The sequence below is a fragment of the Paralichthys olivaceus genome, chromosome 10 (assembly GCF_024713975.1).
Source record: "Paralichthys olivaceus isolate ysfri-2021 chromosome 10, ASM2471397v2, whole genome shotgun sequence".
Lineage (NCBI taxonomy): Eukaryota > Metazoa > Chordata > Actinopteri > Pleuronectiformes > Paralichthyidae > Paralichthys > Paralichthys olivaceus.
In genome coordinates, this window is record NC_091102.1 from 19,077,770 (window position 1) to 19,149,858 (window position 72,089).

The 72,089-nt window shown below is 40.0% G+C and overlaps 3 protein-coding genes across 9 annotated transcripts; all 3 read left to right on the forward strand.

Annotated features, from left to right (window-relative positions):
• Positions 1-27,903: 27,903 nt before the first annotated feature.
• On the forward strand, positions 27,904-29,671 carry LOC138411884 (serine/threonine-protein kinase pim-2-like). 2 transcript variants are annotated; one of them, XM_069533321.1, is made up of 4 exons: positions 27,904-28,021; positions 28,739-28,901; positions 28,987-29,160; positions 29,287-29,671. In XM_069533321.1, the coding sequence occupies exons 2-4, from the start codon at positions 28,760-28,762 to the stop codon at positions 29,400-29,402; spliced, it is 432 nt and encodes a 143-aa protein (XP_069389422.1). In that variant the 5' UTR covers positions 27,904-28,021; positions 28,739-28,759; the 3' UTR covers positions 29,403-29,671. The 2 variants fall into 2 exon arrangements, with proteins under 2 accessions (XP_069389422.1, XP_069389421.1); XM_069533320.1 differs by lacking the exon at positions 27,904-28,021 and having other exon boundaries at positions 28,083-28,901.
• A 304-nt stretch (positions 29,672-29,975) lies between these two features.
• Positions 29,976-34,402, forward strand: LOC109631107 (serine/threonine-protein kinase pim-2-like). 3 transcript variants are annotated; one of them, XM_020089705.2, is made up of 7 exons: positions 29,976-30,246; positions 30,532-30,626; positions 31,755-31,802; positions 31,916-32,137; positions 32,902-33,079; positions 33,167-33,340; positions 33,467-34,402. In XM_020089705.2, the coding sequence occupies exons 1-7, from the start codon at positions 30,081-30,083 to the stop codon at positions 33,580-33,582; spliced, it is 999 nt and encodes a 332-aa protein (XP_019945264.2). In that variant the 5' UTR covers positions 29,976-30,080; the 3' UTR covers positions 33,583-34,402. The 3 variants fall into 3 exon arrangements, with proteins under 3 accessions (XP_019945264.2, XP_069389419.1, XP_069389420.1); XM_069533318.1 differs by having other exon boundaries at positions 32,902-33,340; XM_069533319.1 differs by lacking the exon at positions 29,976-30,246 and adding an exon at positions 31,452-31,589 and having other exon boundaries at positions 32,902-33,340.
• A 3,865-nt stretch (positions 34,403-38,267) lies between these two features.
• Positions 38,268-43,183, forward strand: LOC109631104 (aurora kinase B-like). 4 transcript variants are annotated; one of them, XM_069533314.1, is made up of 7 exons: positions 38,268-39,635; positions 39,684-39,999; positions 40,276-40,370; positions 41,717-41,764; positions 41,881-42,102; positions 42,399-42,837; positions 42,964-43,183. In XM_069533314.1, the coding sequence occupies exons 1-7, from the start codon at positions 39,066-39,068 to the stop codon at positions 43,077-43,079; spliced, it is 1,806 nt and encodes a 601-aa protein (XP_069389415.1). In that variant the 5' UTR covers positions 38,268-39,065; the 3' UTR covers positions 43,080-43,183. The 4 variants fall into 4 exon arrangements, with proteins under 4 accessions (XP_069389415.1, XP_069389418.1, XP_069389414.1 ...); XM_069533317.1 differs by having other exon boundaries at positions 38,269-39,635; positions 39,780-39,999; XM_069533316.1 differs by having other exon boundaries at positions 38,272-39,999; positions 42,399-42,576; positions 42,664-42,837.
• The last annotated feature ends 28,906 nt before the right edge of the window (positions 43,184-72,089 follow it).

Here is a 72,089-nt window from a genome sequence, read left to right on the forward strand (position 1 = left end):
CCTGAAATGTTTGATGTACTACCAAGTCTCTTAGATCTGCAGGAGCTTGTCAGGAGTTGAATGGCATTTAACGGCTATGCTGCCAACTGCTGGAACCAGTACCCAATGAACTTTAAATCTGCCATAACCTGTAAAAACTACTCTTTCTTTTCCAGTGACTTCACTTAACTACTTAATCCTGCATTTTAATTAGGTATTACCTGTTTTATAATGTGTGCATTATACAGTTTCTATTCCGTGATTTTTAAAGTTTTCCCATTTTTATTTGTTACGCTTTTTATCTGTACTTGTCTGCAAAGCACATTTAATGACCTCTGTGTTTGATAATGTGCTTTAAAAACACATTTGCCTCTGAAGAGGGATCCATAGTGCAAGATATGTCTTCTCCACATTCTGTATGTATAATGCTCATTGTGTTCCCAATTTTCACTGGTTCAGAAGCAGTTGTTTTTTAATTTTGCAAGAGTCTTATGTATTGGCATCACATGAGGCGGGTGTGGTAGCACAGAGGTTTACAGGATTGTGACTCGCTAAATTATTTGTTAATATTTCCTCATATATTAAATTACAACCGTGACCTGACATTATATTTTCTTTAAAATGTGTTGGGTGTTACAGTTATGGTTTATAGGAGACAGGGTAGGATTGTGGCAAACATATGAAAATACAAATTCATAAACTATATTGTCCTGTGCAGTTGCTTAAAAATAAAAAAGGACATCTGCTGTTTCTCACAAAATGCATTGTGTGTATCCCTTAGGCTGATAAACATGTTAAGTGCTTCATCTTCCTCATAAAACACTTGCAGACCCTTATTTAAATCCATCACTGTTTAACATCCCTTCTTCCACACTTTTACTTCTACTTGCTTGTATTTGTTGGCTGACACACTCTAGCCTTGGGCATGTTACCACCAGCAACTGTCAGTGTAAAACGAGCGGCATGGAATCTGAAGAAAGAAAAAAAAAAGCAGAGCTCGAACTAGATCAAAAACTCCACAAGATACTTTTAATGCGTGGATTAGCTGTTTCACATTTGACATTCAACATCATACTTCGTCCACATATGCCTCCGGTTGTAATCATTCATAATTGCAGCCCATGAGATCCTTATCAGATAACAGATACCTGACATAGACAGGTCGTAAGATAGATAGACACACGCACACCCACCTGACCTGTAATGAGAGTCAAGCCACACTGCCAGATAGATAGATAGACAGGCAGGCCTCACACAAAGTTTTCACTCACTGCAGTCTTTAGCTCACTAAAGGTGAAGGGTAAGGGCACCACTGGGAATAAGAGGCCCAGTGTCATATCTCATCAGAAAACCCCAAAGCTTAAACTGTCTGGGTAGTTAACTCCAGAGCACATTCACTGACTCTATTTCAGCCATCCCCCGTTTTAATACTGTCAGATCCTTCTGCCCTTCACGCCTGAGAAAGAGAAAACGTACATGTTAAGTCACGGTGATCATGTAGTCGAGTGCAACTTACTCCTCTGAGAGTTCCCTCTCCCTCCATTTTAAATGATGTCAATGCAAATCAAGAGGAGGCGTAGGACCAAGAGCAAAAAAGTGAGATGAATATCAATAGCTCTACTGTTTAAGATAAAAGCCTCTCATCTTTTTTGTTTTAACCCACTGATGGTCATTTACATCCTGGGAACTAGCTTCAATCCATACTAAGCACCTGCCAACATCAGAAGTAATCTGTGACCCATGAATAATCTAAAATTCTACTTCAGTGCTGATAGTAACATGAATTGACTTTGGCACAGGCATCCTGTCATGTGGTCTAGGTTACTGCAGGGCTGAGTGCTGATTACCTTCACCGTGGAGTTTTCATTTCTGTCTGACTGTTTATGCAAAACACCAGTGAACTGATTTTGTTAAACTTGGCTGAAGGATGAAGTAAGAGCAGATTCAATCTGGGGATGTATCCATTTTTTTATATCACTTTCCTGAGGTTGAAAGATTATTCAACTGGTAATTTACTAAATAATTATTTACAATAACATGTATTATTTACATATTTACACAAAGTAAGAACTGTTGTAATGATGTGTTGAATCTGCTTCTGCAGTTTCCTCAGACTGAGGCCTTTCTGGCTTCTTAAAGGTTGGTTCAGTCACATGGGAGTCAGAGGCAGGAAGTGTGTCCGTCTCCATCCTGATGTTGCTTCACATTAAGAGTGATCCAACCACCCCACATCAAACCCCCACATCACACTTTCTTTAACAATGCAAGATTCAATTTTCAATTTATCAAGAAAGAATGCAAAGATCTTTATGAAAGAACATCATACATGTGTAGACGGCTAATATCTGTGAATAAATTACATTTGGTGCGAATCTGCACAATAATTCTAATGTTTCTTATCTCGAAACATTAATATGCGATATGTTGATGGAAAATAGGTCTTCGCACAGGTAGTGCCCTTTCAGTTTGTTGAATCTTTTCATTTCTTATTTCAAACTGACAGAATCAGGTCTCATTTGACATTTTTTGAACTTGTGTGTATTCATCTTGACAGATGTTATGTTTGTATGATTCTTGAAAACCACGTCTGTGTTTTACTGCTCCGCTGGTCTGTTCAGTTCCGGTTGGGCTGCTTCTCAACAAGGTGTTTGCATGTCCACTGCCTGGACTGATCTTGGCTGTATCCTATTATTCACACTTGATGAGCACTGGGAAGCTTAGACACTTGGCATGTGCGTCTGTTGGCTTAGTCTAACTGGGTCCTTTTCCACTAACAAGCTAGGCCACAGTGCAAAGCATTTCAATCACAAATCAACTGAGCCCACCGGAGAACAGTGCTCGGCTAAGCGTGTGACCCACAGTAAACCATGATGCTGACAATGCATCTCAAAGCCGCCACCACAGACACACCACAGATTTTCTAGTCACTCGGAGTGTGTATAAATTGCTGTTACATGTCCAGTTGTTTCAGTGCAGAGGTAGATGCTTTTCAGTGGTCATGTGACCTGTGCAAGGTGCTGGACCGGTTTGTGCAAGGTGAGAAATACTGGTTAGCTTTGGGACCTTTCAGTATCTGACATAGCCACACTTCTATCACCTGCACGAGATATTGTCTGAGGTGATGTTCTTTTGAATGAAGGGCTACATTTATGAACTCAAGAGTCATCCGGAGGTGGTTGGGATCATGGCTACAAATGATGACAGGTGTTTTATTTTAGTTTCTTGAAATGCTTTACAATGCTAATAATGTCACACCACAGTTTGAGATATGATGTGACAATAGACAACATGATGTAGAGCAGAATGAAGACTCAAGAAGCATTAGATGCAACCATTGATTCATGAGTACTTTTTATTAGCAGGTAATTTATTAACCAACTCCACTTATACCTTCTCTAAGCAAGGGCTTTCTTGCTAACTGATAATAAGACGTAATAAGTGATGCTTCTTATGTCATCCTTCCTCTGTGGCTCGAACAATCAGATTTCATTCCATCTCACATCCTTCATGCATTTCCACTACACAGACACAAGTTTAGTAAGGTCCTTTGAAAAAAAGAAAATGTGGGTTGTGGTCTGGTTTATGCAAACCATGCGTGAAATGGACACTTTCCAGTCAACCCTTAAAGGAGATGAACACGGGTCCAATCCATGAAACTGATATTTGTGTTGCTCTCACAACCTTATGAGCACTGGTGTGTGTTTAAAACACAGCGAACAAGTCAAATCACTAATTCCAAATGATAATGGATACCAGAGGGAATGTACTGTGATAACACTATCTGATCTTTTTATTGTATTGCATTTCTCCTAGAGCTGGCTGCTTATTTCAAGCATGTGTGATTTTGCAGGTTAATCCTCTAGAGGTGCAAGTTTTTTTTTTTGGTTTTTTTTTGGTGTGGCTGCAGTGACGATCTGATACAACAGGGCCTAGTTCATTTCAGAATCAGTAGGTATAGATAATCACAAAAGGGAGAAGTCCTCAAATCCGATCAGCAACCTATAGAGAGAAAACGCCCTCAATAAACAAGGCACCAGTCATGTCAGTGTGACTTTTGAATCGATGGTGGCGGATAATGAAGACAAAGCCAATTAGGAAAGAGAACACTCTTAAACGACAGCAACAGCAAAAAAGAAAACTGTCTCAAGTCCAATTAGCTGTCACATATTCCAACCTGGTCACTCGATCAATAGATATAGACAATGAAAAAACAGTCAAACAGGACATCACTGGTCAGGATAATTGAGGTCAGTGAGCCATCGTACATCTCACTGTGACTTTGGAAGAGACAAAACCAAGCGGCCTTCTTTGTCAGGAAAACAGGGAGGACTTTAGAGTCACTTGTGTTTGAACCTTTTCGATTCAACCAGACATGATCTACTTTTTAAGTTTCAATATTTGTATCCTTTATCTCTGCAACAGCCATTCAGAGCATTTACATTCAGTCATTTTTCTCTCGTTTCACTAGTTTTTATCATTAGTCTCAGATGTCATCAGGATTCAAATGATTACCTCATCCATGAAATATTACAATAGTGCGCTGTTGTCCTGCATCTGACATGTAACTGCAGTTGTCACCCACTGAAATAACACCACCATTTTCACAATTTTGAAAATTCTTTGTGACAGTCCCTCCCCTTCCACTATGTAGCTATAATGACCACTGTTGAGGGTGAGACGTGTCTGTAACTCTACACTTGTTTGTTAATAGTTTCACAGTGTTATATGTGCTGATTTATGTTACTGCCAGTGTGTGCTTACAACAGTTGAATGCCTGACCCCTATGCCCAAAATAAACCACATGCATGAACCATAGCTGAAACAAACCCTGACCAATAGACCCAAACCACAACTGAATACTCAAATTGCATTAATCTTCACTTTCCATTCTTGTCTCTTCTTGCAGGCGACTGAATCACCCTGAACAACACTGACTGGTGGTAAGGGTTTGGAGCAGGTGACTGACTGAGAAGTTTATTCAATTTAGATTGAAATGACATAGTCAGTATTAACACACTGTATGGCTGTCTGTACAAGAGTGGAGGTTAAAACATTTATTTGATGGAAAGCATACCAGCCAGACTCCAACCAAGGACTGATGCCTTCAACACTAAATGCAATTTATACTTAAATCACCAATAAAAACCATTAGGTTGTATAACTTAACATAATTGGAACAAAGGTTAGTTCTGACTGGTGATCACTATCACTAAAAAATGTATCTGAGCCTTTTGGTCAGCATACACTTGAACAACATTTCTGTACTTTGCCTGTTATTCTATTGAACACTACAATTAAGGACCGCTATTGACTTTTGATGAGTCATCTCCGGCCACAGTCTGTGTGACTGCCGTATAAATAGATACTGATGATTACAAAAAAATTACCAGGAAACCCCTTCAACAACTGTCCCTAACAGCCTCTCGTGTCAGAGCGACTTTGGGATCAACAGATTATGGATCATGAAGAACAGCATTTTTTGATTTGTTTTTTTTTCCCCTGGCTCTTGCTTCGATAGAGCGAAACTGACTGGTAAAACCCAACATTCTTTTATGACATGGCTAATGAACAGAAAACTCGTCTCTGTGCGTGAAGAGCTCTGATAGAAATCATTGCACTTTCAGAATCAATAGATAATTATACAGAGGCTGAACTTAAATAGCCACTTGGTAAAGGGGTAGTGGTTTCTTAAGTGTCATCGTCCACTGAAAAGACACTCAAGTGGCAGCAATCAAGTGACGGTAATATAAGTTACAACTGATTCATAAACTGATGAAATGCAATGATGTTAACAAAGATTCCTTTAATGAGAATGCAGCTGCAACTGCATGATACTTATTTCAAGTCCAGTCCTCCACGTTCTGCTTTTTTAAAATGTGGTTAAATATTGGTCTGCAAACTCACAGTCAACTGAAGCGACAGCACCTTTTCCACTTGTCAAAAACCCAATTAACATTTTGGTTTTGACTGAAAAATAAAACTGGATACAATGAGCATTTACTCAGGTTAAATAATACAGGTTTTAATTGGCTCCGGCACTGATCAGCAGAGATGGGAAAATGACATCCAGGCCAAATTTCTTGTTATTTATTTCCAAACCCTAGATGCTGCTCTTCCTAAGGGCATCCTCATGATGCACATTGAATCTCTGGGGGATGGTGCGGAAGTAGCTATGAACGTTTTGCTTTTTGTATTTTAGATCTTGGGTACAACAGGCAAAAGCACATTTTTCCGTGGTTTTGTGCAACATTGTCAAGACAGTGAGGTGAAAGAACTTCTCAGTTTCTGGCACATTCACAATGTCAAACATGACTCACCAGAGTTAGAAAAGTAAACTCCAGTAATGGAGTCAATTGTCTTTAAGTCAATTACCCAGGTTTTTAAATAACCTGTGTATTTTTGTACAAAAGAGGTATAATAAAGCTTTTGCACAGCTAATGTACCTTATACATGAAGACAATCCACCCTTCTCTCTGTCTTGAGACATTCATTTCCTTCACACTTAATGAGTCCTGCATTCTTTTTTTCACTTTACACAGATGAGTTATGATTCCATTACAAATAGAGCATTTCTGTGTGGTAGGAAAGGAAAATCTGAAAACTAGAGAAATCCAGAGAAACAAAGAAAGTGATGTCCCCTACTCTGCCTCCTTAGTGCCTCCAGACAGAACTGTCCTGGCAGGCTGTAGGTTGGATGCAGAGAGAGATACATTTTCAGCCTGAGAGCCTGAGGGCTCTTCCAGGACCAAAGTGTCAGTAAAACAGAGAGGCTCACTATCGCAACACTTTCAAAATGGCTCAGGGTGACAGAGCATTGACATCAGTCATGATGAAAACAAAACCTTTCTGACCTTTCCGTGTGTGTGTGTGTGTGTGTGTGTGTGGTTTTAAACCACATGAAATGACGGTGTTTGGTGAATGCTGAATGACTGCTGCCTACAACCTCTGCTAACACTCAGCATGACTACAGAGAGGGAATTAGTATTTATTTTTCTAACAATGATCAAATGATATGTTACGATGTGTTATAAGTGCATGGTACACTTGTACTGCTTCCTGAATGGTTCCTGGGTCAAGCGGTAAAGATTTATTTTGCCCCAGAAGCTGGTGTAGAGAAAAACAGAATGAAGCAAAGTTTTGTTGCTGCTTTGTGTCTGCTGGATGTGCGCACGGCCGTTTACTGACAAACTTTTCCATAACAACTTCACAAGATGAAAATACTGTATCCCTGTGTTGTATTTTTAGTTTAGCTTGCTGAAAGAAAAAAATCGATGAGTGTATCTTTAAAGCAAGAAACATTGATTGATGTAGAAGTCAAAGCTGTTTCTCACACGGTGTGATACCGTCTCTGGCAAAAACGTATAACTCCGCCATATGTGAGAAGGCTCCTCTTGTGGCCTAACTGCCTATTTGGTGCGAGGAGAGAACCTGCTGCAGCGATATTCCACTGGACAACAGCTTTCACACACACACACACACACACACATATGGGCAAGCTTGCTCCTGTGTTGCAATAAGTGTCCAGCGCCTGCTGCTCATTAGCTGGCTTGCAGGTCAATAACAGATGTGAGTGTATTCTCCCTTCAGGGCATGGCTGGGGGGGGGGGGGTCTAACCTTCATCACTTGTCCAGTAGCAGCTATGTGCAGCAGATAAGAGGCTGTTGTTTAAGATGTTAGTCATTTCCATCTGCTGCGCTGGAGAATGTTTAGCTGAGATGGGAGCCATTATATATAACCATGGACTTGCAGGGGAGGTATGATGTTGGTGTGTGTGTGTGTGTCTGTGTTCTGGCATTGGAGAGCCGTTTTTAGAAATCAGCATTTCACAGGTATGACTTTGAATCACAGCAGCTGGTTGACATATGCAAGGCTCTCGGTGTCTATTTAAATTGATGGTTAACAAGCACAAGTGGAATGACACTCCGACAAGGCTCCCACAGTCCACTTCCATTCAATCGAACTGCACCAGGTTTCACGCACTCTTATTAGCTATCAAGATTTGTGAAAATCTGTTCAGTTGTTTTTGTGTAATCGTGCTGACAAACAAACCAACCAGCCAACCAACGGACTGAGATGAAAACAACCTTCTTGATGGAGGTGATTATGGGACCTCTCAATTATTCTGAACTTGAAACTACAGCAAATAAATTATCAATACACAGCTGTGCAGAAATAGTGGTGATGAAGGGTGTATTAGGTTATCTATATCTGACTCATTGTCACTTCCCTGCGTTCCTAACTGCTTCAAGGGCCCTGTGCTGTTCACAGTTGCTACTTCTAGTCAAGTGGGATAAAAAGGTGTTGCGGAATGACAATTCTCCAACATCTTTTAGTACAAAAATAAACATGCATGAACAAATAGCCTGGGATTCATATGTGCGCACCCACAGGCATGCATGCACATATGTGCAACTGCACCACACACGTGCACGGCGACCTTTTGAAGTCGAGCTGAAATAACAAGATGGGAGTGTTTTTCAGAACATGCTGTTACACATTACATCCCAAATCTGTTTGCTTGGTGGTTTTCCGTGTTTACTGATCACACTCCCTTCAGCAGCCAATTCTTTATCTCTGACGTAAAGTGTTGCCAAAAAGCTTCAGGCATAAATCCTCAGGAAGAATGAATAGCCCACTGTTGGCACGGTGTGACTGTCCAACCATGTGTCTCTCTAAAGGGGCTAAATGAAGCTAGATGATGTGCTTAGTGGGAGTTAATTAAATAATGTCTGGAGAGTCTTTTATATAAGATGCTTGTTTATTTAATTTTTTCAAGATGTAAACGTACATAATGTTAACGACGATATACAAACATGCAGTGTGTGTATTGGATGATGGTGTAGGATTGCCAGAAATCTGGTTCTCTCAAGATAAATGTTTTTCTGCAGAGTCTAGAAATGCAGAGAGGAAGGAAACCAACGTGTGCGTCCTTGAAATCTCGAAAACTCTGTGCAACCTGATTGATTGATTAGTTGATACTACTCCTGTTGTTGAGCGGGTTTCGTTAAAGAGGAAAGGATAGAAGATATAGACACACAAACAACCCACATGCATGTTTGCCTACACGCTACTTAAGCAGAACCATGTGTGTGCAAAGAAACAGTATAGAATCTATAACAAGTGTCAGCCATTGAGGGATTCTTTTGTATACTGTACAACAAAAAGCACGCACATGCTCACACGAATGCCTGCAGCTGACTTATTCCTCCAATCACTGCATAACACACCTCCAAGCGGAATTGCAACCTCATTAAAAGAACATGATGCAATTTGGATCAAATGTTGATAAGAAGCCACATTAGCCGGCCCATAAGGGACCTATCCGTAGCGATACCACGTGCATTGTGCCAGGCGCGCTATGTACTCCCGGCTGTGTAACCACATCAATTGAGGGGCAATTCAGCCTTTCCTGCAGGACGATTTAATCCTTATTTTTCAGGAGGGGTAGAGTGCTTCCTCCTGCAAAATCTAATAAGCTGTGTAGTGCTCTGAGAGCTACCACACCACAGCAGCGTGCTTAGATATAAGACCAAGTAATGATCAAAGGCCAAACTCGCTAAAGCTTCCAGGGAAGAGAGGAGAGTGCACTGGAGCTTAACCTGTGGTTGTCTGTAGCACTGTCCATGTTTTCTACACTGACACCATCATTTGTCACCACAGCTTTTTAAATATAATTAGTCAAAAAAGCTATTCATTTTCTCTGAAGATGTAAGAAGGTTAAATGCGTCCTCACTGCAGTTTTTCTCGCAGGGCTGCAGCTCCGGCTGTGTCACACATCTGCAGGCAAATGTTTTAAGCTGTTTAAATGATGAAATTGCCACAGACTGAATCTCCAGCGCTGCTGCTCAGAGGCAGAGCCGCTGCCAAATACCTGTACTATTTTATCCTCCTCTCTGTCTCACCCTCTACTTGTCTCTGATCTTTCTCTTTCATTCTCACCCCTCTCCCCATTTCACCTGCCTGCTCCCCGTCTCTTCCCTCTCCACACCACCCTTTGTTTCCTCTCCCCCTGCCTCTTTCTCTCCTCCCTCATTATCCCTCTCTTGTGTCCTGGCCTGGGCTTGTTCTCACTCTTTTAGTATCGATTAGAGGCACCCTCTTGGGTGTGGGCCTGCTGGTGTCTGATCTAACAGAACTGAGATTTGTTCACATTTCTCTTCATGCCCCTGACAGGATTTCCTTCAAAATGTCTCAGCACCTGATGTTGACTTTCTTTTATGAAAGCTCAAAACCATCTGCTTGCTTTCAATTAGATGAGGAACACATGCCATTTGCTGTAATTGATTGAGCCACGGCTTGTGTGTGTGTGTGTGTGTGTGTGTACTCTGAAGTGTGTGAACATGTGTGCAGTTTCCTCTGACTATAAACGTGGAATTTGTGACTATCATCACCTGCATCCATAGCTCAATGCATATATAACAACCACAGACATGTACTTGTATGAGTTGTACTTCCATATTTTCCATATAGGCACCATCATTACAGCTGAATAATGAGAATTACTGCCTTGTAGTGGCACACCTTCGCCAACCAGTCAAGCTGCAAGAAATACTGTCACTACCTCTACTTCGTTTCCAGGGTTATGGTGGTGAACAATGAGGAGTGTATGTGGTGTCGCAGCAAGGCTGACCTTTGACCCTTTATATCTAAAATATGGTGTCATACTTTTAACCATTCAGGAGCGCATTATTCTTGGGCCACAAATGTAAAGCCATGAACATGTTTTGTTTTTAGAGGCCCACCCACTCACTGACCCACCAGGCAAACTTTAAACAAAATACCTAAATAATATATTTAAGAAAATAAATAAATAAAGTTCAGATTAAAAGGGAACTATTTAAGGAAGCTGTAGGAAGCCACTGGAACGCAATTGGTTGATATGGTTCCCACAGGCTCGCAGATATGCTGTTATTTGTGAGCTGACCATAATACTGAAGCAACGATGGCTGTAATTAATACACTAAAGCATGTGTACATACCCAATGAGCATCATCGGTAACACCTGCTGAAATCCCACACGTTTTAGTGTCCCCATAGAACATCCATGACGTGCATGAAGATCCTGGCTATGCTGATGCACAGGGTTTAAAATGATGAATCTGTCATGTATATATAACTGTATAGTGTTTTAGTGGGAATAGATGGCCCACTCACTTTTACACAGGCCCCTCCAAAATATTATTTCCTCTTTCGCCACTGGGTCGTAGTTTGGCCTTGACCACCAAATTCTGTCCAACCACAGAATGAGTCCAAGTGAACATTTGTGCCAAACCTGAGAAAATTCCCTCAAGGCGTTGCTGAGACATCAAGAGAATGGGGCGGGTGGACGGACGTGAACCTGAACATTACAGCGACAATAACGTCTGTTCTGCTGTTGCCTCAATCTGACATCACATTCATAAACACAAGTCACAAACGAGTATCTCAAGTAGGGCGCCATCACTGTTCTGCTCCCTGTTATTGTGCAGTCATTCGCAGAGTAAAACACATCTCTCACATCAACCACAACATTTCTCCGCGCCGTCTTGAGTAGGAAAATTAAAGGCTGACTGGGAGAAATGCTTAACAGCAAAGCAGGATGCACGGCATTAAAAATGTAAAGCTTTTGTGGGATGATTGCATTTGCTCACAACAAGGAAGGACGATGACACGTGTTTTGCATTAGGAGAAGACAAGTGAAAGGCTATTTTGGAAAGATGCACTCTCATCGGATGGTAGTCATGCTCTTTACAAATAGGAGCGAACCATTGGACATAAAATGTAAGCGTTTAGTGGGGAACCGAGTTATGAAGAGAAAGAAGACAAACTTAAATATTGATAAATTGGATTATATGAACACCAGGACAGATGTGTGCTACTCCTTTGGCAAACACTGATTGATGTAGCCTACTTTCTGTCAGCTCCTCTACTATTTGAGTTCCTATAATAAGCATTTGAATCTCAGCATTATAATACAGGTTTCTCTTCTGTCTTCGAGCTGCCATGTGCCGCTGCTCTTCTGCTGAGCCCAACAGGACTACGATGCTTTAATACTGTTTCATGTATTTTCATATGAAGTGATTCGAACTGATTTGTTCAGCTCTTTTCACATGTGACCCACTGGACACTGTGCTTTTCCACAGCCATTCAACGGTAAATTGTACCTTGCACTTGCAGCATCCACTGTGTAAAGTGGTTCAAGTACTGTATTCATGACTTTTTTTGCAATCCTGTCTACAAAAGAAAAAATGATTTGGTGAAAGAAAATAATAAAAAACGTGGTATGTTACATTCAAGATAAATCTTTGGTGAGGTAAAATATTGCTTGTCAGCAAATGTGGAGAGTAAGAGTAAGGATTAAGAAGGCAGATGAAAGATTTGCCCTTAAAAAGTTATTATAGCTATGATGGATGGTCTTAATAGTCTTATAGTAACAAATGTACTTATCATTTAATACCCGACAATTATTTAAAGCAGCACTTATCATTTTCTTCAAGTTAAAAATGGCTGCAGTCCCTTTCAGCTCGTTTTAGTTTTCCTACAAACAACTTTCAAGTTGGGATTCATTCTCACCAATTTATCAGTAGTTTGTTTTTCCAGAATATTTTGCTACCCCATGCAGTAAAAGATATTAGAATAACGCAGATTTGAGTTTTACTGAGTGACACAGTTCTATCTGTATTCAAAATATAACAGAAGGAAATATTTTTAAATTTTGACACAAATTATGCTTCTATTGTCAAAAACAGCTCTGATGACTATTAGAAAAAATTATAACCTGATGTTGACACGTTTGGTGTTTTACTGCCCAACCAACATTTAAGGGATCAATATCCAAACACCAAATGATTGCCAATGACATTCCAATCCAACCAGAAGAAATAAGATTGCTACCCACAGTTCATAGTTTTATGCGGATAAACAATATGTTCCTTTAAGATTAATTTCCAGTCATGTAGAAAAATACAGTTTTTAATGTCAAATACTGAGGATACAAACAACTGCTTGACATTGGCCCCTACAAAACAAAGTTTATGCTTTGATTTGAAACAGACACTAACTTTGCAAAAAGGGTCTGCAGCAATCCAGTTGTCCTCAATATTTCAATCAAAAGCACAGACGCTGCAAATAAGGCAGAGTTTTCACTCTCTCTGATTTAGTGCTCTATTTGGCACAAATAATACATTTTCTGTCCCGGTGACAAGTAACAGTTATTCGACATTTAATAAGACAGCGGCCGAGTGTTGTGGGGAACTAGGACATATTGTCCATCAAAGTGAAATGGGGGCTTGAAGTCTGGGGGAGGAAAGAGAGGATGAATTAGAGCAAACCCGGCCACAAAGACGGGCTGCCAGTCAGTGGCCTCATTTGTGGTCCACAGCTCACACCTGCCACCCCATCCAACCCTCTCTTCCACACACACACACACACACACACACACACACACACAGACACTCCACATATATATCAGTAGAAAAACAACTTACTAACAAACACACTCAAAGAAAAATCAGAAAATTCCCAACACACACACTTGCACATGCATGGCACACACACACAGATTCTCTCTGAACTCCATCTGGACGGCCACGTTGCGCTTTGTTGAACTCCCATGATACTAGAAATCAGCCGCTGGGTATCTCGTCTCCTGCAGTCCCCACCCAAGCCTCCTCCATCTCCCTTTCTTCCCCTGTTTTTCTCCCTGTCAGTGAAACAGATGTGCGCTCAGAACCAGACAGCCTCCGATGCTCTCATCATTCCACGTAACTGAAGACATCCACAAATGTGCCGAGGACGCTAAGACAATGAGGCATGAGTGTGTTCATACATTATGAGCGATTTCCCCACCGCCTGTCGCACAAGACAGTTAATAGCCTCTTGTGGAATCCATACCTGGTCTGAGGCTTTATTAACACACCAGCTGGAAGTGTACAAAGCCATTAGCACTCACTCTGTGGCTGCCGACCTTCTGAAGAGGGAACATGCACATTTCTTCAATATGAACCATCAGGCCCGCCCTCCACCACCAAAATAACTTGTTTTGCCAAGCAGGCTGTGGCATTCAATTCTCTCCATTGCATTGCTCCAGGCAGGAAGAACCTGTAGAATGCATGATTTATTATTCCGTTTTGCATTGATTCACTGCATCCATTGACATTCATGCATAATAGGCGTGAATGTGAAATCAGTACCCGGGAGGGGAAGGTAAAAAGTCTGCCATTGTTGGTTTGCCTTTTCTTTTTTTTTTTTCTTCCCTTGGTGAGGGTGGGTTGGGAGAGGGCGTTGTTGTGGCAGGCTTTTTAAAACGAGCCTTGCTAAGCCCCAGGGGGCCTGTGGGGGTTTCAGCGGTCCTGGGGTTTTAAGGTATGACAAACAACAGGGGGATCCATCACCTTGGATTGATTGCTGCAGCACATCTACAGTACCTGTGCTGTGCTTTTATCGAGGCAGCCCCTTTTTTCTTCCACTCACCTGCTTTTGAGTGTGTTGTTTAAAAAGAAAAGAGAGAGAGACATTAACTCGGTATTGTGCAAGCTGATCGTGTTTGTGAATGCGTTGTGTGTTATGCCCTGGGGGTGATAACATCATGCTGCGCCGTATCCACATAATCGCTTATTGATTCTCCTGTTGTCAGCAGAGCTATAAATTCCCCCCCCATCACAGAGTCTTTCTGGCAGCGGTCACTGGGGACTCCTTCTTTGCAAAGTGCCACTATTCTAATGTGGACAGGACCCAGGGTGTAACAGTTGCTTCTGCTTTGCATTTTCTTTATGTACAGCTCTGCAGTCGGTCGTGTCTCAACAAACTGCTGCACATTTACACGTAAACTCCCACAGACAGGTTTTGGTTTCAGTTACAAAGGGGGCAGTCTGGTTGTCATCTACTTAACGTTGATGTTGACATTCAGTGGGCATCATTCTATCACTGTTCTACTGGTGCAGCTGGACAATGTGCAGTCTGTGCTTTTTCTTGTCCACGTTGTTGCAGGACAATAAAAGTAAAGCATAAAAGAACCGAAAATTGATTATTAATAAATGCTTTGAGTTAAATTCGGCTTTAAATTAAGACTTCTCCTGAGACCACCAAGTTTTACAAACGTGAAAGGACTACTAGCAAGCCTTGTTTACATTAAACACACACTCACGAACAACACACATTTTATCTGAGCTCATCGGATGATAGTATCAGCTATTTGGTTCAGTTTGCAACAACACTCATGTCAGTTTATCAAATAAACTTGGTTTAATTGGATTTTTAACATTGCTTGAAATAAATTAGTTGTCCTGTCATAGCTTTTGGTCATAGGAATATCTCTTCCCAACTCAAAGTCCACCAGCATCAGTTTATATTGTTGTTCCATGAAAGGATTATGCCACAGCCAGTATGGAAATGAGGAATGATGTTGGCTTCTAAATCCTCAACATATGGCATGTGAGTGTTTCATTTAAATAAACTGCCACAAGCTGGGTTCACTTGCAAGTCAATAAAGATGGAACAGAAACACATCCATGAAGTACATGTAATTCTGAAAAAAACAATTGGATGAATAAAGTCATTCAAAAATAACTATTCATGATATTTTTTACATTTAGACATACATTCTAAAGTGAAAACTACCAGTTCAACCATACATAGGTACATTTATTGGCATGAGATTTGAACAGTCCGTACAGACAGCAACACGGCCAGTGTATGAAGCTGTAAAATGGAATTTTGAAGTAAGAAACAGCAAAAAAGTAGCAATATTAATATGTCAGAAATCTGTTTGAAACATTTTCTCTGAGATAAGATTCCAGCAATTTTACAACCATAGGAAGCATAAATGTGAAACAGCTTTGAACCTGCACATCAGAGCTATAAAGTGCATTTAAAAATATATATCTATAGGCAGTACACTTACAGGTGAAGTTCACAAAGATTCACAGGGACCAAAAGGACCAATTTAGATCCTTTTCTGTCAAGACTTTGCAAAGAGGGCCAGACCATTCAGCTTCATCTTTTCGGGACATTCAAGCAAGACAGCTGGGGTCGATTACTGTAGAGGGAAAATATTTAATTTGTTTTGTGAATCCAGGTGCTGAAGAGGGAGATGGGTCAAAAGACAGTCAATAGAAAACATAGCTCTGTCCTTTTTTCATTTCATTTCTCACAATCCATCATGTAAGGACTCACAGTGGGTTGATGTGGTTTCTGCTCACACATGGTCTGTTGCATTAATGCCTGGTTGTTAAGTTGGCCTGGAGACGTGATTGCACACAAGATGCTCACAGCTACCTGTATGAGCGTGAGAAGTATATGCCGCCATGATACATTTAATGGCTGCAAATGATTTGGCCCAGACAATCCTGGATACAAATCCTCTTCAACTGAAAATGAACACAATCATCCATTTATAACAAACACTGCAACACAGAGGCACAGTGGGTGTACAAGCTCACAGACAGTGAGCTGTATTAATAATAGCTGTTGGGGTAGGGAGAGTGTAAAAAATACTTTTAGGCAATTTCATATACTTTGCAAGTGGAACTTTTTTTTTTTTTCTGTGTGGTTTTGAGGTCAAGGCTCCTGAGTACACACACGGTTTACCCTCTAGGAGACAGACAGTTAAGAACTGCAGTAAGCTATTAATTTGGTAAGGAGTTACTACTAAGCCTACTCACAGTATACATCTCCATAGACACCGAATAATTTCCACGTGTCAAATGTCTAAAAATGCTAAAATCTTCCACGTTGAGCAGTTTTTAATCAAAGTCGCTCTAAATACAATGCACAAGTATCCAGATACACATTTTTCATACTTCACACACTCTTGTACTTAAGCCTTCGCCTAGTGAATCTATGTAGATACAACCCACCGCAGCCTACGATTAAGGTAATGCCTTCATTAATAACTTAAAGGTATAAAGTGTAAGCTCAAAACTTTCATGGTTGGGTTCAGGAACAGATTTAAGTGCCAAAACAGTGACAGTTTTGTTTTCTAACTGGACCCGAAAGCAGAGATCGATTGGTTTGTGAATGATTAAAAAGTCTTTTAATGAAGCACAGAGGCAGGAAGGTAACACGCTGGGTGCTGGCTGAAACTGAGCCTGTGATCCAGTGAGCTGGAGATAAAGCTGGTTGGCTCTAGCGATCCTGAGGCACATAAGAGAAAACATTAGGAGGATTCACAAGATACATAGGAAATCATTTCCACTAGAAGTCGTCTTGAGATCAGCCAAGCATGCGTGCCACTGAGGTGGCTGAACAATCTGGTGACAAGTGGAGAGAAGACCAGGGTTCTTGTAGGCTGCTGATGAGGTGATTGCAACCAGGTGTCGGGACTGCCACACTCTCTCACACACACACACACACACACACAGGGGAGGAGGTGAATAGGAGGGGAGCAGAAAGTAAAGGGAAAACACTAGAGGAACGGCCTGAACCGTGGCAGTCATTAGGGTTAGAAAACCTACATCGTCATGGTAACAAACATGAATACACGAAGAAATCACTTACTGACACACATTGTCAATTTCATGCTGACAGTTCATGATAGGATAGGTGTGGGCCCAACACAAAACTTAGTTTGATGTTGATACCAGGAAAGACCAAGGCTGCAGTCACTAATACAAATATGAATATAATATTAATATCAATACTTTGTTTTGTTGAATCAGGTAATGAAATATCACATGCAGGATAGATATGCCATGTTTTATGGTATGGTATATATTATTAAATTCTCCTGAATACGTTTTAATTACTTCCACATAATCTGCCAGGCTTGAGACATTTCTCCTCCTAGTGACTGAACAAATATCATGCTTTTAACCGCTACATAGAAATAAAAACAACTTTGGAGTTACTGGTGAATTTCTTATTTCATTAGTGAAGCACGTCACTAAGAACAGAAATGATCGACAGAAAGAACTTTGATTTGATCTGTTGTCCCTGTTGTCAAATGGTGTCATACAACACTCAAACCACAGGCTGCACAAAAACCATCATTTCAACCATGGAGTTGGAGGTTTTCTTTTAACACACTGCAGTTATGTCAACATTCAATACTTTTGACATCCAATGCTCTTTTCTGATGTATAGCCATCAGGCATGGGAGGAAAAAAACGCAGAGAAGTCAGCTGCAGTTGCTGAACATCAGAAAGTGGAGAACCTCTGGAGGTTGTTGTCTGGGCCATCTTTCACTCCAGTTTGCCTGAGTGCCACCCACGCACACATACTGGGAACAATTTGTTTGAGATGGAGGAGGGGGACTTCCTGATCGATACGCACCAGTTTCAAGCCTGGAACACGATATAGCCAACGTGGAGATACATGCATACATGCAAATGTATGTATAATCACCATCACACAGTCATTCACACACATGAATATTCAATACTTGACGTTGCTTGACAATGTTATTTGACATTATACTGCTCCCTTTTCACAAAGATTGTCTCCAAATCAATACTGAATAATAATTGTGGTTATTTATTTTCTATATAAAAATAACTGCAGCCTTGCATTCTGATTTTATTTCAACCTGCCAGTCATTTCTGATCAAAAACACCCAAACCTAAAGTGTCTATTTCAGCATTGTTAGCTCTTCTGATATGCCAAGAGCACAGGAGAAGACTGACAGCCACCGATCGAAAAAACTAAGATGCATCTGACCAGTGTCAATCATCATCTACAGTCTATTTTAAATTAAATCTTCAGTTATGTGCAATTTAAATGCATCAAGATGGAAGAATGACTGAAAAGATTTTGTTGTGGGTGATGCTTTGTGTTTATCGTGAAGGTCCAAGTCTGATAGAAAAGGAATTGGACAACAAAGGGTAAAAAGAATCCGTCTGGTGTTAGGCAACATGATGACCTTGGTGCATCAACACGGCTGGCTGCAGTGTTGATGTTAGCTGGAATAAAGTGGTGGATCTACAGGTATTAATCCCTGAACAAGCAGCCTGTCTGTTGGTCAGTTACTTTAAACTCCTACTGTGCAGACAAACCGTTTAACACCACAAAGGTTTTTTTTTTTTTTTTAATTCTATTGTCGATCCAGCAATAAAAAAAACAATCATCTGATTTTGGGCAAATTCTATTGTTTTGCTAACGAAATGTGAGAGGCAAAGAAGTTTTCATTAACATTTATTCATGTCTTTTGATTATTCCAGACCCTTGACCTCATATGAGATTCACATATGGTGTTGAAAATTATGCAAATCATAGTGTCTTGGCCGGAAACTGTCAAGAATGCACTTAGTGTATGTTCCAAAATGGCCCATTAAACAGCTGTGTGACATCTATTAATATGTGCATACGTCTACCCAGTGACTATTTTGTCTCCTTGAAACATGTTTGATCGTCTTCCTGAGCATGGGATTTTCTATCCTACTTCAGAGAACCAGTTAAGTCATTAAAGCTGCCATTTTTGGAAATTGGAATCTGAGACAACCATCCTGATGCATTAATGTCAAAATGAACAGAAAGAGTATGGACAGATCATTTAGATTGTGTAAAAAGACATTCTAACACATATATGCAACCAAAAAAAAAATATCATCGGTATGGGCCTGTTTAATGTGATTGTGGTGTTTATATGGATAATTGTTATTTTTAGTTTCGGGCTTTTAAACTGATTCCAAGTCTGTTACTTGTTAGAGGGAGCCACAAAATCTATTGGATTGTGCTTCGAAGCCCATAGATTTGAACTTCTCATGAGCTCGGCCAGCATGTCCAAAATAAGTCACCTTCTTGTCACTTCTGCCCAGTCAAGAGTTCTTCCATCACATTAGTTTGCTCTGCAACTGTTAGATAGTAATCCATAAGAGTAGCCCTGAAATAGCCATCAGTCGACTTGTGTCAGCCATCGACAGTGTGCAGCCCCGGCATGAAGCCTTGTTCAGGCATATTTCATTCTGCCTACAGACAAGGAGTCAGGCTGAATATAAAGTTTTGACTGTCAGAAAGTAAATGCTTAAAAGTGATTGCTCTGAGATTTTGTCACCATAGAGAGCAGAAGTAAGTGTATGTGAGGCCTCCTGGACAGGTAGATCTCTGAGCTGTACAGAAACTCTCTCTCTCTCTCTCTCTCTCTCTCTGTCACTACCTCTCTGGCTCGCTCGCTGAGCTACCAAGGAAGGAAAGTGCTACAAAGCAGAGAGTGATACGTTCATACATCTGTGAGCAGAATAGGACAGTTATACTCCTGCACAGACTCAGACACGGACAAGAGGACACTGATATACTGTATGTCATTTTCCAGAGTGACCAGTTGAAATATAAGTTTCAACTGTACTTTGTGCTGGTTTCCTGATTGTGTTTGAGTTGTGGTATTTTTTATTTGTCTTTGCATGTGGTGGACGAAGTATTCAGATCCTTTATTTAAGAATATACCTACTAATTTCACAAACTTCTGTCTGGAAAGCATATCTCGCAAACATCTAATCGACTTCTTATTCTTAGTAGTCCAGGAAAGTGCATCAAATTATCAAATTATCAAATTTGGTGCAATGAAGACACATGATATGTTGAATACTATATTACATGACATCTCTTCCTCTATGTCCTTTGCTAATCTACAGCTGTGGCTGTGGCAGCCTGTGGCCAATAATATTATAATAATATTTGTTCCACCAGATCATTGTGATCATCTTTGTTTCACTGTATCAGACTGACACAAACATTCACAAGTTACACAGGAGTTGAACCCTGTCATGGCAACAACATTCACACAATTTACTTTCGCTTTAGCAACTTGTTTTCAAGGTATAATGATTGTTTTGTTGATGCAAAGAAGATTGTGTCCATTGCTTGTGATGGAGACTCCTGAAATAGCCGACATCCCAAGTATGAATAAATAACAGCAGTTCAGTAAATCATTAAAACATACATACAAGCCACAGATGGGAACAATAACAAAGAAAATTCAGTTTAATTTAATGAAAAACATTGACGATAAAATCTAAGTTTAACGTCTAGCCCACAAACAATAAAAAGGACTCACTAATGACAATGAATAATTTTGAAGTAGCTCAAGCACACTCCAAACAGCCATGTTTAGAACGCACACTGCCCCAGTGATTTAAATATGTAGGTTTTAAGTGGGCACCAATCTCCAATCAGTCAAGAAAGTCACTGATCACCTTCCTGCTAGCATGTCAGCATTTCACGTAAACACTAAGCCTAATTGCGGCACTCAAAGGATCTCTGGTCATGTGAGTATGTGTATCGGTACCATGCTGCTGTACATACTGGGTCACACTGGGTACATTTTGCTATTAATAATTCATCAGAGCAGGCACAGGAAATGTGATCCTCTCCCTGTGTAAATGTGCCGCACTTGTGCTAATTAAGACCTGGCAGCCCAGCAACAGGAGGGCTTTCTAAACATGCATTTAGATACCACTGCTCTACCAACCTCATGTAATGATTTCCCATCAGCCATGCAGAAATGTCCTCCAGCACGTAATGGTTGAGATATTCATTTCTAATCTTTTGACATGCAACTTTCGATACACAATAAACCTGATTGTCAGTGTGTCCTACAGCAGCATTATGAGATGTGGTATGTGATGTACACTTTGCAGTTTAATACACAAATGTCCAGAGGTAGGTACATGGAGTCTAGTTTATAGTAAAATACAACAGCAAGAAACCCTGAACAAAGTGAGCTGCTGGTTCCTGGTTCAACTATGTATGGCAGTTCAGTCCGTCTCCTCCTCTCTCCAAAGTCTCTCATTCACTACAGCTATCACAAGCACAAAAATGCTCCCTCCCACAAAAAGTGGAGTTCATACTGTCAGTCACTTTATAAATTGAGAGATGGAGGAGTGACATAATTAAGATGGAACCATGAAAAGGTTATTATAATTTCTAAAAATGCAGTCTCACAGCTCTACTATAAAGAGACTAACCTTTCAGCATCTCTCACATGGATGCACAACGAGCAATAAACAAATCACCACACCTTAATGAGGCATAAACTGTACAACTGGCCTACAAGCAATTACTGCACAGTGGTGGTGATTAAAAGTAGAACTTTATTGATGTTAACTTATGTGGAGCGGAGCAGTCCAACGACAGATGTCCACTGTGGATAATTAGTTGGCTGACTGGCCTGAACTCTGTGCTTCCTTTGGATCTGACTGACAGGATGATCAGGCTGGAAAATAATCCATCAACAACCACCACACTGTAGAAGAAAGATCCTGGACTTATAGCCTGTGCAGTAAACCGATAAATAAATCCATATAAATACTTTTTAATGCCACTAACACTGGTGTACAATGTGCCAATATGTTCATGCTAACATGGCTCCACACTCTTCAGTTCTACTTGGTCAATGATATCTTTCAGAGTTAGTTCTGTTAATATAATAGATAGCACAAGGTACTAGATATCTTACAGTATACTATATATAAATAGCCTAAATGAGCTGCCAATGTGAGAATACTGCCAATGGCCTGGTTGTGTGGAAAACCTGTGTAAGGTTTGCTGACTTTTATTATAGTTCGATGCAACAATACAATAGCTATGTCCAAATTCAGGGGCCATCTCCCTCTGAGGATGTGGCCCACGAAGACTGCCTCCTTCCTGAGGGATGAAGTGAAATGAGACTGTCAGGTCTACTGAGGCTCTCCACTAACTGCATCACCAGCATATCCACTGCTGTCGCTTAGCAATAGCATTGCAGTAGGACACAATGAGAAAGTTTTAATGTCCCTTTGTTTTTTAATATGTGCATTGGACGTCTTGTCTCTAGCTGGGGCCATTACCTCTTGGAAAATGGTTGATCACTGAAGGGCAAGGAATCGTTGGATAGGTCAGGCCGAGAACCATCCACCTGTTTGAACCTTTGTTTCTCTGGGATGGAAGGACGCATTTGAAGACGCTTTTGAAATGGGGACAGCCCAATCACTGCGAGCCAATCTGTCTTCAAACACAGCCTCTGAAGGATGCAGCCCCTGAATTGAGACACAATTAATGTTGCAACAATTTATTTTACACCTGACAACTATTAATCCATTCAGATTTAGATGTATAAACCATAAACTCTTGGTTTCATGGTTATTATCTGTCCACAGTGACATTTGGTGTCCCATCACTCATTTGTTTATATGCACCTGGACTAATGCAGATTGGTGCTAAACAACTGTGAGGGTGAGAGATCCGACACAAGAGCACAGTTGTTTTGCCCTGTTTTGACTGGAAGCCTACTACCTTTGGCCTTGCTTTGATTTGGACCAACTGCCACTATCAAGAATGTGAACAAGAACTGTTGACTGAGGCCGACTGAGATGGTCACTCATGGGGTTAGCCACTTGCACTAGTTTTGTGAGGTAAGCCACACACACAACCCGATGCTAGTCAGCCTTTTTTCTTTCAATGCCCACATTAAGTTTGGGAATGAACTTGCCCAAATACCAAACTGCCAGTCACTGTGGTCGTATTGCAGAGGAATGGATTTAGATTTTCATAATAAAACTTTGTCCAGCTCTTGATTTTTGCTTTTGTCCACTTTTTGTTTATCTAGTTGGTACAGAATAAAGTCCTGACAAACTACTTTGTGTCTGTGCTGGTTTGGTTTCAGCAGACTCCATGTAAATTGAGATTTTTTTATGAGAGGCAGTGGAAATGCTGTTATATAACCAGTGCCTGTGTCCGAGACACTGTCTGATTCTTTATACATGCCGGATCTGAATGACTTAGACAGGAGGGAATTCCTGGAGTTGGGAAGCGTTATATTATCAGAAAATGTTGTTTATATCTAAAACGAATTTATGTTGAAAACTCTAAAGCTCTAAATTGGCATCATTGTGTATCATCAAATCAGGCCAGATATATGGTTTTCTGTAAATCCAGATTATAGCAGACAAAAACACACTTGGAAAAAGAACCCTTTTAAAGCAGCACAATTTCACATGAAATGATGGCATATTAAGGCGCTAATGTCCCAGTTAAAATACAAACTTCCTGCCTCATTTACCAGGCCGTCAAAACCAACATGGATAGAAAAAAAAGACATCCTACTGTGTCAAACAGCGGAATAAATTTAATACGGCCTGTTTTTGGTGGGAAATATTTCCTAGGTTTGTGGATGCACCTGAGACTCTGCGCTCGAAGATACAACGCTAACAGATGTTGTGCACCAAGGGAGAGGCCCCCCCCAACACACACACACACCCCTCGTACCCACCCCCCCTTGCATCCTCCCGGCATTATTCTTTTCTTAGTGCTGGAATTCAAAAACAACGTCCTTGTGACTTATTTCTCCCTTAACTCCTTCCTGCCATCTGTTTCAGAATAGGTCACGGGCTGACTGGAGGGGAGAGAACATTGAGGAGGACGGCAGGAGGAAAAGAGAAGACATGCTCGACAGGCTCTGCAGCTACAGTCCCAGGCATTTGGGACACGCATTCGACAAGAGCCGGTGTCCCGTGTTGGTTCCCAACAGCACATGCACATCACAACAGCTCTTACTTGACAGCTTGCCAGTGCCAGTTTTTATTTGCTAACAAGCACATCAACTTTCCATTAACGTTCTTGTAGAAGAGACAGCATGAGGTCTGCAAAGAGGGGGATAAAAGACAGGCTCTCATAAAAATTACATCAGATAAGCGGATGCAGCCCAATGAACCGTAACCGTTTTGGGAGCAATTTTGAGTATCCATTAATAGTAAAAAGGAGGAAATATCAGTTTTATTTAAATCAGTTTTCAGGAGTGCGACAGTTCTCCATTACCTTCAAAAAAAGAGTCTAAATTGGTGGATGAATATCTGAACCCTCACCATGCCGTCCTCCTCTACTCCTGTCTGCCTCTGCAAACCCTATTATTCCGTCTCGGATTCTCTCACTCTGATATTCACCTTCTCTCTCTTTGGGATGTTTTTTTTTCCCTCCCATCTCTCTGACATTCCACTCTTTATCCCACATCTTCTTCTCCCTAAGGCCTTATCTCTACCCCACCAGCACTGCTCTACGCCCACACACACTCTCTCAGTCATACATCCACCACCCCTGCCCCCCCCACCCCTGTCCTTCATTTCAGTCGCAGGCATCCGTCTCCTTCAACTCCAGTAGTATAACCAGCTAGCTATAGCTGTCAGGGCCTGGGAGCTGTCTAGATTATGATTATGCTATCATATTGCCCTGCCAATGCGGTTATCTCCAATTCGGACCTAGTGGAATCCAGTTTCATATTGGCCATTCATGTTTAATGAGACAGGAGTTTAGAGGTGGGTGTTAGTGCCAGTGACCCTGAGGACTAGATCCAATTCAGCTTTGAGCTGGGTCAAGTGCGACGTTAAAACATAGGCATAAGCACTGTATGTATTCACATTTTATAGTGTAAAGAGAAAGAATCAGAATTTGACATTCAAGTTGTATGTTGTACTCCTGAGTTATGTCTTTGTGGCAAATACGTCACAAAAATTATTACTGAGGGTTGAGTATTTGTTTTATCGTGGATTTACTAAGACAGCTGAATAGGTTAAATATTACAATATCTTAACATTTAAGAATGTAAAAGCTACTTCAGGCCATAGACTGCAACTAAAGATGGCTGACATGACAGCTCACAAAAGTGAAACCAAATCATTTGGATCACCCCCTGCTGGCTGGCTAAAGTAAAGGTTATAAGCATGTCAGCAGATGGGAGATGGATCTCATAAAAATGATTAACTGTTTCCAAAGATGGTTTCTGTAATTTTACATAGCTCTTGTCACACTGGTGTATGTCCATGTCCTCATGTTACTAATACATTTTATTTTTATTCAGTTGTTTGATGCTATAAAAATGGTCAATGTCATGATTGACAGCTGAGACATGATTAGTCCAGCGGGTGTATTTTCAGGACCTCAATAACATCCACATCATGATCACACATTTGCAAACTCTGGTTTCAAATGTCATCAGTGAAAGATGGCAGCACCTGTACCTGGAATATTTATAGCTTCATTTGTGTACAACAGCAGAAATGTCAGACACCTTGTCCAGCTTTTTACGTACATTCAGGCACAGAACTAAGTAGAGCTCACCTGATAAGAAAACAAATACAAGGACTGTGGTTATGAACACGAAACAGGGTTTTTTGTTGTGGGTTCATTCTTACGTGTTAATAGTGTATACAGTTGATACATGCTCTCTTTCTACCCTTGTCTCCTCCCCCACCCTCCTCAGCAGCTGCACTGGGAGAAATCCTGCTGCGATGATGAGCCTTCAAAACATCCATAAGTTTTAACCATCCTCACAGACAGATAGAACTCATAGTTTCAGCTGTGTGTGTTCCCACAAGGGGCATGTAGTTCTCAGCAGGCAGCCACCCGCACTCTCTGTGTACCTCTCACTCTGGCTCTGTAGTGCATCAGAATGAACTGTGCGTACCCCTTCCAGGAGCAAGATTGAATCTTATTCTGTGGGAAACAACGATGTCATTACCCCTCATGTTGCACAATTTCAAACTATGGGGGCTTTTGTTAATGCCAAACTTTCCCAACACTTAGAAAAGTGATTTTTCGAGAATATGGCATCATCATTGCAAAGTCTACAGACAGAGCTGCGTAGAATAGGTCAAACCAATGACATCATGACACAATAAAACTTTCTGTATTTAAACTGACACTAGAATGACAATCCTCTACCAAGACCTATCAGTCCCCTCATAAAACTAAATTTTCATTCACTTGATCTGGATTTTTATTTGGATCTGCACCAAATTGAACACAGTCCCCTGAACATTTTTTTTTTTTCACAATCAAGAAAAAAAAGGAAATTCAGTAACACCCTGCCTTGCGATGTTAAAGAAAGAGAAAAAAAACTCAACCCCCAAATTCGGTTCCTCTTCTAGATTTAGTGGGTTCTTACTTGACCCATACTGCAACCTTCCACTAGGTTTAATCCATCTAGTAGTGTACAAGCAAAACATACAACCAAAAAACAAACAGAAAGAGGTGAATGTATAACCTCCTTGGCGGAAGTAATTAATGGCTACTATTTTGGACTCCAGTATCCATTTTCCCTTTTTTAACAGCACACTACTTTTGCTACCACATATTAAACTGAAGAATGTGAAAGTAAATGTTTCCAATTTGGTCCCAGTTGCCCATCACACTTGACTGTTTCAATTTCCACACCTATGGTCATTACAGAGATCTCAGCCCATAATCCTGCAGCTCTCTGGCTCCCTGCCAATCCCTGAGTTATTAACAGAAATTTGGTTGATGGAAAAAGTGCTTTAGGAAGAAGATAAAAGAATGAGATGAGAGAGATAACTGTGCCTGATGTGTTATTCTATCTAGTCCTCAGTTTCAGAAGTACTGATTATTGTTCAGAGCATCCAAAGCTTTTAGTGTCAGCAGAGAATAAAGGGTGGTGAAAGTTGATCTGCATTGGAAACAATTCCAGTGTTTAATAATAATGTGTGCTTGTTAATGGTGGGAAGACTGTTAGGGCATTCGTCAACTTCTCTTTGTTCGGCTGCAATATTTAGTTTTCTCTAATGATGTTCATACTGTTCAATAGAAAAACAGTATTTCTAAGAGAGTGATGCATCTAGAACCATTACATCGTTCTTGCTGCTAATTAACAATGCACGTTAAAAAATAGCACAAAGCCTTATTACCTCCACCAAGGAGGGTCTCTCCCCTGTCTGTTTGTTAGATGGTTTGTTTGTTTATCAGCAGGATTATACAGAAACTAACAGAGCAGATTTCCATGACACCTGGTTGAAGGATGGGACATGGGCAAATAAAATATCACTAATTAAATTTTGTCAAAGATCCAGACAAAGGGATGAATCAAGTATTTTTCTTTCTTTTTTTTCTCTTTCTTTAACATTGCAAGATAGGGCACCTTTACTCTCTTCATAAGATTTTAGGTCTTTAGAAGATGTTAAGTGCCTTGCCTTTGATGACAGCAGATTCTCTTCATCGGCCACAGCAGCAGAGGTAAGTTGTGTGAGAAAGAAAATAAGTGTGCAATCACAGAGAGGGACAAAATTAAAAACTGGGACCAACATAGTCAGTATTTATTAACAGGATAAACAGGATATTGGATAAAGTGCAAAAAGAAAACATATTTAGGTAGGCTACATTCTTCTTTTGCAGCGATAGATAGATAAAAAAATGTATATCATCAAATACTCAGTGAGTAAGTGGAGTGGGGAGGAGTGCTCGCTCGCTCCTGTGCGTCTAGCCGGGCATTGTGCACCGTGGCTCGGCCTATAGAGCTTTTCACCAAAAAAGTGTGCGTCCTATTTACAGGCAGGCCAGTTAAGATGGACATACGATATTTTATCGCCGGCTGGATATAATTGTACCACAAGCCAGAAGTGGCCCTAGGTCCTTAAGTTTGACATGTCTGACGTAACAGCTTCTTGAATGGCTGTCCCACTTCGTAGGTTAACCACTAACCCTTGTGACTCTGCTTCAAGGGGAATGATAACCTTCAAGGGAAGGAGAAGGGGTCAAATGGGATTGGGCCACAGTCACCATCCATACTTTCACCATACTGTGCTGACCAGATGTACTGATATATGATTTTGTCTTACAGGTGCGATCAAATGCATCCAAAAAGATACTGTGAAGTTGCAACATTTGATTAATCATTTTATATTTTTTTGGTTTTTGTATTTCTTTTGTTGATGAGGAAAACACATACACAGCCACAGTTACAGAAACACTAATATTGTGTATTGTTTTCCATCAGGTCTTTGATGGGCAAGTGTAACTTCAGTCCCTTCTTCACCACTCTAACTCATCTGTGTCTCTGTATTTCTGTTTCCGATCATCATGAAGCAGCTGGTGGAGGCAGCCATAGACATGCACACCATGGAAATGTTCCATCGGGACCTCAAACTGGAAAACATCCTGATCCAAACCACTTCTGATGGTCCTCGAGTGCGGATCATAGACTTTGGATGTGGCTGCTATGCAAAAGACGGCCCTTACCACTCCTTCTCTGGTACGGTTCTGTTCCTGACGTTCATTGAAAACTTCGCCTGTTCCGTTATCCTTTGTTTATCAATCTACTTCTATTTTGCATACAGGAACCAGTGCGTTTGCTCCTCCAGAGTTGTTTTCAACTTACAGTTACGAGGCCGTCCCCACCACAGTCTGGCAGTTGGGTGCGGTGCTGTTTGAGTTGTTGGATGGAAGCATAGAATTTGACACCAAAGCCTTCATCCGCAGTGAGGTGGAAATCAACGATGAGCTGTCCCAAGGTAAAATCACAGTAGCTGTGTTTTGGTATTAATAGTGTGCAGTTATAGTGTTCCTTCCATGTTGCAGTATATCAATGCAGACTCCAGACTAATCTTTCCTTTCTCTTTAATTGTCTCTCTTCTCAGAGTCCCAGGATCTGCTGAACATGTGTCTGGCTCCACATTCTGACAAACGTGCAACACTGGAGCAGATATGGGAGCTCCCCTGGTTGTCATGTTCCTGTGTGAACTGTGACAAATGAATTATTTAGAACTGTGGTAGTGGGGGGTGGTTAGTGTTGGTGGCAGGATGGAGAGAGTGGGCAGGTGGCTCAGGGATTGGTGCCAGGGAGAGAGTCTGATGGTGTACAGGTGTACTGCATTTACTTATTACTCTCCCCCCCTTTATCAGCAGTAGCGTGCTTGGACACAAGGTCAGGAGGAGTAGCTGGAGGCTAACCGAAAGAACCCAGGAGGACAATTGTGTATATATGTGTGTGTGTGAGAAAGTAATAAAATAATTAACTAAGCACTGACCAGACTCATCTGTGTCGAGGAACCCGCGGTGGCACGAGCCTGTCACAATAACCTATAACCAATTCATTTCTACCACAAGAGCCAGACAATCATTTGTCAGATGGACTAATCTTTTGTCATAAACACAAATGTAATTTTTATTTTGTGACCACACAAGTTCCTCTGATCCTTAGGCATTTTATCACACAATTCTACACACTGTACCTTTGAAGGAGAAAATTTAACTGAAAATGTATTTTCCTACTTCATATTTTCCTATAATCTAAGATCAAAGTCAACCTCAGATCAGATCATAGGGAGCTGCAACTCAGTGATACTCAAGATTTCCATAGAGTAAGACACAGTTTGTTGATATTGTCTGTCGGATATTTTCTTATTTGGTAATAATTAAGATCAACAACAACATGTTGCCACAAAGGGCCACCAAGGGAAAGGCCGGCAGAGAGGCAGAGACGCCCAGCAAAAGGAAGAGGGGTGAAAACAGTGAAACTGACCCTTCCCCAATTTCCAGAGGCCAATCATCCATCAATGGCAGCAGATTCTCTTTCCTCATCGGTCACTACAGCAGCTGTAAGTTGTGTGAGAAAGAAAACAAGTGTGCTCCTGTTTTCACAAAATAAGATCCCAACAGATAATACTGTGTAGTTTGGTTTTGAATTCTAAATCAGGGTTAAAGTTAGGATTAGTGCAGTTGACTATGGTTGGGTGATGTTTCAATATTCCTGTGTATCGACATTCATCTGAATCTGATTGTGATGATATGATCTTATGTTTTAAAAAATGCACTTAATCAAATTAGAGGAATGATTCAATATTTTGTTCATGTTTATCACAACTATAAACGTATGTGTGTAGCTGACTTCAATGACAAGTACCAGAAGCTTCAGGAGGTTGGTGAAGGAGGCTTTGGATCAGTCTACGCTGGCTTAAGAAAATCTGATTCTCTACCAGTAAGTGGAAACGTATCTTATTTCACATCACAAATACATACAGGCCCAATCCCATTCCCCCCCCTTCTCCCTACCACTTTGCCCTTATCCTTTGTTTAGTTAGCTGCCATTAGCATGCTAACGCTAACTTTCTGCATGATATCCCGTATTTTCACACAATTTCATGTTGCACCTTCCCTCTTTGAAGCTACACGATGCATTTGTTTTAAACAGTGTCTATCAGTGATGTTACTGAACTTAACTGCTCCTCTAACAACAAAGCATCCTCGCACAGTTAGCCACTGCTAGCAGCCTGAAGCTGTGTGCTTTGTATTCATACATGAAATAATGCAGAGCATCATCCAAGCTTTTCAATTTCAGAGGGTCAAAATTAAAAACTGTGACTACTTCCAGGACCAAACATCGTCAACATTTATTAAACAGGATAAACAGGATATTGGATAAAGTGCAAAAAGAAAACATATTTAGGTAGGCTACATTCGTCTCTTATGTACATGTGCCAGAACCAGATGTTAGGCATCTTTTATTGGCTGCCAGTTCATTAATGTTTGGGGTTAGGTTCTGTGCTGTGGAAAGTGGCTGATGGAGTGAAGGTGTGGGTTTTTGTTCATCTTCATCACAAAGTAAAGTTTGTGGGTGAACTTTACGGAGCAGGCAGTGGGATCTCTAGAACACTAGAAAAAAAAATTTATATCATCAAATACTCAGTGAGTAAGTGGAGTGGGGAGGAGCGCTCGCTCGCCCCTGTGCGTCTAGCCGGGTCATTGTGCACCGTGGCTCAGTCTATAGAGCTTTTCACCAAAAAAGTGTGTCTCCTATTTACAGGCGGGCCAGTTAAGATGGACAGACGATATTTTATCGCTGGCTGGATATAATTGTACCACAAGCCAGAAGTGGCCCACAGTCCTTAAGTTTGACATGTCTGACGTAACAGCTTCTTGAATGGCTGTCCCACTTTGTAGGGTAAGATTTCAACTTCTAACCCTTGGGACTCTGTTTCAAGGGGCATGATAACCCTCAAAAACAAGGGAAGGAGAAGGGGTCAAATGGGATTGGGCCACAGTCACCATCCATACTTTCACCATACTGTGCTGACCAGATGTACTGATATATGATTCTGTCTTACAGGTTGCGATCAAATGCATCCCAAAAGATACTGTGAAGTTTGTAACATTTGTGAGTTTATCATTTTATATATTTTTTGTTTTTGTATTTCTGTTGTTGATGAGAAAAACACATACACAGCCACAGTTACAGAAACACTAATATTGTGTATTGTTTTCCATCAGGTCTTCGAGGGGCAGAAACATCAAATCCCCTTGGAGGTGCTCATCATGGTGGTAGCAGCAGGTCCAGCAGGCTTTATGGGCAAATCTGCAGTCGTACAGTTATTAGATTGGTACGATCTGGGCGAGGAGGTTTTCTTGGTCATGGAAAGACCGGTCCCCTGTGTCGACCTGTTTGACCACCTGAAGGAAAACGGTGATCAACTGGACGAGCACAAGGCAAAGGTACTGAAGCTGTTTTTTAAGCTGCACTAGACTACTTCTGAACCGGTCATCACTTTGAATACATTTAATTTGGCTCCAACCAAAACTATATCAAAAATCAATTTCAACATAAGTTCTTTAAACACTAGTTTCTGAGCATTGAGCTCTGGTGGAAAGCTCCAGGACTGTTACTCCATCAAGCCTGTTTGATGAAAAGCTGCTTCTTTGACAATAATCAGTGTAACTTCAGTCCCTTCTTCACCACTCTAAAGCCTAGTTTATGCTTCTGCGTCGACGCAGACCCCTACGCCGTAGCCTGACGTGCGCCTCCCAAAAATCCTAACTACGCGGACGTCGACGGGGACCGTAAGCGCTGTGATTGGTCCGCTCAGAACGTAAGTTCCGGCAGTTGCTTTTCCGGTCTTTCTTCCTCGTCGTAAAAACCAACTCCGCAAACGTTTTCTTTGTAGCTTGTGCTTCAACATTTGCAATATAAGCATTTGTTCTTCAATATTGATGAGCTCCAACAACAAATACAGCTGCTCCACCTCGGTCGCCATTGTTTACTGTTGTTTACTTTACGGAAGAAAAAGCGAGGATTTGGCTATAACCACACAAACACACCGCTACACCCCCTAGCGGCATGGCGGTGAATTGCAGAGCAACGCGTTCCCTCGACGCAGAACTTCGAATGCTCAACGACCTACGGCGTAGGTACGGCGTCGACGTGACGCAGAAGCATAAACTAGGCTTAACTCATCTGTGTCTCTGTATTTCTGTTTCAGATCATCATGAAGCAGCTGGTGGAGGCAGCCATAGACATGCACGCCATGAAAATGTTCCATCGGGACCTCAAACCGGAAAACATCCTGATCCAAACCACTTCTGATGGTCCTCGAGTGCGGATCATAGACTTTGGATGTGGCTGCTATGCAAAAGACGGCCCTTACCACTCCTTCTCTGGTACGGTTCTGTTCCTGACGTTCATTGAAAACTTCGCCTGTTCCGTTATCCTTTGTTTCTTTCAATCTACTTCTATTTTGCATACAGGAACCAGTGCGTTTGCTCCTCCAGAGTTTTTTTCAACTGACAGTTACGAGGCCGTCCCCACCACAGTCTGGCAGTTGGGTGCGGTGCTGTTTGAGTTGTTGGATGGAAGCATAGAATTTGACACCAAAGCCTTCATCCTCAGTGAGGTGAAAATCAGCAATGAGCTGTCCCAAGGTAAAATCACAGTAGCTGTGTTTTGGTATTAATAGTGTGCAGTTAAAGTGTTCCTTCCATGTTGCAGTATATCAATGCAGATTCCAGACTAATCTTTCCTTTCTCTTTAATTGTCTCTCTTCTCAGAGTGCCAGGATCTGCTGAACATGTGTCTGACTCCACATTCTGACAAACGTGCAACACTGGAGCAGATACGGGAGCACCCCTGGTTGTCATGTTCCTGTGTGAACTGTGACAAATGAATTATTTATAACTGTGGTAGTGGGGGTTTTTTAGTGTCGGAGGCAGGAGGGAGAGAGTGGGCAGGTGGCTCAGGTGTACTGCATTTACTTATTACTCTCTCCCGTCACCAAAGAAGAGGAGGACGTCCATCTTGCTGGGTTCTTCTGATTCAGATACAGATGACCAGGAGGAGTCCATAGAGCATTGTCTGGATCGCTACAAAGCAGAGCCAAAAATGGACATAGACGGGTGTCAACTACAATGTTGGTCAAAGAGAGAGGAGCACATGCCAGGCTGGCACCCATTGCCCCCAGTACCTGTCAACCCCTGCAACCACAGTGCCTTGTGAGAGGTTGTTCTCACTCTCAGGCCATATCATTCAAAAGAAGCACGCTTCTTTATCCCCTGATAACATAAACAAACTGGTCTGCTTCAGTAACTGGCTGAGTGTAAAGAAGGATTAAGTAAATTATGTCTATGGAGTAAAAAATGTTCAATGTTCTGAACTTTCAACAGTATCTTTCCTTTCTCTTTATTGTATTTGCACTGTACATATGTGCACCTTAAAGGAGCTTTGAGGCTGGCGAGACTCACAGGGGACTAGTGCTGGAGATTTATAGTAAATAAAGAGTATTGCGGCAGATAATGCGTTACTTAGAGGCTGTATTGTGTATGCCCCGAACCCTGGCATTGTATGGATCTACGCCGATTGCATGTGGATCTAAAAGCGTCCGATGTATATAGATGGTATGTAGATCTACATACCATATGCTGGAAATAAGGACCAGGTTAAAAAAAAAAAAACTTCTCCTTTAAGCCATTAAAATGGTTTTGAATTTATATATACCTTCTCTGTGTTTATTCTACATTCATTTGATAATTTCACATAAATAAATATACATTATAAGCTTCAGTCTTAAGTAGAAAAATGCAATTCATTTATTGATAAATTAATCACGATTATTTACAGAAATTTGTGCGATTAATTAGTAAAAAAATTTTAATCGATTGACAGCCCTAGTAATTCTTATTTTGTGAGCACACAAGTTCCTTTGATCCTGAGGCATTTTGACCTTTGACAGCTGAACACAGGATACGAACAGAGTGAGTTGCAGCACTGTGCCATATGTGAGATGCTAAGTGGTGGTGAAAAGGAGATGAAGAAAAACAAAGTAAGGAATAGTGAAAAATAAGTTTGCGGTCAGTCACATAATATTTGACTTTTTTCTCATAGTTCTGATCTTGTAATTTCTGAAAACAAAGTAATTAAATGTATAATCTAAAATAAATCTGGAGTGTAAACAAACAAGCAACATTTTTCTTGTTTTACACCTACACTGTGCGATATGAGCCTGATTTCTGAGTAGCATGACTGATTAGACAACCAAATTTCCACTATGCCATGCTTCATTTGCCCATCAGATGGTCGGATGCATTTTTACATACATAAATTTTGGTTGGCCATCTTCAGGCTCTCGCACAGTTAAAGAATAGCTAATAGATAATTCCCCAAAATCAGCACATAGCAAACAAACTTCCACTTCTTCTTAGACAAAATGAATGGACCAGAGCTGAATGTGTGAGCACATAAATCTACTTTTACAGTATGAGGTGAAATTTGACATTAGCATTTTAAGTTGAAATGAACAACCACAACCACAAATCATGTGTTATTTAGCCATAATTAAATAATAATAATAATAATAATAACATTAAAAAATAAATTCTTATGGAGCGAACCCTGTGAGGTAGTTCAGGCAGCTAACTCGAGCTGCGCTGCTCCAATCATCTGACACACATCATGTGACATACCTCATTCTCCACAATCATCTAATATACACACCCACCTCCTTAGGCGGCCTATTTAAGCAGAGAAAAATTTCCCAGCAACCCCTTTTCTCGCACTGCTGCTGCAGTATCGTTACCAGTTGCTTCAGCATCTCAGCTATTGACCACATGATTGTTGTGCCTCCGTGGGTCGTTTTTCTCTCTCAATCAGAATGAGTCTGAGTCCTCCAGGGAAGTAGTCTGCTTCAAAATTGACTCAGAGTGCGAATGGGACGTCTTCAACTACTTTCTGACTCAAGGAAAACTCTGCGAGGCCGAACAAATGCTGGTAACAGCGTTACCGACAGCCTCCTTCCAAAGCCTCGCTGCTCCACCGACCTCCCCCTCACTTGAAGATATTATCCCTCAAAGACAGAAGAAACACGCCTGGAGCAGCTGAAGCTTCCATCCTGTCCCCTCTGCTGAATGAAATCTGCACTGAACGTTCTGAATTAAACAATTAATTCCACAAAATAACTCCATCTCCCCTGCACGTTACGTAAACAACACCAGCGATCAGGCTCATGTTTCAGTACTTTCTGGTGATGTCACTCCCACAGGATTATGGGAGCTGTAGTCATAGAAACATTCAATTATATGACTATAATATCTGCATGGATATAAAAGCAAATATGCATATATCAAAAAGAATATATCTCCGACAGGCCATGACCTCTGCTAAGAAAACCATATATTGCTTAATGTTTTCAGGTTGGTAAAGTTTTGTTGTTTATCAAGAGTCATTCTCTGCACAGAAGTAAGGAAACGCTGGGAAGGAGTAGAAATACTGAGTTCTATAATAAATGAAGATGTAGCGGTATCCCAGATATGCTTGCTTGCAAATAAAATGGATGGTTTGCAATCTGCAGTAACACATAGTTTGCTAATGTTGGCAATCTTATCTGCAAAAGGAACCAGACTTATGAACTGGAAACTGAGAAGCCTAATTGTTTGTTTATAAAAAAATAAAAAAAAAGGATTAAAGGACTTCATAGGTGATAATCATGGAACGTGCAGCCTCAGCACTGCAGGAGCTGAGACAATGATTTACAAGAGCCATGGACACAAAAATATAAACAATAGACATTGAGGTTAAGGCTCTGTTTTATTTAGATTATGAATAGAATACATATAAACCCTGTTGGTAGAGCAATAAGCACCGCTATGAAGGCTGATTGATGCAGTGTACCCCAAGCCAGGAACTATACTTACTATATACTATATATTACTGTATATATTTTGTCTTTCACTCTCGCTTACTGTCTGGTGTTGTAGTCGTGATGTTGGCACATATTATTTGAGTTTTCGTCACAACTGAAGTAAATATACAAATATAAATAAGTGTAAAACTCAAAACAAATGTACATAATATGATCACGTGACAAATCGTCACAACTGAAGTTCACCACAGGTGCTCTGTCATGATTGGAAGGGGAGGGTGAGATGAGGAGTATTGTCGTATTGTATTCACAACAATAGAACATTTTCTAGAACTTTCAGGTGAGGAGTGGTGCCTTGGTAGAGCATGCCAGACGTGGGACAATTCTGCTGCAGAAATCCTATGTTTTTGTTTACAGCACATCAACACTGGCAGCTTCCCTATCAGCGAGAGCTTGCATTTTCCAAGTTGACATTCTAGTCCCCTATGTTTATTGCTCTTCCTTTTCATCCTGAGGTGTCACTGATACTTTACGAACGTTTTCCTCTAGAGCTTGCTGGAAAAGTTCAGGAAAACGGCTGGAACAACTTGGACATTTGCGTTCTCACATACAGCTCTTCTGAAAACTTTTTTAGAAAAATGTCCCAAATGTCTGAAGGCAGCTTAAATAAATCAAGCAACACAACAACAGTTAACATGGAGGAGATTGTTGTTTGTGAATTGATCTCTGTGAGGAAAGACATATACAGGGAGCTACATGCTGACTTGTCTTGATTTACCAATCTGTGTTTGTGGCTGACAGACATGTTTAGATTAATTCCTACATCCAAACAGTGTCAACAATGGCCAAACTTTATCTATTAACTTAGAGTAGCCCATAAAAAAAACAAGTCTTGACTATGACAGGGGTCTGTGTTTTTCAGAAAAGAGTGTGTTTGTAAATGGTTGTATTTATATAGCACTTTTCTAGTCTTGATGACTCAAAGTGCTTAACACTACAGTTTGCCATTGAACCATTCACACACACATTCATACAGTGCATCTATTTGTAGCACTTTTTGTTGTTCTTTGGGGGAAGTTCAGGGTTCAGCATCTTGCCCAAGGACACTTTGGCATGCAGATGATCCTCATGTTTTCACTAGTTCCATTTCATCTAAATTGTATGAATTCTAGTTTTCTTTACCCTAGAATGGGCCATTTATATTTAAATACTTTATATTTACATCGAGGGGGTACTCTCTACAGAGGCTGCCATGTGTTTTACAGTAGCCCAGGCTGAATTCAAGATCCTGCTCCTCACATATAAGGCCCTTAACAATCAAGCCCCTTCATATATCAAAGAACTGATAACGTGCTATCCAAATAGATCACTTCATTCCCAAAACACAGGCTCTCTTGTGGTTCCCAGAGTCTGTAAGAGTAGAACAGGAGGAAGAGCATTCAGCTTACAGGCTCCTCTCCTGTGGAACCAGCTCCCACTCTGGGTTCGGGAAACAGACACCATCTCTGCATTTAAAGTTTAACTTAAAATGTTCCTTTTTGATAAAGCCTATAGTTAGTTCTGGATCAGGTGAGTCCTGAACCATCCCTTAGTTATGCTGCTATAGGTCCAGACTGCTGGGGCAACTCCCATCATCCACTGAGCACTTCTACACTTTTCCCTGTCCCTCTGCCCCCCCCCCCCCCCCCCCCATTTATTTATTTTATTACATGTCAATAACTATTTAACTTTTTCTCTCTCATTTCAGATATCTCTGACCACAGAACTCCAGGACAACAACAATTACTATTTTTAACAACAATACTTAACAACAATACGTAATTTATTATTACATGAATTGTGACTGTGATCAATAATAATCAATAAGTCTTAACACTGTTACTGTTTACATTTTAACTCGTCACATCTGATACCTGATGGTGCTCAGGTGTTCCCAGTCTCTCTTGCGTCTCTCTCTCCCTCTCCTCCCCACTATCACTCTCTCTTCTCTTCCCTCTTTTCCACTGATCTCTCCTCTCCTTCTTTGCTCACCCCATCCTCTCCACAGTAGCCAAAGTGCTTGCTCATTGTGGGAACTATTGGGTTTTTCTGTATTAATACGATTTTAGGTCTTGACCTTCTATGTAAAGTGCCTTGCGATAATGTTTATTATGATTTGGCGCTATACAAATACAATTGAATTGAATAAACTAAACACCTTATGAGTTTTTATGGCAACTGAAGGCTACCACAGGTTCTTTTTCATGTTTGGAAGGAGAGGGGTGTTCAGCTGCAACTTGCTCCTTTGAAGGAATTTACCTGAAAATGTTTTTTCCTATTTACTATGTTCCTATGTAGTGCCTCCTATCCATAGGGCTACACCTAATCTGAGATCAAAGTCAACCTCAGATCAGATCAGATCATAGGCAGCTGCAACTCAGTTATGCTCAAGATTTCCATAGAGTAAGACACAGTTTGTTAATATTGTCTGTCGGATATTTTCTGATTTGGTAAAGATCAAGATCTACAACAACAACATGTTCCCACCAAGAGACACGAAGAGAAAGGCCAACAGAGAGGCAGAGACGCCAGGCAAGAGGAAGAAGGGTGCCCACAATCCTCCTGAGGTGGCACGGAGCGTTGCGAGGGCCACGAAGAGAAAGGCCAGCAGAGAGGCAGAGATGCCAAGCAAGAGGAAGAGGGGTGCCCATAATCCTCCTGAGGTGGCACGGAGCATTGCGAGGGCCCCAAAGAGAAAGGCCAGCAGAGAGGCAGAGACGCCATGCAAGAGGAAGAGGGGTGCCCACAATCCTCCTGAGGTGGCACGGAGCATTGCAAGGGCCACAAAGAAAAAGGCCAACAGAGAGGAAGAGACGCCCATCAAGAGGAAGAGGGGTGCCCACAATCCTCCTGAGGCAGAGACGCCCACCAAGAGAAAGAGGGGTGCCCACAATCCTCCTAAGGTGGCACGGAGCGTTGCGAGGGCCAAACAGGGAAAGGCCAACAGAGAGACAGAGAAGCCCATCAAGCAGAAGAGGGGTGCCCACAATCCTCCTGAGGCAGAGACGCCCATCAAGAGGAAGAGGGGTGCCCACAATCCTCCTGAGGTGGCCCGGAGCGTTGCGAGGGCCAAACAGAGAAAGGCCAGCAGAGAGGCAGAGACGCCCTGCAAAAGGAAAAAGGGTGCCCACAATCCTCCTGAGGTGGCAGGGAGCGTTGCAAGGGCCACCAAGAGAAAGGCCAGCAAAGAGGCAGAGACGCCCAGCAAAAGGAAGAGGGGTGCCCATAATCCTCCTGAGGTGGCAGGGAGTGTTGCAAGGGCCACCAAGAGAAAGGCCAGCAAAGAGTCAAAGACGCCCAGCAAAAGAAAGAGGGGTGAAAACAGTGAAACTGACCCTTCCCCAATTTCCAGAGGCCAATCATCCATCAGTGGCAGCATATTCTCTTTCCTCGTCGGTCACTACAGCAGCTGTAAGTTGTGTGAGAAAGAAAACAAGAAAATAAGATCCCAACAGATAATACTGTGTAGTTTGGTTTTGAAATCTGAATCAGGGTTAAAGTTAGGAATAGTGCAGTTGACTATGGTTGGGTGATGTTTCAATATTCCTGTGTATCAACATTCAGCTGAATCTGATTGTGATGATATGATCTTATGTTTTAAAAAATGCACTTAATCAAATTAGAGGAATGATTCAATGTTTTGTTCATGTTTATCACAACTATAAATGTGTGCCTGTGTGTGTGTAGCTGACTTCAATGACAAGTACCAGAAGCTTCAGGAGGTTGGTGAAGGAGGCTTTGGATCAGTCTACGCTGGCTTAAGAAAATCTGATTCTCTACCAGTAAGTGGAAACGTATCTTATTTCACATCACAAATACATACAGGCCCAATCCCATTTCCCCCCCTTCTCCCTACCCCTTTGCCCTTATCCTGCGTTTAGTGAGTGTTAGCATGCTGTTATTAGCATGCTAACGCTAACCTTTTGCATGATATCCCGTATTTTCAAACAATTTCATGTTGCACCTTCCCTCTTTGAAGCTACACGATGCATTTGTTTTAAACAGTGCATATCAGTGATGTTACTGAACTTAACTGCTCCTCTAATAACAAAGCATCCTGGCACAGTTAGCCACTGCTAGCAGCCTGAAGCTGTGTGCTTTGTATTCATACATGAAATAATGCAGAGCATCATCCAAGCTTTTCAATTTCAAATGTCATTGAGCCACCTGCATTAGCATAGATGTTATTTAGATATTATCAATGTGTCACTTTAGTAACAGCTAGCACTAGCACTGGTTTATTTAAGATCTCAACAATGTTATTACAATGACATCCCAGGAAAACCTTTTGTTATGTCTGTTGTGTTTTCGGGACAATTACTGAAGATCTCAATCAGTGGTGTTAAACTCAAACACAGAGAGGGCCAAAATTGAAAACTGGGACTATGTTGAGGACCAAACATCGTCAACATTTATTAAACAGGATAAACAGGATATTGGATAAAGTGCAAAAAGAAAACATATTTAGGTAGGCTACATTCTTCTTTTATGTACATGTGCCAGAACCAGATGTTTGGCATCTTTTATTGGCTGCCAGTTCGTTAATGTTTGGGGTTAGGTTCTGTGCTGTGGAAAGTGGCTGATGGAGTGAAGGTGTGGGTTTTTGTTCATCTTCATCACAAAGTAAAGTTTGTGGGTGAACTTTACGGAGCAGGCAGTGGGATCTCTAGAACACTAGAAAAATAATTTTATATCATCAAATTAGTGAGTAAGTGGAGTGGGGAGGAGCGCTCGCTCGCTCGCTCCTTTGCGTCTAGCCGGGCATTGTGCACCGTGGCTCAGCCTTTAGAGCTTTTCACCAAAAAAGTGTGCGTCCCATTTACAGGCAGGCCAGTTAAGATGGACATACGATATTTTATCGCTGACTGGATATAATTGTACCACAAGCCAGAAGTGGCCCACGGTCCTATAGTTTGACATGTCTGATGTAACAGCTTCTTGAATGGCTGTCCCACTTCATAGGGGAAGATTTCAACTACTAACCCTTGGGACTCTGTTTCAAGGGGCATGATAACCTTCGAAAACAAGTGAAGGAGAAGGGGTCAAGTGGGATTGGGCCACAGTCACCATCCATACTTTCTCCATACTGTGCTGACCAGATGTACTGATATATGATTCTGTCTTACAGGTTGCGATCAAATGCATCCCAAAAGATAATGTGAAGTTTGTACCATTTGTGAGTAACTTGATCAGATTAATCATTTTATTTTTGTTTTGTTTTTGTACTGTTGATGAGGAAAACACACAGCCACAGTAACAGAAACACTTATATTGTGTATTGTTTTCCATCAGGTCTTCGAGGGGCAGGAACATAAAATCCCCTTTGAGGTGCTCATCATGGTGGGAGCAGGAGGTCCAGCAGGCTTCGTAGGCAAATCTGCAGTCGTACAGTTATTAGATTGGTACGATCTGGGCGAGCAGGTTTTCCTGGTCATGGAAAGACCGGTCCCCTGTGTCGACCTGGTTGACTACGTAGAGGACAACTGTGGTCAACTGGACGAGCACAAGGCAAAGGTACTGAAGCTGTTTGAGTGTGTCAGACATTTTTTAAGCTGCACTAGACTACTTCTGAACCTGTCATCACTTTGAATACATTTAATTTGGCTCCAACCAAAACTAGATCAAAAATCAATTTCAACAAAAGTTCTTTAAACACTAGTTTCTGAGCATTGAGCTCTGGTGGAAAGCTCCAGGACTGTTACTCCATCAAGCCTGTTTGATGAAAAGCTGCTACTTTGACAATAATCAGTGTAACTTCAGTCCCTTCTTCACCACTCTAACTCATCTGTGTCTCTGTATTTCTGTTTCAGATCATCATGAAGCAGTTGGTGGAGGCAGCCATAGACATGCACGCCATGAAAACGTTCCATCGGGACCTCAAACTGGAAAACATCCTGATCCAAACCACTTCTGATGGTCCTCGAGTGCGGATCATAGACTTTGGATGTGGCTGCTATGCACAAGACGGCCCTTACCACTCCTTCTCTGGTACGGTTCTGTTCCTGACGTTCATTGAAAACTTCGCCTGTTCCGTTATCCTTTGTTTCTTTCAATCTACTTCTATTTTGCATACAGGAACCAGTGTGTATGCTCCTCCAGAGTTTTTTTCAACTAACAGTTACGAGGCCGTCCCCACCACAGTCTGGCAGTTGGGTGCGGTGCTGTTTGAGTTGTTGGATGGAAGCGTAGAATTTGACACCAGAGCCTTCATCCGCAGTGAGGTGAAAATCAGCAAAGAGCTGTCCCAAGGTAAAATCACAGTAGCTGTGTTTTGGTATTAATAGTGTGCAGTTATAGTGTTCCTTCCATGTTGCAGTATATCAATGCAGATTCCAGACTAATCTTTCCTTTCTCTTTAATTGTCTGTCTTCTCAGAGTGCCAGGATCTGCTGAACATGTGTCTGGCTCCACATTCTGACAAACGTGCAACACTGGAGCAGATACGGGAGCACCCCTGGTTGTCATGTTCCTGTGTGAACTGTGACAAATGAATTATTAATGCATTAGTGTGTGTGTGTGTGTGTGTGTGTGTGCGCCAGAAAGAGAATATAAAATGTTCAAATGTTGATTTGAATAAATGCTTCATTTGAGTAAACACTGTGTATATGAATATGATTTAATATTCGTGACATTTTTAACTTTGAAAAACAACTATATCTGACATTAAAAACTTAACTCATATCCCAAGGTAATTAATTGATCTTGATGAAGAAAAAAATCAGGCCTACAGTATGTTCTATGCATATAAGTGTGCCAAATTTGGTGCAGTTTGATTGGATTGAGACTGTTTGGCTGGGAGGTATGCATTTTAACACTCTATTCTATAACTTTCTACGTTGTTGAGAGGTAACGGAGATGATGTTTGAACTACAGCAACGGTGGCAGTGCACCCAGACTCGACCTTGTAAATATACCTCACATTGATGTTTTGTAGAAACATCAATGAAGCTGCAGCATGCTAAATGAAAATGTCCTCAATGGCTAACAACCTATTGGCTGTCACAGTTACATGATATTCACTTCATTGAGTATGTTGTTGCACTCAAATAAAACTGATTAGATACACATTATAAAGTGTTATTAGAAAAGTCATTGAGTTTCAGCATCAGTTTATGTTTTTAAGTACCATCACACACAATATAATAATTTGACTTATTTGTAAAGCTACTTACTAACATAACTAACTGTCTGTCAGGTTATTATTAAGGGTTCCTAGAGGAACTTTTCATCTTTGTTGGTTTTGGCGCTTCTGTGGACAAAAGCAGTAGTGTCCGTTAAAACCTCGGTCCAGGCAGCATGTGCATCTGTTTTTGAAGTACTGAAAAACAGACAAACATGTAGTGAGTTTAGGACACACACCAAAAAAACAATGTGACCCTGCAGCTCTCTTCAGATTGTTTTACTTACTTACTCTATTGACAAAACACAAAACAAGGAGTGCATCTGTTTACATCCTCTTCTCAGATCACTGTCTCTCTCTGCTCCAAATGCAAACAAAGCCCAACAGGGGGAGGATTTTCGAAGATCAAAATACTCCAAAATATTCATATATGGACCCATTTGTCATTGAAGACAATCTTCTAGCAATATTAGAACCGTTTTAACATTATCACTGAGTATTTAATACATTTGTACAGGTACAAGAAATACATTCTTCCTCCTCCTCCTATTGTGGGCAAATGGAAATGGAACAACATTCAATCAACATTGAGAATAGTTTATAGAAAAAGCCTTTTTTGTGTCTAATTTGCTGTTGTGGGTCATAAAGTGGCAGCAATATTAAAATAAGACCGTTACCAGTTAAGAACTCCTTGTTGGGGCTTTAAAATTTGCAAACTATAAATACCTGTGAAGAATGAGGACGTTTTTTTTTCTTGTTCAATTGACTTTTGGATATGATGAGGTGCCCAGCTCCCATTTGTCTTTTAACATTAAAATCATTTTAATAGAGATGTAAAATGACAGTTTGAATGTTTTAGGCATGGATTAATTAAAAGAGACCGATTGGGCATAATCATCTAAAAGTAATTTCCCATTATTGTGTCTCTTTGTGGTTATTTTGTGTCTCTTTGAAGTTGTTTTCTGTGTCTTTGTGATCATTGTGTTATTTGGTGGATGTTCTCTGTCTGTTTTTGTGTGTTGCTTTACGTCTCTAAGTTGTCAACAAGAAATTCTAACAGAGGCTCGGGCCAAGAGCCCCCTGACCTCTCAGGTGCCTGGGTCTGTGCCCGTTTTGCCCGTTCAGTAATCCATCCTGGGTCTCAGGGGACAACCTCATGCCAGCTCTGCTTGCTCCTGCAAAAAACTTACAAAAGGACAAGCTTGTGGGGGGAAAAGACATCAGACGTGTGCCACACTCCCTGCTGCTGTCATCCAGTAACTTTGTCATTAAATATTTTTCTGCTGCTGCTGACTCTCATGTCAATTTTGTACCACAGCAACTCTTCCCACTAAGTTTATTTACCACACAGAAGCTGAGCGTCTAAGCTGAGCATTTGCATATTGCAGATCCATGCACAGAGTAAGTAGATCAGTGTTCCCTGTTTGTGCTCAACAATTGTATCTAAGGACTGAAAATAATTTGTCGGCATCCCAAGCTGTAAATAATCAATACCCATGTTTAGAATTGTTGGCCTTAATGATTCCTTATGTGTTGGTCATCATTTTGAGCCTTTTTTCTCACTGCAAACAATGTAGAGTATTTATAAATGACTGGAGTCTTGCTCCTGTGATACTGGCTTTAAGATCAACGTGTGTGACTTGTCATTAACATGATGTGTCACTCTCTCTTCTCTCTGCATATTCAATGACTTACTCTACACAGTCAAGGTCAGTGGTCATCAACTCCAATGTCCAGAATAGTTTATTACAAAAAATAGAAACAATAATGACAAAATGAACTTCCGGTTATGGTGTGACATTGGTAAGACGCGTTTCAGACTATTAACACAGCATTGAAACTTACAGTAAAAATGGTTGTTCTATACATATGTCACACCTGTGAAACTTAGTCAGTTTAACCCTGACATTCCTGATAATTGACCTAAATGCAATGTTAATGTTGGGAGTGCCCAAAAATTCAGTTGTTTTGGAAGAATACAGTTAACCTGGTCTCACGTATAGCTGCCATAGAGGTCCCTCTTGAGGCAAAGTTCTGTATATTAGCTATCTATCCTAATCACTTTGTACCAAGCCGCAATTTTTGGAAAGTGACCAAGTGGAAATGAATGAGTGAAACGGAATAAAATAGCAGCACCTAATAAGATTAATATGAATTGTTATAACTAATATTATTAATGAGAGAGCGTCATTTTATCTAGGCTTTTGATTTTTATTTAATTTAATTTATTTGTATTTGTATATTTATATTTGCATTTACTTTAATTTATTCTTATATATTTCTATATTTTTTTTTTTATTATTGTATTTAATTTTATTTAATATCCTTCTTTACCCTGAGTGTTTGATTGTGGGTTGGGGGTGTTCATAAACGTTTAAAATTGGATTAGGAAACACAAAACCATGTCAATACAATACGTGACACATGCATAGTTAAAGTAAAACCAAGGTTAAAATCATACATATAATTTTTACTTTCTTACAAAGTTAATACTAAAATTAAATAGTGTGATCACTCTCCAACATACAAGAATGTAACAGATGCCTCTGTTCACTGATCATACCCCACTACCACAAAGTAATTATCGATTATAAAATTATCACTAGAAAATGTTCTCTTTGCTGTGGAGGCAGTTCACCGATGAGTGGCGGTTAAAATCTGTAAATACATAAAACCTAATCGCAGAATGCAGTCGTTATGGGAAGAGAACACTAATCAACTTAAACCACTTTATATGCCATTAGGCAGAGTCCTGATGGTCGTGCCCTTTCTTGTATGACGATGCGGTGCTGATTAAAAGCTGACAGGATGCTTTGCAGCGTGCCTGCGAACGCAGATAGACCCTTTTCCACGTCAGACATTTTGACTGGTCGAAGCACAGGTGTGAGTAACAACATTAATAATGGCGGCTTCCATTAAGCGGACCAGTAAACCATGTCGCGGAGTGGGAATGCACAGTGACAGACAGAGGCCTGGGAATGGCTCACCTAAATGGAATGCAGCCGTCGTTAATTGGACTTGTTCCACCTGTGCTGTCAAACATTCAAAATGTCTGACGTGAGAAGGGTTGATGTGGGGTTGATAAATCAAACCTAATAAAACGATTTCCATCTCAATTGTTTCAGAGAGGGAGGCTTTGATAAAGGAATGATTCGATAATACCACATGTAAGGAACTAAACCACAAATATATGAACTGAAGTACGTGATGAATAAAAAACTTAACAATAATAACAGCTCTGTCTTTGTGTTTACTGTCAGCCTCACCTCTTTCCTCTGCCCTGGCTGGTGTAATATGCACAAAAGAGTTGGATTGGTGCCTCTCTGTCTGAGGCATCTGAATTAGATATGAAAGTCCTTCAACAATGTACTGTTAACCATAACCTGACCTTGGGTACTGCCTGGAGAGCAGAGAGTATGTGTGGAATCAGACAGGCCCTATTCTCATAATGGTGTACAGATGTAATGTGTGAGGATGGTCAAAACTTCCTTAACAGGTTAGTCTGGAAATATTTCAAACCATTTACGCTTTTTAAAGAAGTGTCTAGGTGTTGATGTTGTTGACTTCTGTGGAAAATAGTCAAAAACTGGAATATAAACGTATCGATATATATTGTGTAGAATAAAACCTTTCCAGCATTTCTTAGTGGAAGAAGTAATAACACAGAAATTTCTCAGCACCTCTAGTAGGTGTATAACAATTATATCACCTTACCCCTGTGCTCATTCTTGCATCTCATGTTGTGAATCCATCTGCAGATGTTGAACAAAACCGCAGAAAGACCAGCAATGACTTTAATCTTTATGCATCTGAAATAGCCACAACAAACCATAATAAACGTGCAGATCTGATTTCTTTTTCACTTTTTAAGTACATGCAATATAGTGATAAAGTGGAGAATCAACCTTGGTGGAGGTATGTACTCTCCAAGCCAGTGTGCACAGAGAGGCAGAGACACAGCGGGCCAAGGGGGCGCACAGTTTGACAATGAAATACAAATTTTACACATTGGATTAGAGTAAAAAAACAATTATGTGGCAGTAACTGTTGACAGTGTGACAGACTACAATAAACAAATCAGTGTATAGGAAAGAGATAGAGATAGGAAGATAAGGTAAAAGATGAAAAGCTAAATGTCTTTCTGAAATCATTAATATTCTGCAGGCTGGATGAGGCCCACAGGTCCACCAGTCGAGGATCACTCCTCTAGATGTTCCCATGTTCACTTCAAAGTCAACACATATCCACTTAGCTACATTTCAGATGAGAATGTTGCTTTGAGGGAACACTGAAGCATCCACAAAGGTTTGGTACCTTCCACTCACTTGCCCAGAGATAATATCTGTATCCCAGATGAAAAGATTTTCCTCAAAGAATCAATCATTTTTTTGACCAAATCATTTGTAACAAACAATCACTTTCATGATGCAAGTGTCTCAAATGGAACAAAACATTGCTTTAAAGCAGGTATGGGACTGAAACCGGCACCAGCTGCGTGATTCAGGCTTTTCCATATCATGTTTTTTTGTATGGTTAAATATCCTGAGATATGATTATCATGTGTTTATACACTATTCCAGCTGTATAGGAATCACTGTGCTAATATACTGCAGCTATCTAGAATGTTTGCAAGTCACTCTACAGCCTATTATCCCTCAATCCTTTGTGAGCTTTTTTAAGATTTTTTTTTTTGTTTTGACATTTTAATAATTTCTTACATTTCTTGGGTGCAGATGAAAAACAGAAACTCGTAGAAAGGGATAAACTGTCTACAATTTTGAAATGTCTCTGATTAAGGGCTCAGATACGACTCCATGATGAGAATCCCTTTAGCTTAAAAGATTTTATTTGAAATTAAAAAGGGAGAGAAACCTTCTCTCAACGCACTTTAAAAAGGTTTACGGATGAGAGCAAGGTCTCAGTGAGACACAGTGGAGTGTAAGAAGAAAACTGACTAATGCAAGTTTTAAAAAAACTGCTTGCAGGTGATCTCTATTCTTATTACACAGTTATGTTTTCTTAAATGCTTCCAAATGCTGCAGTGCTGAAAACATGATGAAATCCACATAATCAAAGAAACAATTTGTAGTCCATTAAAATTCAGTTTTTTCAAATAATGATTGTCATTGACATTTACTGATACATTTTGTACAGAATCTTCACTTTGCCAGTGGTCAAGATCTTAGACATAATCTTGAATGTCAATGACTGAAACTAAAATATGACAGTTTAATTGGTGAATGACTCTGGGGTTATCACAGTTTCAAAGAAAAATGAGAAGCTCCTTTTTGATTATGGTCAAAGCTGCGCTACAATACTCAAATACTGAGGATTACACATGTTAGGGTTCAGTAAACCAAGCTGACTCTTACAGTCTCTCTAAAACAGAAGCACCAAATCAAAATACCATGAGAAACTTTCAAATAATGGAAAATGTATTACAACCTCCCGGGAAATTACTAACTGGCAAGCACTTAAAGTATTCAGAAAGGAATAAATAAGTATATAGTAATAACTTTAAATGAAAACCTAATTGTTTGTTTCTTACAAATTATTTTAATATAATTGTTTCAATAATAATACTTGAGTTAGTTAGACATGTTTCAATTTGTGAAAACAGCATCTGTTCATCTAATAGTGCTTGGATTTATAACAGGGATCGAGGCTTCTTTATTTTTTTTAATGGTTTGATCAGGTTTGTAAGATTATAAGATTAGTGCACAAACACACACACACACATTACTATTGAGTATTGTCTGAGAAAATTAGCACCTTCTCTTTCTTTGGCCCAGCTTATTCTTGAGTAAGGTGTAGAATAAAAATAAAATAATTTCACTGGTTCAGCTAGATGATTCAAAAGTCAAGTTTCTCCCTCTTGCCGAAATTGCAGATGTGATATGACTCTGCTTCAAGTGTTGGTGATATTGACACTGGCAGTTACTCACCATTTGTTGTGAGTGTTCCAGTTTGAGTGAGGCTCAATACTGCAAAAGTGAGGCACAGCTTTTCCTAAAAGTCTTTATAGTTCCAAGTTCTGTGGTATTTTGTTCCTTTTTTTATTTTTGTCCATAGCCAAACACTTTTAATAATGTTTTATTACTGCATGCAGTTTGAATAATGATTCAAGACCTAAAATCAGGCTTAACATCACAAAGAATGAACAGTCGCCACACCTCGAGTTCAAAGCAGGAAGAAAAGACGACATATAGCTTGGTAACATCATCTGTCGATTCCTTTAAGATTTGAATCTATGTCCCATTATTTTTTACATGTTGTGATCATGCTGAACTGATGAGCATGTCGTGTTTGTCTCCTTGTTCTGTGACACATAATCTCACGGTACATCAATAGCTGCCTGAGATGAGATCTCCATTACTGGTTTTGTGTTGCATGCATGTGGGGCCCATTGCCCGGAAATGTCGCTCTGTTCCTCTGAACCGTCTCTCTCCACATGTGCCGCTGCGGCGGTATCGGACAGCTCCCGCGGCTAATGACGTTGGTGCTCAGTGGGTGAAAACCAATGCATCACGCAGAAAAGAATTGTGAGCGAAGGAAAAAAAAAAAAACAATGGTGGCGCTGAACTTGGTAGTTTTAAAAGGCTGTTCATCACAATGGTCCCACTGTCAGGCTTCCTGCCTGTATATCTACAGGGGGAAGCCAACCCATGTCAAACTCATTTATAGGCTTGGATGTGCAGAATTAGCTCATCAAAGACAGACTGCAGGCGGTCAGAGACACATGGATGTGTTCAGTTAAGAACTGGCATTTAGTTCATGCCGACATTTTCATTCAATTTATCTAGTTAAACTTAAAAGCTCAACTTCACTCCTCTCTTGAAAATGTGAGTTTGCTGGACTTAATCTGAATAATCCATTTTTAAACACTATCAGTTTGGTTTACATGAAATAACCACTTCAATGAGCCTCATGTATTATGTTAAATAAACAATTGTTACATTAAGGTGAGATTTGTTTATTATCAGTTGATCAGTTTAAAGGGTCCATTCTTCATCTGAAATGAAGAACGTGAAGCTCTGGCTGCTCGCGAGAACAAGTAAAGTTCAGAGAGCCTGTAAAATTGTAGGGACTGAGGTTCATTGTGGTTCACACAGCTTTCATTAAAAACAGCATGACAAGTTGTCATTGTTTCTGTCTTTTTCAAGCTACAGTCTGTAGTCAGTTTCAAGCCTCAGGGTATGCTGGGAAATCTGCTCAAACACTGATCAAGTTTTTTAGAAATAATTCATGAGTCCAGCAAACTCTCAGCACTCGCTCACATTCACTGGACTTATCTCATGGTAAAACGTCATCAATGAAGACAACATCATGTTTGTAAGGTTGGATACTGAAATGTATGGTTAGTACTTACTGAATCACAACGCATAGGGTTAGGGTCAGAAACTGGTGCCTCATTTCTGTGCCTGAGCTCTGAACATGAATAGTTTACCTGCCTCCAGGCAACATCATCATCACCACATGTGTTATATATATATAGTTGCACTTTATGGCTCTTACATTTTAGCACTTTGTAGTTTGGCTTTTTTGAAGTAAATTGTGCTTACTTGATTCTTGTCGTTCTGGGTTTGTTCCCATTATTGTAAGTCGCTTTGGATAAAAGCGTCAGCTAAATGAAATGTAATGTAATACAATGTTCTGACTGCAGAAAATGTTTGCCTACAGTTAGGTCGTAGCTAACTTAAACTGGAGTTCATCTAATAGTGCTTGGCTTCTTAAACTGTAAAATGTTTTGATCAGGTTTGTAAGATCTTATTAGCGCACATACACACACACAAACACACACACACACACACAATAAAAAATCCTTTCTTATCTTCATCATCACAATCACTTCTGGCACCATGGCAACTGTTTTTAAATCAATTTAGCACCAGTATTGGAAACGACCAAAACCATACATTTGTAACTTTAGTGGTCATAAAATAAACATTCCAATTATGCATTTTTATGATTAATCTAAACTTTATTTACGTGAAATTAATGAGGAATGGTTAACTGACTCCCATTTACTTCATATATGATGTTTTGCAGTGCAGATGGAGCAACTGTTTTGACAACAACATGAGTAGGGTTTTACAAATTTTTGAAATATCTTGAATTATCCAAACAGCTTAAAATGTGACATAAATGTTCATTCAAACAATACATTTAATTATAAAATATATTATAGTATGCTCTCTGCATGACGACTAGTCAGAAGCGGAAAAATGCAGCAAAGTGGTTTCTAATAGATTTGATTTAAAAGTGGACCACTCCACCTGCTGTGATCGCACAGACTCAGCTTTACTTCCTCTGATGTGACCACAGCTTTAGCAGCATTTTCACATCCACTGTTATATAAAAAAATAAACCATGAGTGCAGCATGTGTATAGTTAACGCACATGTATAACACAATCAGATAGTCAAGTCAAGCTAAATCAGTCAAACCAGCACTATTGCTTATTGGTTGAAATGGTGATTGCATTTCTGGTAGATGACCTACAGGTGACATCACTCTTGATGGTGTCAGTCAACTCCTTCTTGCTTAAGTATTTGGTCATGTCCACTGTTCTTGGTCTGGGTCAAAACGAACTTCAGGCAACCAAGAAATATCCTGGTGCTGCTGGGAACAGTCTGAGGTTTGGAGGCAATTTTGGCAAATTGGCCACACTGTGTTAACACTTCCATTAGCATCCTTTGATGCCCACTGGCCCAAACAGCATTTTCCCCCGGAACAATCACTGGAATAGAGCATATGTAAAAGGGTGGGAAAAACAAACAAACAAACACTGACTGTTTACACGGACACCAAAATTCCAGTATTAACCCAATGAAGACATTAGTCTGAATGAGACACTGTCATGTTAACACCATTTTCAAATCAACTGATCTGAATAACATTCTCAGAATAAGCAATGATCAAAGCAAGACGTGGCGTTTTCTCATCTTGGTTTTATTCAGTATGCATGACACGTACGCATCTTCATCACATATGGCATTTGCGACATCGACACACCAGTCACCAATTGCTTGACAACACAAACCTGGTGTGTAAACAAGATAGAAAAATAATGAGGAGTTGTAGCCTTTGCAAAATTAGAAAGAAAACACCCACAATAGTAATGGGTAGCTTCAAACATTAAAATACTTGGTGGAACAACGTTGGATGTAATGAAATCGGTCATTATCAGCTCTGTAACATGAAGACGGGAATATGAGTGGAATGTTTTACAAGCAACTCATGTAAACAACACAGTGGAAATAATGTCTTATCCTAATAAGGTCAATAATCAGAATATTGCTGCAGTGTAAACACACACTGTGAAATTACTTTAGAGTACATTCAGTAATTGATCAACTGTGGAATTTGGAAAGTCATGATTAAAATGATTTAATCTCATTCATGTGTGCAGGGAGCCTGCCCTGTGACATTCAGAGGTTGACCTCTCCAGACAAGACAAGTGAGAAAGTTCAGATCTGTGATGCTTTGTCTCAAGTCTTTTCTGTCTGGAGGAAGTGAAGTAGATTAACTGTGCGTCTGTGTGCATGACTGAGATGTCAGTGGAGAGTCACGCCTGGTCAAAGCTGGCACCATAGCTCTCAAACAAACTGGGGAACAAAGCAGAGGGGAAAATGATTTGTATACCATGAGAAATATGTGGGTCCAGCGGGGCCACAAAACACCAAATTCTTTGTGGTCTATGAGGCGGTTATGTGTGGCCAGGATATCAATAACTACTGGAAAAGGAGGTTTCCAGTCCAGCTGTGTGAATCCTTGCATCTTGGGTGGACACCTTCTGCAAGATCCCTCATTTTGTTTTACTAAATATAACTAATTATTAAGTGACTTAAATATTTGATGTATTGTCACAATGTGTTTAGGGTGTCATTAGAATGCATGCAAAAACAGTGATGCCAGTATTTCACACGTGTTTTAGACAACAGTTCATATATACACATCCCTCCAGTAGAAACTGTGTCAAGGTGCATTTACGCTATTCTGGGGACTTGCAGTGGCTCAGCTCTTTACTTGGACACATTATGTTGTTTTTTCCTTCGGTTTGTCTCCTATCTTTAAGTAGTGAAGTAGGAACTTAAATAAAGGTCACTTTGTGGAAGTAACAAATCTCCAACTTCAGCAAAGCCAAGGAAGGTTTATTAAAAGTGAAGGTAATTATAAATAAAAGTACAAACAAAGCCTTATTTGTACTGGTTTCCTGTTTTCTGGCGTTGAAGTGACTTATAACAACATGGTGCCAATTAAAGATCTTGTTTGTGGTTGTTTCGAAGGCCCAGTAACTCCCAAATAAGCTGCACTTACCTCCTGTCTTGTAATAATTATTTTAATCTAAAAGATGGAAACAGGCTAATAATAACATCATCATGGGCCAATATAGTTGTAGAAAAAAATAAATTCTTCAATCACGAGACCTCATACGTGTGCTTTGTAATATCGGCTACATGCAGCTACACCTGCTTTTCTTCTTTATCATTTATTTGTTGTAGCTATCAGGATTCCCTGTTTGTAATGTAATGCACAGACAACTATAACTGGAGTACTCTGATACTTAATGAAATTGCACACCTAATGAGTCTCAAATTTTGAAATATCCATAACTTGGATTAGAAATAATTTCAAAATATATTTAATTGCACCGGACATGAACCTTAATGAAATCCTCAAGAAGAGGAAATCATCTGAAAAGGAATACAATTTCTAATCAAATTCTCATCATATAGTTTCTTTTTCTTTTGCCTCTGTCCTGGTGAATGTCTTCATAAACTTTATCCAGTAATTTTCCAGTGGTTAAAATACTTTCCAGAACATTTGGTCACATAAGTGACTTGTGAATATTTGTATCTATTATTAATGACTGTGTAAAACATATTCCTTCTGTTTGTTGCTTTGATAGACCTAAAAAAGCTTTTCGATAAAAACTGCAATTACACAGAACATTATGAAACTTTCTTCCCGGTCTAAAAGCTTTACAAAGCACTGCAGCATTACAATCCCATTGAAGACTTAGAAGCAGGGAGAAAATGGGATTTCATGCACTTGGATTAGTTGGAGCCTCCTTTATTAAGTGCAGAAAATGAAGAAATCTATGGTTTATGTAGTTCTTTACTTCATGCTTGCTCTGTTTGCCAGCAGGTGTCTACAAAAACCGCAGCAGTGAAAGTGAGTGTAATGGGTCTTTAGCATTAAATGTTGAGTTTGAGGCGTTGCATATCAAGGGAAATTAATTTAAAAGGTATCTGCTAATGAAACAAATTAATTAACTGAACTCATGTTGAGTATGTCAGCTCCATGCATGTTCTAAACAAGCACTGCTGGCTGTAGGGAATGAACAAGTCTTGCCATTATTTTTAATTTGTGTCAGGCACTTTTCATTAATATTAGCTCATTAAAGGCCTTTATTTCACTCCCTTCCTCCCTGTTTACAAATGCAGTACTGACACTTGCTACATTAACTAGCTACTGAAAGAAAGTTAAAATAGATTGTGCCCATTTGACAATAAGGGAATGGGAATGTGGTAGGAATATAATGATTCTGAGAAACGCTCTGTAATTTAATGAAACACAGATTTTGATTTGTGATAAATATTTTGTTTTGAAGGTAAAGGTAAGTTCAATTGTATAAGAAGAAGAAGTTGTAACTGCTTAAACTGTAATGGTATCTGACTATAAAACCATAAATAATGAAAAAACATACGCACAGAGCTTAATTCATTATCTTGTCTTTCAGTAGCACGAAACCTTAGAATCTGCAATGTTCATAATGTATGTTGAATCACAAATCATTTAAAACAGGAAAGGATTGACTGATCACTGGAAGTATGGAAAAAAGTGAGCAACGTAACTGAACTTTGGACTCACTTATTTTCATTTTACTTGACCTTTATCTGTAAAATATTCTCAGTTTAGTTAAGAGGAAAACTCTACATTGCACCTTAAGTAAATTCAGTGGACTGACGACAATCAGGCCTAGAGAAATCAGTAAGTACCAAATCTGTTCAATAAGACACAATCTAAGAGATCAAGTTAAGAGGTGGATAACTAGTGCGAGGTAGACATGTTCAAGTTTTAGGCAAATGTCCACAAGGGTCCACTAGGATCAGAGTGACAATAATATACTCATCAGAGAGCATATGCGTGGCTTTGTGTCTACAAATACTGCCTACAAACATCAACAAGAATACACTGATCCAATCATTCCTTCTGAATCAAAAGCACATTCCCTCCGTCTCCTTGAGTGAGTGACTACTGGTGTTGTGTGGTGAGTGGGAGCAGTAGAGAGTAGTTGTCGACAGCTCATCAATTACTAAACATAACCTCTCATCCAAAAACAATGGGCCCGCCCCTCCATGGTCACTGCATTTCTTCAGTGCTACAGTCTGAGCTATAAATAGATTCAGATAGAGGGAGCATGTCAGGTGTTAGATTACCTAGATAAAGTTATAACAGATAAATGACAAGCTAGTTCACCATCATGAGTTGTGTAACGTGACTTTACAGTCGGTCTCCAAGATCCACTCCCTATAATCAGAGGGACCTGCAATTATACAATATAGTACAATGGCACTGAACACCAGCACCAGGTATATTACATACTAAATGGCCAAGTCAAGAAGCATGAAAAGAAAAACATGGAAACTGGATATAGTGATCAACCACTCTATCAGAATCAGAAGTACTTTAATAATCCCCTTAGGGAAATTCAAACGTCACAGAGCTCCTGAGAAACAGGTGAAAGAGTAAAAGCAGGTATAAACATAATAATATAGAAGTCAAGTAAGACTAAAATGAAATAAAAGATACATATGTAGAAATAAAAACCGGGTATGTATAGATTTACATATATATATATATATATATATATATACTATATGTGTGGACCATAACATATTTTATGGTTTTTAATGGTCAGTAATGTCAGTAATTTACTGCTCCTCTCTGTGAGTATCATTCACACTGCGCACTGCCAACTGGATCGAGCTGCGCTCGCCCCACCGTGCTAGCCCCGCCATCCCATCCAGCTGTCCATACATTGCCTAAGTTTACAAATTCTGCTGTTTTTACCCATTCTGAGTCTACAGATGTGTTCGATGAGGCAGTCTATGTGAGTGACTGCATGCAATGAATGAATGAGCGCAGCCATGAAGAAAGATTTTGCTCATTTAAGAAAAGTATCAGTCATTACGTGGTGATCAGTGTTGATATCGTGGCGTCATTTCCAACCAATCAACTGTAGCGGGTCAGAGACATCAGAGTGAGGTAGGTCAGTATGATCTGTTGTGAAAATAATAAGCTACAATGTAAAAACTGTAGGTTTTGCAAAATGTCTGGCTAAGTACCGTCAAAAAAAGGAATGAGAAATGCAATTCAAATCATAGAAAATACCTCATAAATCATCATATATAAATATAATATTATCAACTTGGACAAAATAAGTATATAATTACTAATGTCCAAAATGTCAATGCATTTGGCTCTAAATTCAAACATGGTTTCAGTGCAGGGACACACGGAGCTGGAGATGTAGGTGACCGAGGATATTGGGCAAATGGAGACAGTGAAATGGTGGGTATGGGGCCAGATTTCCATTTGTGGGGATGCAGCTGGAAGATTTTGTGCACCATCATTCTAATTCTTGACACAAGGTCAGGCCTTTTTCCATCTAATTTAATTATTGTAAATGGCCTCGAGCATTGAAATGTGCTCCTTTCCACCCTTTCTCTGTTACTGTCGTAGGTCCTAGCACATTAATTAGTCTCCAACTCTAAAGTTGTCATCATATCCCGTCTCCTCTCTCTTCTCTTTTTCCTTTATTTTTCGCCATGTTCTCCTGACAGTAGTGTAGGGTCCAGGCAGGTTTTGGAGTCACAGAGACAATTATTCTTAAATACTAACGGCCTCCACACAATAATCAGTAACCTGTAACATGAAAACACACTCAGTTAAAGAATGTATAATGGCAGGGTTTGACTGACTTGAGGCAACCATGCAGTCAAATACTATGAATTTTATCCACGCACATTACATATATACATAAAGTGTACTTTCTGACATAACTGTTTTTAAAGTACATCACCATGCACAGAGAACAATTACATATCTACAAACTCACCACGATTTACCTCACCTCTCTCAAAGACACACCAGTTCTTAAATTTTTTCTCTTTTCATGCACTGTCAGACTCTGATTCTCTGAATCTGCAGAAACAGCTGTGTATATACTGTATATACATCCAAGTGTGACTTGTGAGATGACTTAGCAGACAGTGATTGATGGTTATCAGGTGGTTATGTTGAAGCAAGAAGAAAACCACAGCACACAGCTGGATCTGAGCTGACTCACTGTGTATAAGTGTCTATGTGACAGTTGCTTTGAGATTTTATTTAATGATTTAAATGTCTTTAATTCATTTTGAGTTCATGCAACCTTCAAATTGATTAAAAAAGTTAACATTGCACAAAAAAGAATAAAATAGTAATTGGTTAATTATTTTCTGCAACATGTTTAAGATTTTATTGACACAGGTTGATAGTATACCTGAAACATATTTGTGGACATATGTAAAGCATGTGTATATACTGTACATATATATAACATAAAAGTAACAGTGACAGTATATACTAAAAATAAAGATAATACATAGAAATTAAATACAGCACTCTTAACTTATGATTCATGCATCATCACAGCATCACGTATTACATCAGAACAGAGGATTGGACAATGCACAGCTAACTAGCTAATGTCACAGGCAATATTTACTACAAAACTAACCACTTCAAATAATGTAGATCATTTTATACATGAGCTGGGAAAACATTTCCATTTTATTCTGGTTTTACATTATTGCATCAGCGGCTGTTACCATGTTTCAGAGCAGCGAGGATAAAGCCGACCAACCACTGTATTTATACTCTAGAGGGATCAAACCAAGAGGTCTGACATGTTCATCTGTTTATCAGATGAACATGTCACTGGTTATGTTACTGGTGTGCTATCAGCCGGTCCTGACATGTCAGTCTGTTCCGCCCTCCTCTGTAATCACCCCCTGGGCTTCATTTTATGACGAGCATAAGGGGAATAGCCTTGAATAGCGCCCATGTTGCCAGAAACTATAAATCAGTCACTGTGATACCATGATAAAAAAAGAATGATTACCAATATTTCCAGAGAGATTAATAACAGTATCTTAAATCAGATGTATAATAGAAGTGTGACATATCTATATTACATGGCTGCACAGTACTGTATACAGTGACACAAATGTGAAGTTGCTCTTAGAAGATGAACTCAAAAAATAGCAAGGCAAGACATACACATACATATAATATGTAGTGATTCTTTGTTTTTCTGTATAATATCTCTACATCATTGATAGTGCACACTGCATGTTGCTGGTTTATAATTGCATTTGGAAAGTATGTAATTGCTTCTATAAATAATACTGAGAAAGGAAATCAAACAAAAAACATCCAACATATTTTTGTGTCTTTTATATTAGATTTATAAAAAATAAAAAAAAGCCATTGTTCCTCTAATATGCTGGGAGATTAAGTGAAAATCCCCCCTAAAATTGGAATTACTATAAACTGAACTTTCTTAACTTCATTATTGCCTCAAGGTTACGTCTGTACATTTTAGAACTGTGGTTAAATGAACTCATTACCCCTGCTCCGCTCAGGTCAAAGAAACACATTCACATAATCCCACCAAAAGCACTTGAAAGGTCAAATTCATAAATGAGATCAGTGCCATGTGAACACACACGCCCAATGTGTCTCACGGTGTCTCTCACCTTTCCCACCCTTACATCAGCTTATTGAGACCGTCGCTGGTGATTTCAGCGGCTGCGTGGTGAACCAGTTGCATTCAGCCCAGCAAGACGAATGACAACGAAGACTTTCCGTCTTCCTGGCTACAGCACAGAATCTGCACATCTCTTCACTCCTCCACTCGAAGCGACACACCGTGCTGTTGCCATGGTTACAACCTCTGTACCTCAAGAATTTTTGCTTATCACAGCGAGTCCACATAACTAATGTTCGGTCCAAAACATGTCTCTGATGCCTATTTTGGACATCACCCACAGAATATTGTCAGACTGAGCGATGAATAGCAAGTAGGTTTCACAGGTAATGGGACCAACCTTATTCGAGCCATAATGAAAGTCGCAGCTCAACTAGACTCTGTTCCCTGGTACCGAGCGTCAGAGGTTTGCATTCAGCAGAGGTTAATGGCAGGAGTTTGCTTATCTTTGCACAGTTTTCACCAATGTGTGCATATTCTGGAAGCTGAATATTTAACCAGCACTATCTTCACCCTGCTTTTTTGTAAAAAGCTGAAATGCTGTTTTAGTAATTAACTTGAAACGCCAAATGTTGAGCCCAGATCTCTCTCCCCACGCACTTTTGCGTGAGTGGTGGTAAGCCAACTGAAAAAAGCAATCTGCTGAATAAACAGGACCCCAACTCAATTCATGCACATTAAGAATGGGTCTTTCAGGACCCAACCAGATTTCTGACTCAAAGCATTTTCAAGAGTGGGGAGGCTGAAACTTAACATCCCACATGCCCAGTTGATTCTCAAAGAAGTGTACACACAGAGGTAATTAACTCTTCTATATATCATATACATAGATACCCTTATTGTAATATTTGAAATATAATGACTCATCACAATAAACATGTACAAACAAAAATCACAATTGTTTAGTGCTCCATTTATATGGGATTAACATAACAGTCAGAGGCGGGATATGAAACCATCATTGTGCTCCTCAGTCATTTAACTCCTCCTTCTGGAAAACATTTCACCAGCAGGAAATTAAAGGATATGGTCGGGACAAGAGAAAGCCAAATACTGGGAGACACAAAGTGAACAAAACAAGAAACGGATGTGAATACGAGTGAAAAAATCATTTGAATTCTTCAAGTCGTTCCTCAGTCAAAACCTCACACACACATTGACTTATTCACTGTGAATAACATGAATCTGCATAGCAATACTTTGTATTAGTTTTTACTTAATTCAGTGATCGTTTGTGGTTTTTGGTGTAAAATGCAATAAACTAATTAAAAGTACCATTTGCAATTTCCATTTAGAAGCCAGATGTGCATGCAGCTGTTAGTTTGCTGTTACGGTTGTAGATTTGTCAGGTAGTGCGAGAGAACACATCTTTGCAGAGGAAACAGATTTCACACACAAGCAGAACATCTGTGTGTGTAAGCAGAGCATATGCACTTTGTGCACTCACCTATGTAGGTGAGAATCACTATCACGACGTCTTAAAATAGCAGCGAAATACCGCACCACTGACTTCAGATCAGATTTGAAGTCAGTTGTGCAATTATTTATTCTGCTGCCTGCAGAGATAGCGATGCACCAACAGTGCCTGTGACCACACATCATTTTAGAAACCAACAGGCCTGTGGGTGCTTCGATGGGTGCAGGTGCATTTCTATTTAAAAGATGGAGGAAACATGTCTGACATGATCACAGATGGAGCAGTTGGTGTGCTTTGCACAGGATGTAAGCTAAATCCACCAGTCCCCTTTATACTTCCTGATTGATCATTGATCGTCAAATCAAAAAATAGTATTCAACACTTACAGATGTTTCAAAATATAAGTCTACAATAATTATAAAAGGTTGAGCTGGTAGCACTTTTGGAAAGTTTTAATGTGAAATACCTGAACATGATGACTTAAGTTTAATGGCAGCAGTCGAACAGCAATCAAACGAGGTAGAGGTGGAAAATGAAAATCACCAAACTATCTCTATCTCTATGTAACAGCTTCAGCAGCTTTTGGAGATGTGTAGTTTTAATCTTTTAGATTTTGTTTTATTTTAATCTAACTAAAATGTATTTCAACAATAATCATTCGAACCAGCAGAGACTGGTGTTTCGGTGGAATAACTTTAAAATTGCATTCACTTCACACATTTGCTGCAGTGACAGCCTTCATCACTAATACAGAATATTAGACCCCCAGTTTTTTGTTTTTTTTCTGATATGCAGAAAACATAAAGACAGTTATTTGTTGTATTAGATTCTGTTTTCTGGAGCATGGGCTGTGGTACACATTGCAGTTCAGAGACTGAACATATTGAGTCCTAAGCAACAGTTCATCCCAGGTAGTAATAATTCATTATAATGTGTCTCCCGGCAGCAAAATGCATCTGGGTGAGAAACTCAATGTTCAACATGATTACTCTGTTGCTACAGACCTCTGGGTTGTATTGTAGTGTGAGCATTTTGAAATGACTCATCATTATCTTCCTCTATCAGGTCTTCATGTGAACTTCCTGCACACACTGAAGTTGTCAGTCATCCTCCCACTCAGGAGCCAGGGAGGTGAGATGGGAATCAACAACAGATCGTCAATAATGTAGATGTAAAATGTGTCGAGACTGGTCGGGATAGTGTTCACCATGTCTATAAGTGTGCACACAGGGACTGTTGTGTGCCTTTTCTCCTGTGTAACTTTGCTGCAGAGGTCAATAACGTGAAAAGAAAAAGTAAAAAATAACAAAATGATGAGCAGAAGATTCGACTTTGACTATTTGAGTCTTGCTTCATTAAGCCAATAGTTATGTGAAGAGCAGGGTACAGAAGAAGAGCAGTGTATGAAGGTTTCAATATGGGGTTAGTTAAACCATTTGGGGAAGCCAGGTCATACGTATTGTACAAGTACTTGTAATATTTTTTAAATCAAGAATACACCACAAAATGTTCTGCTTCACATACATCACCATCAGTGGCTACGTTATCATCATCTGATTGGCTGCCAGCTGACAACAAACCTATCATCCATCAGCTGTACAGCTTATCCTGCGATGGTCACACTGTGGCTGGAGTCAATCCCAACTGACCAGGAGGCGCACGGGGTGCACAGTGGACAGGTCGCCAAGCACACAGTTCTGACACAGAGACAAACAACCATCCATGCTCATATTTACACCTACATGCAACTAATAGTCACAAATTAACTTAACACAGAACTGCCAACTATTGAAAATGCTGTTAAAGAATTTTAGCTCATTAATTAACGACGTAAAATTCAATGCTTTTCACTAAAACCTGTTCTGGAAGTTACACATTTGAAAGAGCATCAACAAAGCTATATTCCTGTTTCCTCTAATTCTGTTACATCATTGCTTGTCACTTTCAAGCGTATATTTTCTTATCACTGATGTTTACTCATTCTCTATGTTGCTTTGTAAAGTTAACATTCTGAAACAAAGGCTGTCCAAATAGTACGAGTCCCTCAGCCATGCATGTAACCAACCTCCCGCCCCCTTTAAATTTCAATGTAAAGCAGTTGACAAAGTTCTTGTGTGGAAAAAAAATTTAATTAAATCACTCTGCAGAGTCCTGCAGTGGTCCATGTTTGCAAACCCTGGTGTGGGTTCCCACCCATTACCCACAATTATCTCTAAAAGAACATTTGGAACCTGTTAACATACTGTATGTCCAGTGACCTGACCTGTCAACCATGATCCATGATAAAAAAGAAAAACACATCAAGTTGGGTTATGGCCTCCCCCTGTTTTGGTGGTTGAGTTGTGTTTCTGAATGGTTTTTGTCAAATGTCACAAAATGTGCACTCCAGAAGCTGTCAAAGTTTCCTCATCGACGACGTGCCTCGCTTGTGGATTTTAAAAGGCACTTTTTACAAGCAACAAAACCACTGAGAACGTATTCAACACTTGCTATTTTAGTCTTCATGTGATCTGTTTTGATGTACCACTTAGTTAGTGACAGTTAATTGAGCAGAAGTGAAGGGGTCACAGATCATATGCTTTTACAATCAAACAAATCCTTGCGGTTCACTAGGTTTCATATAAAACTGAATTAGTTGTTAAAAATAACGCACAATCATTTTCATTTCTGGTTTAATTTCTGAAAGAAGAAGATACTTAATTTTTCACAACCATTTAGTTGGTTTTAACCCATGCATGAAAATTCTATTCTATTCTATTTTTATATCAATACAAGGACATTTGTAAGGACAATTTGGACAACAAATGGTGACATCCACTCACACACACCCACACACTTTGAATGCAGCTCCTTTTTTTCATTCATCTCATTATTACCACTACTCCCTTGACCATTCAGTGCAGTAGTGCATCCTTTCAGCCACCCACAATGTATGCAAATATGCTGTACATAACTGCCAAGGTCTCCTTATGAGTAAAGAATGGTGGTAAGATTGCAGACAGACCCCCCCTCTTTCTCAAAGTGCATGTTTACCTGCCGCTGCAGTGACAGACCCTCATAAATCACTGTTATCTCCCACTGGTGGCACACGCCACTTTTGTCCTTCACACAATGAGGGCCTTCCTCCATGATGGCTGCAGACAGTTTGTAAGCAGTGGGGCAGCGGGAGGCTGATGCTCTATACACATGTACACACACGGTACATTGCGCACACACACGGTACATTGCGCACACACGCTCTCCTGATGCACACTAATCACATCTCACCCCATCCCACTTGTCTCTGCTAATCAAAGCACACGCAATTTCAAATTTAAGGTAATTTACAATCATTTTTTTCCAATTTGTTGGTCCTGTCACAGTGTGGTAGCAAGTGAACACTCTACAAACACACCATACCCACCAACACACACACAAATCCCAAGCTCACCTTCAGTCTCAATACAAATCAGACACGGTTGTAATTCTTATTTTAGTGATGCAGTTGACATAGTAATGAACCTCATTCACCAATAACTTCTAAAGAATTTTCTTTAATTTGTTCTTGAGAAGATTTCTAATGAAACTCTACGTCCGATTCATGACACATTCTTCAACTGCAGAATTGTTTTAATCTGTATTCTTATATTGATGAATGTCATGTGCTCGTAAGTTGAAAGAGCATCCGTTTTTCCTAATTAGCATAGGTAAATGCCCCACCAATGCCCGTAAAAGGGCCCAGGACTGCAGTGCCATGTGCACACAATCCAGTCTCACACACATTATCACAGGAACTGAAAAGAACATTTAAGAAGCCAGGAATGAATGAACAAAAATCTAAAGGCGTTGCACCGGACTCAAACCATAAAGTTCTTATATTTTAAAGTGTCAGCAGTATCAGGAGAAAGTTGCATGGTTTGATCTCAGATTTAAGATAAATAGTGTCAGACACAGAAGAGAGAGAGGGAAGGGAAAGGGGAGGCGCACAGAGTTATCTGAGCTGGAGCAGCACATCATTGGAAACACAGCACTGCAGGTGAACCCTCAGCTGTGGATACTCCCCCTGAGCCTGATGGGACCCATTGGGATCGGACATGTTGGGCCAGCTTCAGGCAAAATGTTTGAATAATATTCCAGTGCAGGTTCCGCTCTGTGTGTGGTACGCATCCACAGACCTGGGTACAGTCTGCACCTGCATCTCCTGAGCCATCTCTTGTCTCAACAGAGAAATAAACTTGCTGCACATGGAAGGAACCTTTTAACTAAAAGCTGTAGCTCTAAAACTATAGAACATGTCACACATGAAATTTGTAAACATTTTTTTGGGTGAACTATCCCTAATTCTAACCATAACCTTCAAACAGTCATTTAAACATGTGGTGTTCAACAGTATGATCCCAGAGAAGCTGTGAGATCCTGTAGGCAGAGGAGGCTCCCAGTTTTCACACCCCTGGACTATAGTAAAACAAGCCAAGACACACTAACTACAACAGCAGGCTCTGAATTGTGCTCTATAGGAACAAGCAGGTGAAAGATTACAAATGGCACATAATGCAAATATAATTACCATATTTCTAATCAATTGCTTCTCCCTCAATAACAATGGCATCCATTTGCGTTCCTGCAGGCGCAGTAAAATGGCAGTGAGATGTATGTTTGAGAAAAAGCTTCGACCTCGTTATAAAATCATGTGCCTCTATTAACATGAAATGCTGTCAGTATATTTCTTGTCCTTCCTCCGCTCTCTCTCTCGCTGTGCATATGTTACTTCTTTGTGTTTGTGGGAGTGCAGTGTGCTCCTTTGCCTTGTTGCATTAATCATTTATTTTACTATGGTGTTATCAGTACGCTGCACACCAGGGACCTATTGACATGTAGATTCTGCACATATACAGTATATCTATTTAAAGTGGTAACGCTCCTCTGTGTGACATGGCCATCCCAACACAGTGAGGTGTAAGATTGACATATTCAGCCATATTGCCCACTAGGCATGAGAAAAATGAATGAATACATTGGGAAAATTAGACTTGTAAATGACTTGCCAGCACATATAGTTCTGCTAAGTGTCTTTGTCCTCATTCTGTGACAGTGAAGAATGACATTAAGTCATTCTTCACTGTCACGCAACCTGCCAAAAGTTCTGGCACACTGAAGTAGTTTAATTTCTCAATTTGATCTGAGCATAAAATAAATACACATATGTAGATTTAACACACATTCTCTGATGGAAATAAAATAAAGTTCATTGACAAACCCACAAATTAGTTCCACTTGCACATTTTACTTTCTGTCAGATTCATTACATACCAGCTCTGTGATGTTAAAGTGGTTATGAAACAGTCTGAATGTATGAATATATGAATCAGGAAGAACTAGTGTCTTAACATCGTAATGATGCATTCTGATGCATGTATAGATATGATTAATCTACCCAAAACGAGAAATGCACAAGATGCTGCATCAACTTTAAAGGCTCTATTTACCTCAATTGCTACAAAATACAACAAGTTAATTAAAAAACGGACATTTTTGTATGAAATCTTCAGTATATCTTGATTTTGGTTACACACCCTCTTCTGTTTATCTCGGGTAGTTTTCCACTTGCATTAGCACAAGTTAAGGGTACTCACTGGACTGAACACAAACATTTCTGGTTGTCTAAACCTTTTGAGTGGCAGTGTATACATTAACTTGCATTAAATTTGAAAAGTACCAACAGTCGTCAAAGTCGGAGTGTAATGGCTCCCACCCACTGTACTAATCAATCTGGCTTCACAAACAAAAATATACCAAAACAGTTACATTTCGATGAGAATTATTTCTAAAACTATGAAATGTCATACCAAAGCAGGGATGTTCCTAAAATGATGCACGATGGCTCTGTTATACTTAAAGGATTTCAGGAGCCAAACACAGACACACACCAATGCAGGTAGTTGAAGATTATAAAAAAATTAAAAACACTTACAGGTGGAGACAGGTAGGCAGATACAGAGGAGGATGTAAAACAGGGCATCCATATTCAAAAGACTCAAAACATGAGGTCACACAGAAGAACTGAGACGCAGAGGTCATAAGACACATATTCAGAAAGGAAGGAAACACGGGCAGGAAGTACAAAAATGGCACGATTTTTAAAATAAAACAGGAAAGACTTAACAGTATCTGGGCAGGTTGTCACTCAAGGGGAAGATTGTGCCACCTCTAGAATTGCCAAAGTCTTTAAGTTTTTGTTTTAAGTTCCAGCCATATAATAATAAATAAGAATTTCGAATCAGTAAACTGAATTAATAAATGAAAGTTTATTTCAGTTTATTTTTGCTTGGCTGCCTGGATGGCTCCAACTTGTCGTCTGGATCTTCTGTGTCTACTCACAAAATACTAGTGTTCACACCTGCAACAGAACACACCAAGGTCACACATTTTAGAATCAAGTCGATTCACGTCACATTTTATTTATATTCAAGAAACCACAAATTAGCTTGAAGGGGATTAACAACCTGAACACTATTATGACACCTTCCGTCACAACCTCTGAAAGAAAGACAAAGTCCTGGAAAACCTTTGATGGGAACATTTTCATGAAACCACAGGAAAAGGAATTGACAGTTTGAACATTCAGATGACAACATTACAGGATGACAACATTACAGGATGACAACATTACAGGATGACAACATTACAGGATGACAACATTACAGGATGTTAACAGTGTAGAAGAAAAATATCAGGCAAGACAATGTGCAACTTTCAGGGGCCGTCACCTTGAAAACCAAGAAAGGTGGCAAACCACACAGACATGAACACAACCAAGCACATTATTCACACATCTAGAAGAAGGAAACAAACACAGAGGGAGAGGGAAGCAAGGATGAGACTGAGACTCCAGACATGTGGAAGACCCACATCCATTTGAAATGAGGCAGGAGAGGGAGACGGGTCCCAGGACAGCTGACGGTCAGGCACAGAAAGTGTAGAACAGAGGACAGGGAGGAGAACATTGTGGAAAAGAGAAAATAACCTTGGCTTACCAGGGCTTGAGGGAATAAACAAACAGAGGTTAGTGAGATCCATTGCTTATCAGCAGGTTACAGTAATCTTGTTAGCAGGACAAAATGGACTATACTGTAAGAAATAGGTTTAATTGATCCAATGAGACTGAGATCGACCCACCGATGGGAGAAATCGTAACAGATACGAGGGTTAAAGTAATTAAAGAATAAGACACTCACTGAAAGTTAAAGCACAGGAGTTTGAAGTCTGGATACAAATGCCTCAGTGGAGTCAGACAGTCTGATGTCAGCACGATAGGAGAAGAGCCTGCAGCCTGCTGACTCCTCTTTAACTCTGGGGGCAAACAGAAATATTCTACACAAACAGTGGCTGTTTCAGAGAGAGGGCATGTTTTTACGGGATAATCACAAAATCTAAATGTGAAGTGTCAAGAAGTCAATTCTCTCAAAAGGAACTGCCATGCTCGGACTGAAAGAACCTTGATAAGTGACCTGAATCTCAGTTTTATCTGAAATTAAGGGCACAGAATTTTTTGACATCCAGCTTTTCACAGCAGGTCTTCGTTTATAATTTGAGAAGGGTCATCAACTTTTACAGGAAGCTGCAGCTGAGTTATCCTCTAATGGAACAAATTTATTTCACCAGTATAATTGGTCAAGAGAAATGTAAAAAGAGAAAAGCAGAGGCCTATGACCACAGCCCTCTGGTACTCCAAATTTCAAAATGGAAAAGGTTGATGTTGAATAACAAGAAAACAAAATGTGTCCTTCATGATTTTACTCTGACCATGTGACAGCCAGGTCAGAGACCCCGAAATAGATTTTTTTTAATGTCCTGTGTGTTTGCATGGTTGTTTAGCAATACATCTACCAGATGTTTCCGACATCAACAAACATTGCGACTGCTTTGTAAATGGTGATTGTCTGTTAGGGCGTTAAATACATTGCAACATGTGGTCGGTAATTTCTTCAGGGTCATCACTCTGTAGCTATTGGCTACACTTCCCACAATTACTGCTCTGTTTTGTACTTATCAATAGGCTTTCAGAAGACATGCACAAAAACAAGTGGAAGGCTCTGTCCATACACTTGTCTAACGTTGAGCATATAAGAGCCTTAAGTGTTTGTAATTTTATAAACATTTTAGTTAATGAGCTGCAACTGAACCAAATCTGATGCTGTGTGATAAAAACTTTGGAAAGACGTAACAGTACTGCGAACCATACCCATCTTTAAGGTCAGTTTACAAACTCTCAAACATCAATGATTTCATTTGGATTCCAAATGAGTACACATTTACTACCACATGTTGTTGGGTCCAGATTTGTTTTTTCCTTTTGTTAGTTGGCAAGTCACGGGTATGCCCAGAGGCATTCTATCACCCCCCTCTTCCTCAGAAGAGCTTCTTTACCTGAGCCAGACCTGCAGGATGATATTTGCATAGCCCCCAATACACCTATGGTTGCAGTAATGCTTATTGCATTCACACTGAATTGCCCAGCTCTCAATTTGGCTTTTTCTTTGTTTTATTTTTGGAAGAATAAAAAGAAGAATCTAAATTATTGAGCAATGATCCTTCCCTACGATAATTATATATTATAATTACTAATTTTCTAAACTGATGAGCAGAGATTAGGGCTGGCAAATGTGTATAGATGTATTTCTTATAGACACGTCCAAACAAATGTGTGCACATAAAACGTACTTTCTTTTTGCAATGATTCATAAAAGGTGAACTGTAGCCACATGATATGGGAATACTGGGGAAGTGTCTCTGAAGAGAGTGTTTCTAAGGAGCTGCTTAGAATTATTTTGTTGGTTTGAAGATCAACTAATCATTTATATATCAGAGAACGAATAGGTGCTTCATTGAATACTCCATAGAAAAGGAGCACAAGAGCCCTTAAAGGAAGCACTTCTTAACACTGCAGAGTATAACAGATATTCTGTCTTTCAACATTGTCCCTGTTAAATGATCTAATAAAGTAAAGTGGATAATGTAGCGCAGATCAGATCAGATTAACGTTACACATTAACCTCTATCTGAAGAGCTCATCTGTTCTCAGCACAGCATCACTCATTAGTTTGATGAGTGGAAATGCAAGGCCAACAAATACTGTAATGAGAGAACAACACTTTTTCAGTCCTCCAGCCTAAATGACCATATGGGCTGTTACCCTCTGATGTGTGTTGACTCATAGGAGCAGTAGCGCTCCTTCTGGCTGCAGAAGATATGTAACAGATACACTGTTTAAAATCACTTAAACATAAGTTTGAGTAAAATTCATCATCTTTGTTTACTGAGCATTATATAACAGTTCAGAGCACAACCTCACCTTGTCCCCGCCCCTTGTCACTGTTGCCTGGCACCCGACCCCTGCTCTCCTGTCTCACTGTGTAAGATTTAGGTGAAATTAATCAATTGGCAGAAATTTTATATAAAATAATCCTAGTGATGTTTTCACTGGTATGTTTCATCTAAATTGTATGAACTGTTGTTTTCTTTACTATAAAATGAGTGGCTGGTTATTTTCATTAGATAAATCGGTTAAATGGATGTTTTAAAACTAAGCAGATTCTTACTGCTCTTAGCACATCACACTCAGGTAGGTGTCATTGTGGCTGGCAGCTGTTTGAGCTAGCATCATTAAGGCTAGGGTTGGTATACCTGGAAAAAGCTGGCAAGAGCAGACTACACTTTGAAAACATGCAACTGATATCAGCCCTCTCAACAAACAATGCCTGACAGCTACTAGAATCCGACTATTCTATGACTCACTCACTAATGTCTGACTATACAGTATCTGAGTGCAAGAGGAAAGCAAGGAAAAAAAGGAGAGAGGGCATTCAAATGCCACAACACTCATTATCCATTTCCTGTTGACATGGTAAACATCATCACCAGCTTTGCCTGCATTTGCTGCACTTCCACTGTACATTACTGTGTAACTAGGTCTTTTCCACAGATATTTAGCATGTAGCATGATTCGTCATGATACCACAATATCCAACACAATGTGATTATGTTGCAAATCTTTAATGAAGTCAGTTGAGGTTTGAATAAAGTGTTGTTTATTGTAAGGTGATGTTCATTTACCGTAAGAGGCCATCTTTCATCGTACAGCCATAACAAAAGTAGGTGTTAGGATTTGCACCTTCTTGAACTTGAAGTTCTGTTTTCTTGGACTGAACATTATAGTTTCTGCCCTGTGTGTTTCATTCCCGTTTTCTTCTGGACTTTACTTCGTTTCCCACATCTGTGTTTATCTGCCCTGTTTTAATGTCTTTCACCTGTGCCCAATTATCCCTGTCTACCATCTGCATTTAGTCTCCTGCTCCCCAATCTTCTGTCTTTTTGTTCCTCTTTATGTTCCCTGGTGTCACCTCTTGCTTCAGCTGACTTATTTGTCCCGTTTTGTCTGTTTTTGCTGCCTGAGCTTCAAGTTTGGATTTCATGAGTTTCTACTTGCCTGGTAACCTGCCAACAGAGACTGTAAGACTATTGTCCAGCGTCTCTTCTTTGGGTCCTATGATCTACTTATGCCCAACTGGGGGAGGTGAGAGAGCACAGAACTATGTGTGAAAGATGAGGCCAAGTTAGTAACAGGAAAGTCTCACAAGAGTCCAGGCCTCTAGCAGCATAGGGGAAAAAAATATGAGGCAGCACCACCTGTAAAAAAAGAACAGCATTGCCATTTAGAGTCACTGTATCATTAGACTGTGTTTCTAAGGTACAATCACTTCTTTGTCTGAGTACAATGGCAGAAAATTGCAGGTCATATAGGTCTCTTCTGTAGGCATGCTTGAAGTTTAGCACACTGGTTTCATCTGACCTCACTGACAAGAAAAAATGATGCGTCATCTGCATAACAATGAAAGTTTATGAAGTGTCTTCTATCAGGCCCTCCACTCCTGCGCCTACTCCCTCCTGGCTCGCATTCATTTCTGTCCTCCCCATTAACCTCTTTCTTTTTTTGTGTTTCTATCTTGTGTGTGCTTGATTGCAGTCGTGGAGACAGGAGGTCAGGCCACCAGCTGCTCATCATCCTGCTTTGCCATAACTACCTGGTTCCAACCTCAACACTTGGCTAAATGGTGGACACTGTTGTACAGTCACTCATGTTAAAGCCAATCTTCTTATCAGCAG

Excerpts from the sequence above, each read along its gene's own strand:
- LOC109631104 (XM_069533313.1), top strand. The coding sequence starts at position 39,066 with ATGTTCCCACCAAGAGACACGAAGAGAAAGGCCAACAGAGAGGCAGAG. Across the intron at positions 40,371-41,716 it reads GAAAATCTGATTCTCTACCA|GTTGCGATCAAATGCATCCC; the intron begins GTAAGTGGAAAC and ends TCTGTCTTACAG. Across the intron at positions 41,765-41,880 it reads ATGTGAAGTTTGTACCATTT|GTCTTCGAGGGGCAGGAACA; the intron begins GTGAGTAACTTG and ends GTTTTCCATCAG.
- LOC138411884 (XM_069533320.1), top strand. The coding sequence starts at position 28,730 with ATGAAGCAGCTGGTGGAGGCAGCCATAGACATGCACACCATGGAAATG. Across the intron at positions 28,902-28,986 it reads CCCTTACCACTCCTTCTCTG|GAACCAGTGCGTTTGCTCCT; the intron begins GTACGGTTCTGT and ends TTTTGCATACAG. Across the intron at positions 29,161-29,286 it reads CAACGATGAGCTGTCCCAAG|AGTCCCAGGATCTGCTGAAC; the intron begins GTAAAATCACAG and ends CTCTCTTCTCAG.
- LOC109631107 (XM_069533318.1), top strand. The coding sequence starts at position 30,081 with ATGTTGCCACAAAGGGCCACCAAGGGAAAGGCCGGCAGAGAGGCAGAG. Across the intron at positions 30,247-30,531 it reads CATCGGTCACTACAGCAGCT|CTGACTTCAATGACAAGTAC; the intron begins GTAAGTTGTGTG and ends GTATGTGTGTAG. Across the intron at positions 32,138-32,901 it reads TGGACGAGCACAAGGCAAAG|ATCATCATGAAGCAGCTGGT; the intron begins GTACTGAAGCTG and ends TTTCTGTTTCAG.